Genomic DNA, 72,089 nt, shown 5'->3' on the forward strand with positions numbered 1-72,089 from the left:
GTTTGCAAGCAAATAATCAGTGATTCAATAAGTTCTCAATGCATGGGTTGAGTTTTTATGGGTACATACGGTGATACGGTTTTATGGGTACATACGGTGAGAGCCGAGGTGGCGCGGTGGTTAAATGCAGCACTGCAGGCTACTTCAGCTGACTGCTAGATCAGCAGTTCAGCGGTTCAAAGCTCAGGGCTCAGGGTTGACTCAGCCTTCCATCCTTCCGAGGTGGGTAAAATGAGGACCCGGATTGTTGTTGGGGGCAATATGCTGACTCTGTAAACCGCTTAGAGAGGGCTGAAAGCCCTATGAAGCGGTATATAAGTCTACTGCTATTGCTATTGATACAAAATTATCACAATTCCCTTTTAAGGTAAGCAAAAAGTATTAATAATAAGGCAAAGAAATTAAAGACAGTTCATAACAAAATGAACTATAGTTAAATCTAGTTTATAACAATACTTCCCAGTGTTCATACAATGCTTTCTATATTGCCTTTTGTTCTTTAAACTTCTCATCTTTTGTTCTGAAGATCTCTTCAATTCCATCTAACCACAAAATTCTTGATATTTGTTCTGCTGACTCATTCATTCCTCCATATATTTATTTTGCAATTCTTCCAAAAGAGGATACTGTGTGGCACATATTTGGCATACATTGTCTCAGTGGCATAAATCCTATTGATGAAAGAAAGAAATTAACTATCTTTAATGAACTTAATGTAATCATACTGGACCAATTAATTCTGGACTGGGAACTAGATACGATAGCTTGTGTCATATAAAAATAATATAGAGATTGCAGGAGCATATTAGTGCAATTTAAAACTGCAAATGGGCAGTGACTCCCCTCCCTCTCAAAAATCAAACAATTAAAGATTTTAGTTGAATGTAGGCTGTATTGCTTCTTTTAATCCATTTAAATTAGGATTTTAAAATTCTCAGATGTTTTACTACATAGCTAGAAAATTTCTTCACTAAGCAATTATGCTGCCATAATTACTGAAGCAATAGATGGGCTCCATTAGTGATATATCCCCTTAACAATACTGTACTGTAGTTGTATAATGTTGCAAAAACTCCATGTGTCACTAGCAATACTGGAGGAGTATTTTCAATTTTGCATTTTGATTACAATCCAATTTCAGTGATTCATCAAAACAGCTAAAGGCGTCTCAGAATTCTACAAGTTCCTGAATCAGAAACAATTTCAACTAGATGGGACAGAAGATTTTCTGGATATGTTTCACTAGAGAAACACACAATCCAGGAATGAAGAAGACATCACTAGAAGAGTTTTGAATGAAAGCACACAAACAACATCCAAAGAGAACACTCAGGTCTTTCCTTCAACATACATTTTGTGAAAGAATAATTGTATTCACTACAATTAATAACAGATACTGAAATACAGTTGTTTCAATCACTGTCTTAATATTATTTCAGACATGGATAATATCGTCACATGTATTTAAGTCTCCTTAAGATTTATAATTTGTGTATTTTAACACATTGGTCCAAGATTGGGAAAACCCAGAGTGATTTGGGCAAATCATATCAGGCCTTCTTCCTACCTTGCAAGATTATTTGCTACTGTGAATAAAGGAAAATCCCAATACAAGCCACTTTGAGCTGCTGAAGAAAATGTGGGATAACAATATTTAAAAAGTGAAGATGTCGTGCTGGTGACTAGTGTATACATCGAGGGCATTCTTGGCAAGAATAAATTCTTTTTTCCTTCTTATAGGATAGGATGTTCCTCAACTTCTCCATCGAATCAGGCTGATTCTCTGTTAATCTTCGTTCCCTGCCAAAACTAGCCTGCATCTATCATAAGCATGACTTGGATGACTGGGAATCTCTACAGACACTTAAGTTGCATCTAGTTCCCTTCTCTTGTTCCCACCTGCTGCTTAATGAAAATATGACCTATTTCAATATTCATTCCTCCCGTTTTAGAAAGTGTCTCTGTTTTTTTGCGGGGGGGGGGAGTTGGTCTTCAAGAATATTAAAGTTCGAGACATGCTGCTTTAAGATTCTCAAGGGCATGGGCATCCTCCGAGATCACGTGAACGTGGGAAAGCGCCTCCGTTCACATCCCAGAGAGCTGTGACCGTTTCCAAGGAGAGGTCCCCGTGAGAGACCCACAGCCTGCGTGGATGCCGATCCTCCCGGCTAAAACAGCCTCGGACTACCCGGCGCGGCACTCTTGCCCTCGCAATCCCCCCGGGGACGCAAGGCCGGCGGAGAAGCCTCAGCCCTCCTCAGTCTCCCCAGCAGCGCGGCTTAGTTTCCGGAGGGCCGAGCCACCCCACGCTGGCTCCTCCTTCCCCAGCTGCCATCGGGGCTCTTTGCCTGTCTGCCGGCCTGCCTGCCTGCCTTCTTTCCTCGCGGAGGAAGGAAGGTCCGGGCCGCGGTCGGAGAAGCTCTCTGGTCCCTTCGCTCGCGCTGTGCACTTTTCCCATCCGCGATCGGGGTTGGAGAGTTTTGGCGCGTCCCGATGTAAGTGTGACACTCCCGGGACGGGCGCTTGGGATCTTCCCGCCTTTCATCTGCGGGGGTTCTTCTTCTGGGGGTCCCACCCGTCCCCTCGGGCATTTGCAGCGGGGGAGGGGGGCTTTCGCTCCATGCCAGCCTCGTGGAAGAGAACAAGGACTCTCTTATTGGGCTCTTATCCTTTCTAAAATGAGGTTGGTAGGAAATCCCATTCATCTCAAGGTCCAGATAAGATAGCTCTCTCCCAGGTCAATCGTTTCCCTAAAGAGCATGGCTGATTTCAGGGATTGAGATTTTTATGCCTTCTGTTACCAGAAAATGCCTTCCTGGACAAATTTTCGTGGTGTTTTTTCTTGCTCTCTTTTAAATATTCCCAGAAAACTCATCTGCCCTGTGAAACTGTTATCACCACCGTTTTCATTATCACAATCCTCCCAAACTAGTGCCCCAAATATCTTGGATTACAGACTTCCCTTTTCACCCATCAGGATCTGTCCTAGGAATGATAACTAAAGATCTATATGTGGGCTTTTGTATACTCAGGCTTCCATTGTCCCCTTCCTCTGTTGTCTTTGGAAACTTGGCTCTAGTTTATGGAAACCTCTCTCCTTCCTCTCTAATTCTGCAGGGCTAACTTTTGAATGGTGTATTGCTGATTTACTCCTGTGCATTGTTGTGCATTGTTCCTTGTGCCATAATCTGAATTTACATTTTAGAATTTGATACTGGAGGGTGGGAAATAAAGTGAGATAAATTTCAGGTGAACAGAACAATATAAGATGGTTTCAGCTATATGTGGTTAAATTTGGGTCACTAACTATGCCAGAATTTGGGAACTGCAAGAATATAGCAAAGGCTTCAAAATAACTTTAGAATAAGTCAAAAGAGATAGCTGTAGACCTGAGGAACATTGAGGAAGAAAGCAGACAGCTTCTGTTTACCGAATAATACCATCTTGGAGATGAAATAAATGTTCCACTGAGAGAAAAACAGTCTGCGGCAAGGTTCAGAATACGGTTGGTTTGGTTTTGTACAATTTGTGAACTCAGCTTTTTTGGTTTATGATACAGGATTTGGGGACGAATCCCTCTAATTCACTGAATGGATGATTAAGTAAACCACAATTTTGGCTCCCTAGCTTTGGATCTGACACCAGAGAAAAGTAACCGGCCACTTTCTAGGCAGTGGGTGAAGCAGTGTATGGACCTAAAAAAGATAGAAAGGTATGAAAGTGCTCATTAGATTCAAGTCTGTTTTCTTTTTTTCATATTTCACATCTTGTATAATTTCTCCTTTTATTTCTAACTCCTTTCCAGATTTTGAATAACACTTCTTAACCAGAAAGGGCATAGAGGTAATGGGGATGGATGGATGGCTGTTTCTCTGCCTAAATTAAGAACACAGAAATGCTGATGGTTGGCTTGGTTTCCTGTCCCATTCCACTTCTCTCCCTGCAAACACTCTTCTCTAAGAAGAGAAAAAAACAAAAAAGATAGAATTAGAATTTTAAATGGTCAGTTTGAAATACAGGGTCAACATTTGAATACCTGGAGGCTGATTGAATTTCGTGCCTTAAAAAAGTGAAAAATGGTAATTGTCTTGCATATTTTATATTATACTAGGAAATAGAAACCAGTTGTTAAATTTCTTGGATTTACAAGGCAAATCAAGTTTGGCTACATCTAGATGAGTTTTTGTTGGTTGAGTTTACACAACGTGTCAAGCCCAAGCCAAATAAATAACTTCATTATATACTATGATGTGACCTCTATGAAGTATATTGGACTATAGTATTTATTCAATAATTATAATTGTATAATTACAGTAAACCCTGAGCTTAATAGACTAAGATAAGGCTTCTTTATAAGGGCAGACTGTTAATTGTTTATTTATGCAATCAAATAAAATAATTTTGTACCAATATTTTAATGTATGTATTTTGTAAATATTTAAAATACTAGATAAGATTTTGTGCATGAACAAAACCATATTAGTTTTGTAATTAACATTTAATAAATGAACATTTACTATATTAATATTGCTTAACACATAAGAAGTATTTTGAATATTTAGAAGTACAGATAGTCCTTGATTTACCGCTTTAATTGCGCCCAGAATTATAGTTCTAAGTTGTGCGGGACTGATTTTATGACCACCTTTGAGATAGTTGTTAAGTATATCACTGGTTGTTAAATGAACACCATGGTTGTTAAACAATTCCATTGCTGCAGTTTTCCCCCCGGAAACAGGAAATAAACACTGGTTTCTGGCAAAAAAATAAAGTGGTCATGTGAATGTGGGATTTTGCAGACAGACATAAATACAGGCTGGTTGCTGAATCCTTAAAATGTGGTTGTGGGGGCCCCTGGTCAAGGGACCTTCAAATCCAAGTTGTAAGTATTCTTGGGAGGGGGGGGCGCGTGTTCCATTGGAACTTCGAAAGGTTAATAAACATCCAATCATAATTGCATAAATACAGGGAGCCCTTGAGTTACAATCATTTAGTAACCATTCAAAGTTAATTAGCACTGAAAAGAGTGACTTATGATCTGTTTTCACACTCATATTCATTGTAGCATCCTATGGTGACATAAACAAAATTCTGGCAACTGGCGGATATTTATCATAATTGCATTGCCTTGGGGTCATGTGATCACTATTTACAACCTTCCCAGCTGGCTTCTGGCAATGTCAATGGGGGAAAGCCAGATTTATTTAATGACCAAATGTTTCACTAAAGAACTGGAATGATTCACAGCTATGGGGAAAAGGTCACTAAAATGGGGCAAACTCACTTAACAACTGCTTTGTTTAAACAATGAAAATTTTGGGTTCAATGGTAATCATAGGTTGAGGTCTACTTGTGTACTGCACACTTTATATATTAGTGCATACATCAATTAAATGATTTTCATTCCTTTTGTTCCCTTTCATAATCCAGCATTTAGTTTAGTGCACTCATCAAATCCATCTGTTTATTTTGGCTGTCATATACTTTTTTCCTCATCCAGTGGGTTAGTGTTAAGGTTATTGACAGTTACCTCTAAAAGTTTATGTAGTCATACTATAATCACAACCTAGGTATTATATTAATTAATTATGTCTGCTGTAGGCAAACAGCTTTTGTACATCAAATTTTCATGCTAGCAGTGAGGAAAAACAAAAAGGCAAGAGCTAATTTTATTACACAATTTTTTTCTCCATATTACTAATACCAGTCTATTGGAGTTGGGTGACATATAAATTCAAATAAACAAAATCTTTTTTAAAAATAGGAGAGTTAGGAGCTGACGACACAATGTGCGATCTTGGAACTCCAAGATTGCAGTTGATACTTTTGCCTCTGGACGGTCCTTTTGGACCTAAACCATCCCGAAGAGATGGTGACAGGGAAAAGTATGTCCTGCTGATCTCAGGGGCACTGCAAAGTCTCTGATTGATCCAAGAGAATCTCTTTTTGCTGGCGACAGAAGCGCAGCCATTGAAGCTGCTGAAGTTCGGACAGCTCCAGAATGGGAGGAAAACGGAAAGAGAAAGTGTGTCCATCTGTTGAGGAAATCTTATTATTATAAAAGAGACTACCCCCCCCAAATTAAAGCTAAATTAAATTTGAAAACAGAAGAGAGTAAGCGGTGAAATTAAGCTACATTAGATAGTGTGTTATCCTTTTTTTTAAATTTTCTTTTACGGGTGGAACTTTTGCAAATGTTTCCTATTTAAATTGAACGGGTTGGTTTTTCTTCTTCTACTTTTTATATTCTTTTTTTTTATACCTATGGATTAAAATCTTTTTCCTTATTTTTATAATGCTGGAATGGGTGGGATTTTTTTTGCTCCATTTAAGAATTTTGTTTTCTTTAAGCCCAGAATATAAAGAAGATATAAAAGGAATACAAAGAGGGCTGTAATAACAGAGGGAAAGGAAGTAACACTGCCACTTGGAGGCTGGAGGCTTGGAAGGCTTGGAAATACTGCCTTTTCTTTTTTCTCTTTGATCATTTGACTTTGGATTTCAAAGTTCTTCAGCTTGTTTACAGAGAGTGATGGGTTGTTTATACAGGTGCTCTTGGGGAGCTTGATTGGCAGCTGGAGTGGAGTGAAAACAAAACCTTGTCTTGAAAGATTATAAACGAACTTGCTTTAAATTTAATAAAAAGTTTTGAATGCCAGAGTGGCAGTGTTTACAAGTTGGAAGAATGGTGCAACGTGAAAAAGAAACCTTAACATTGCAAAAGATTATGTTTGAAATTCAAAAATTATTAGAAGTAACAGAGAAAATTGAGAAGAGATTGGAGAACATAGATCGCAGAACAGTAAAATTTGATGGAAAAAGTGAGGATGTTAGCAAATGAAGAAAGTGGAGGTCAGAGTTCAAAAAACTGAAGGAAAAATAAACAGAGACAAGAAAATTGTTGATACTGACAGTGAACTGAGCGTGGTTGGAAATGGAAAGAGTGGAATATGGAAAGGGGAGATAGAAGGATTGGAGCTCTACCCCAGATTTCAAAGTATAGAAGAAGAAAAGAGAGAAGAATTGATGGAACTAAGAAGAGAAATCTTGTCAGAAGCACTAGTGATAACCGAAGAGAAGCTGATCAAAGAAGCAGATGTAGGGTTTCGAGCTTATACAAGATATGCAATAAGCAATAAGTTGCGAAGAGAAGCCCATACAAAACTTACTTAGGAAATAACCAGAATACTAATGCCACAAATGGCAAAAGACGTAAAACTGCACTATTACTGGAAAGACACAGATTGATGTAATGAAAGCTTATAATAAAAAATTAAGTCAAATTTAGTTAAATTTAGAGCATTATGTATAAAATGAAGTGATAATGGATATAGTTAAATAAATGATTGATAATGATAATAATGCATATATATGTATTGGTTTGATAAGAGGAAATTTGATATAAATTGCAAATGGTGACTATGAAAGGAGGTTTAGAAATTGTTATTAAATATAACCAATTTTTATTTAGAACATGTTATAAAGATGTAATGTTACTGGATGATATTGGGAAGAGCTAATGGAATGCCATTATGTGGTTTTGCTTTAAATCTGGAATATTTTATATAAAAAAATATTGCTAAAAGGATGTAAAAACAATAGTCAAATGAAGGTTGAGGTATGATGATAGTAATATATATAAATATATTTGATTTAAAATATATGATTTGATATGAATTGTAGGTGATGACTGTGGAAGGGATGCATGGAAGTTTTTGTAACCAATCGACACACTTTCTACAATTTGTAATGGAAGATGGTTTTGTGTTTTTTTATGTGTGTGTTTTGTCTGTTTGTGTTTATTCAAAAATATTTTTTTTAATAAAAAAATCTTTAAAAATAATAATAATACAAAGTTAGTAAAACCACCTAAAAGATACAGACATGTGTATTCATGAAAATAATTCCAGATACTGTTTTGTGTGAAATTTGTATCAGATCTGATCCCTCCTCATGTCTTAAAGAAACTTCTTGCAATAGAGTTTCTCCCTTCCTTAACTATAAGGCTAAATGTAAAAGTTTTTTTAAGGCACATGTACAGCCCTTTTTTCAGAGAAACAAGATAGTCATTTTATGAAATTTAATATAGTGTCTTATCAGATGTTTCTGCATTATGTTTATTTTGCTTTCCATTCTTTTTTAGAAGCAGAGAAAATAGAACTCTTGGGAAACCTACATAGTTTCTCCTGTCTGATTCCCAAGAATCTCTTGGGGATGACAGCTTTCTCTTACTCATTACTTTAGAATCTATAATATTAATAGTATGCCAGTGTCAAGAATTTTTCTGCTGTCAGGGAATATAGCTGCACGAGTTTAAAAATAAATGTTTAAGGACTGGTGAATTATTATTCTACAGCCCATAAATCTTTGGTGTGTTTACTTTAGGTTTTTCTCATTGCCATGTTAATACTGCTTACGTTGGGAGCTCTATTTCCAAAAATAGTGGCCACGGGACCAGATGAACATCTTCACAATGGCAGCAACATTTTGCAAGAGCCAAGGTATCCTTATGAAAGCATCATGTTGCCAGAAGAACATGTCCCATATTTTTTACACAATAATCCAGGCATTGCCATTGCTTGCAGGCAGGATCCTTTTTGCCCTTATAAAGTAAGTATTCCTTTTCCTAACCCAATGGAGACTTGTTTCAGTCTTAGAATAGTATTAGATGAATTCCAATCAGTTTTTAGCTTTGGTGGTAGAATCATTGCTACTGAAGATACTAGACCAGGGATGTCAACTTGATTTCATTGAGGGCTGCATCAGGGTTGTGTTTTACCTCGGGGGGGGGAGGGGCAGGGGGCAATGGCCAGCTCAACATCACCTCTCTCTTGGCCTTCCAGAACCATGTAAAAAAGCTGTTTTTTTGTCTGAAAAGTGAGGTTGGAACTTGGGAAATAACACATTGGAGGAAAAACACATTGTAAAAAAGCTCTTAAGACTTTAGAAAGAGTGCAGAGAAGAGCAACAAAGATGATTAGGGGACTGGATACTAAAACATGAAGAACGGTTGCAGGAATTGGATATGTTTAGTTTAATGAAAAGAAGGACTAGGGGAGACATGATAGCAGTGTTCCAATATCTCAGAGGTTGCCACAAAGAAGAGGGAGTCAAACTATTATTTAAAGTACCTGAGGGTAGAACAAGAAGCAATGGAAGAAAATTATTCAAGAACAGAAGCAACTTAGAAATGAGGAGAAATTTCCTGATAGTTAGAACAATTAGTCAGTGGAACAACTTGCCTCCGGAAGTTGTAAAAGCCCCAACAGATGTTGGATAGCCATTTGTCTGAAACAGTATAGGGTTATATTGTATTGTATTATAAGAGGTTGGAGTTACCAATTTTTTGCTTTTTTCTTTGTTTTGTTGTGTTTTGTTTTATTGCTATTGCAAACCTGCCAGAATTTTATTTTGTAAAATGAATGGCCATCTTATATGTTGATATAACATAATGGTGTATAATGTATGGCTGGTGACACTGAGTAATATGTTTACTCTGTTATGTCTGTTTATTTACTTATGTGTTAGAACGCACTTCCCTGACCTTCAGATTACAACATCCAGTATGTCCAGTTAGAATGGATTTATAAGATAGTTTGGAAGGCTGTATTAGAGTGATGTTTCTTTCCTTTGTAGTCTGCTGGGTATAAATTTAGAATATGATACATTCGTAGTGTTTTGCAAGCAATGAATATAAAACATATGAAGTTCTGATTTTTTATTTTTGTTTTGAACCCCTCCCCCCCCGAGGTTTTTTAAAATGTTTAATCACATTGTTCAAAAGCCGAAATCGACCCTCTTCATTGCACGATTGAATAAGTTAACTTTGATTGCATCATTTTAATGGCAATTCTGTATTGACAGAAACATTTGAAGAAATTGAAAGCTTGTTGGGGTTATGAGAAATCCTGCAAGCCAGAAAACAGGTTTGGATATCCAACTTGTGATTATGCTGAAATTGGATGGTAAGTGTGAAGCAAAATGGATGAAATAAAATTTCATATGGAATTCAGTGCTTAGATATTATGTACCTACTCAACACCTGAACACCTAACACGAGTATTGCAAAATGGCTACTATTGGGTGCTTGTGCATTCACATAATGTCTGCACAGGATGCCCTATATTGATATGGATGCTTTAGAAACTTCTCTCACTTTTTTTTAAAAAAAAAGTGAGATTCTTGATTTTTGGAAAAAAAAAAACATTTGAATTAGAAAGTTCCACTTTGGCTAAGATTTGTAATGTGAAGATCTCTGACTGCAAGGATACTGCAGAGGTTTAGCAGCATGGAATCTTAAATTAATTGGATTTGAAAGGAATTGTTGGATGACTGTTTGTGTGTATTTGCAAAACTTTTATACAGAAAAATGAAGCTAGCAGAATGTTCATGGAACAACAAACTTTTTAAAAGCACAAGTAGTTGGGGAAAGACTACAGGAAAACACTCTCCCCTTTCCACCAGAGTATTGAAATATTCAGGCCAGAAAACCTGAATTACAGATGATCCTCAACTTACAACCACCGTTGAAAATTTCAGTTGCTAAGTGACATGGAGAGTTTTGCGAACGCAGTTGTTAAGCAAATCCCTGCAGTTATTAAATTAGTAACACAGTGGTTAAGTGAATCTGGCTTCCCCATTGATTTTGCTTCTCAGAAGGTTGTCAATCCTGAAGCTGACCTGATCAAGGTTGCAAAAGGTGATCACATGATCCTTGGACCGATCATAAATACATGCCGATGGCCAAGCATCCAAATTTTGTAACCATGGAGATGTTTTGACAGTCATAAGTGTGGAAAAATGGTCATAAGTCCCTTTTTTTCAATGCTGTTGTAACTTTGAATGGCTGTAAGTCGAGGACTATCTGTAGCTGGGAATGAAAACTTATCACTTTGCTGCCAAGAAATGGGTAATGAAGAAATGAGTATGACTATAGAAGACTAGAAACCATTAAAATGATAAAAAAGACAGACAGGATAATGGCAAGGAAAGTAGAACTTGGCCATTTTATCTCAGTCCCTTCTTTGGTTTGTTTATTGCATCATTTCTGTTCTTCAGAAAAACTCTTGGATATAAAAAGACAGAGGAAGCTTCATTTTATGAATAGATCATTTCCTCAGCCACATGAACAAATTGTTTTTAAAAGTTCCCATGAAGGGAAGTGAGGCCAGTCCAAACAAATCCAGGAAGTGGGACCAGTCCACTGATTTAAGTGGCAGAATTAGGATTGTGCTCGGGGCAGCAGTATGCCCACGAACATGCATGCAAGCTAGTATCTTCCACTTGTTAAGTTAGAGAAGGATCTTATTTTGCTTGAAACCTTTAGAAAATTAAATTGCGGAGGGAGAATTGATAGCAATGTTCCGATATCTCAGGGGCTGCCATAAAGAAGAGGGAGTCAAACTATTCTCCTAAGCACCTGAGGGCAGGACAAGAAGCAATGGAAAGAAATTATTCAAGGAGAGAAGCAGCCTTGAACTAAGGAGAAATTTCCTGACAGAACAATTACCATATTTTTCAGAGTATAAGATGCACTTTTTCCCCTCAAAAAAGAAGATGAAAACCTGGGTGTGTCTTATACACTGAATACAGCATTGTTTGCTTCCTGAAACTCTGCCCCTTCACCAAAATGGCTGTGCATAGCCTTTAGGAGACTTTCAGATTGCTTGGGGATGGGGAGGGCAAAAATGATTGAAAAACGGGCCATTTTTTGTTCGTTTTTGGCCCCCCCCCCACCCCCAGGAGCACTCTACAAGCCACCTAAAGGCTATTCATGCCCTTTTTTTGAAAAAAAAAATGGGCCGTTTTGGGGAGGTCTGCAGAGTGCAATAACTTTTTTTAAAAAATTGCCTCTTCAAAATTTTGGTGCATCTTATACTCCGGTGCATCTTATACTCCGAAAAATATGGTAATCAGTGGAACAACTTGCCTCCAGAAGTTGTGAATGCTCCAAAACTGGAAGTTTTTAAGAAGTTGTTGGACAACCACTTGTCTGAAGTAGTGGAAGGGTTTCCTGGCTAAGCAGGGGGTTGGACTAGAAGACCTCCAAGGTCCCTTCCTACTCTGTTATTCTAGTTTATTGTCCCCATAGAGAATGTTAAGAGCTTTATAAGTGCCCTGCAGTGTTCTAACAAGTGAAGACTGAAAGTCAGGCCATCTCATGGGCATGGCACTAGGCATACACATACACAAAATTCACCAATGTGGGATCACAGCTCTATAGATTATGTATTTGGTAGTTTCTAGAAGTAAATCCTTTACCTCTGAAGAAGTCTGAGGCATTTCAGGATCTTCCAATCCTGAAGGAGAAAATCTTCTATTCAGACCACCTCAAATAGATTCAGATGATTTACTTCTATAAACAACTGAATTCTCTCTTTCTTCACTGGGATATCATGGATGGAATTGAGGAGATTCATCGCAGTTCAGAACAAAAAGAAATATTTCAGATGGCAATGGGATTCTTTGTTCTTGGATCATTTTCCTTTTAACAATATTCCTTAACATAGCCCAATATGTTTCTGGTTTTATGAGAATTGTAATCCACTCTGGATGAGAGTTGGAAGAAATTGTATCTGCCACCTTTCTCTATTTTTTAACCTTTTGTATTTCCCTTGGATCTGTTCCAGAACGGGAAGGAAAACAGCAAAGGCGAATATTTTTGCTCTTGGATAATGTTAGATACATTCCCATGATCTGTAGCTAAAAAAATCTTCATACTTTTCAACAAAAATCATTCTATTTAAATTGCCCATTTACTGCTTCCCTTAGGTCAACTCCAATACTAAACATTCTCATGTTTATTTATTTTTAATATTCAATGATAAACATGCATTCCAAAATGTGAGAAGGATAGTCATTGTTTGGGGGGTAGCTTTTAAACCTTCTGATTTTTTCTACAAATATATATTAGAGAGGTAAAGCAACTATTGTATATTAAGGGTCTAATTTATAAAATAGAATAATTTAGCAATCTGAAATCCATACCATTTAATCTCTAGTAAAAAATGTTGGCCAGAAAAGACTCTAATATTGGGAAAGAGGGAAGAAAAGAGAAGATGATGACAAGCAGCAGGGTGGACAGACTGAGTTACACTAGAGAGACATGGTAGCAGTGTTCCAATATTTGAGACGCTGCCACAGAGAGGAAGAGATCAAGTTATTTTCCAAAGCACCTGAAGGCCAGACAAGGAATAATGGATGGACACTAAACAAGGAGAGATTCAACCTAGAAATAAGGAGATTTTATGACAGTGAGAGCAATCAACTAGTGGAACAGCTTGAGTTGTGGGAGCTTCATCACTGGATACTTTCAAGAAGAGACTGGACTGCCATCTGTCAGAAATGGTATAGCAGGGTCTCCTGCTTGGGTGGGGGTTGGACTACATTACCTACAAGGTCCCTTCCAACTCTGCTAATCTATTTGGTGATAAGTCACATTATAAGACTAGAAAGGTCAAATTAGGGATAGATCGTCAAAGAGAAGATCTATCTGTGTGGTTGCTTGGAGTCAGAAACAACTTGATGTCACATAATCAGTCAAATAACTGGCCGTCATTGTCTTGATTTGGCAGCTGAGCAAACTTGAACTTCTGTAATATCAATCTAGAATCCTGAGGTTGTAAGTCAAGAAACACCACAAAAGAAAAAAAAACATACAGAAACTATATATTAATTGCCACATGTTTGTGTGCAGGTAGCCACCGTGATGTTATCCTTTTCTTAAGGGTTTGTTTACTTTTTTGCTTTAATCGAAGTATCCATAAGTGTTATTTTTTTCTGTGTAGAGGGAGAACAGTTGAACACAATGTCCTTTTTATTGCTTTACTAATTTGGGGCATTGTTTATAACAGGGATGTCAAACTCAATTTCATTGAGGGTTGTGTTTGACCTTGCCAGGGTGGGTGTAGCCAGCTCAACATCACTCATGTTGGGGGCGCCTGTGATGGCCTGAGCGCTCTGCCAGGGAAAATGGGCTCCCGAGCTCCATTTTTGACTGCCATGGCCTCTTGCAACCCTCTGCCAGTGAAAATGGATCTCGGGAGGATTGCATGTGGCCCTCCTGAGCTCTGTTTTCGCTGGCAGAAGCAGTATGGGTCAATCCACTGTTTTCAGGGTGGCCCTGTGGGCCAGATCTAAGTACCCCATGGGCCGGATCTGGGCCCTGGGCCTTGAGTTTGACACCCCTGGTTTATAAGATTATGCAGTAGAACCTAGCAGTCTGTAGCCTGAAGTTTTGCTGTAGTTCACTTTTCTCAAAGAGATTCCTTTTGTTTGTTTTGTATGCCAGGGCTAATACCATTGAGCAGGCCCAGGATATTTTCTGGAAGCAAGCTGATTTTGGTTATGTTAAAGAAAAGGTGAAAGATGTGAAGACTCATTGCAAGCCTAAGAATGCGGTAGGCCTAATTATTTTTATTTCAATATATCAATTGAATGGTATAAAATTCCCCAGATTTCTAATTTGGGATGAAAAAGAGCTAATCAGATTTTAAAACTGAAAGCATTCATTTAAAAAAAAAGCTATATGAACTCTGGGAGTTAATATTCAAAATATAAAATGAATTCATCGTCCAATGGGATAGTATAAGAACCTTGCTTCTTGAGTCTTGGTGGAATAACCAAATCTTCACTAACTTTCTAAAACGTGTGTGTTTGTGTGTTTCAAAAATCGTGTGTGTGTGTGTGTGTGTGTGCGCGCGCGCTTATCTCAGCTACTGAGAAGTCGTATATCCACAGCCCAAGAAGGGACAATGTCTAATCAAGTGATTATGGAATCCTTTCATCTAGAGCAGTGTTTCTCAACCTTGGCAACCTGAAGATGTGCGGACTTCAACTCCCAGAATTCCCCACCCACCACAGTAAAGTTCACACATGTTCAAGTTGCCCAGGTTGAGAAACACTGATCCAGATTGGAATAGTTGTGCAGTTAGGTAATTCTCCATGTACAACTGTTTATGTAATGATGGTTCAGGATTATGGCAGACTCAGAAAAAGTGACATATGACCGACACTGTCACTTAAACTGTCATATCCCCTCCACAGTTCCACAATCACAATTTTGACCTTTGCCAACTGGCTCACATTTTTCACTGGTTGCGGTATCCTGCAGTCCCTTGACTATTATTTGCGAACCTTTTTTGTCAACTTTGCCAAAATATGTCCATCGGAGAAGGTGGATTTACAACCACAGCGATTTGCTTAATAAACGCTATAAAAATTGTCACGGAATCAGGTCCGACTTGACTTACAGCTGCAATGACATATGATGGAAATTCTGGTCGCAGTTGTGGTTGTAAGCTGAGGACTTCCTGCATCCAAGTCTTGAACCCTGAAGCGGTATTTTTAGTTTGCAACCAACATGTTGAATGACAAAGGTTGTGATTTGTGTACAAGATGGAAGTGTGCAAAGGCCATGCAACACTTTGGATTCAAAGACAAAAACGTCTCATTGAATATGTGAGCAGGGAACATTTGCAGTCACTATCACCTCAGCCCCAATGAGTGATCTTTTTAATGTTCAAATCCATTGTGCTCCAGATTTTTGATTTAGTTCAGATTTTCACTTGTCACCCAACTGCATGATAGAAACCTACATATATCTATGTTCTTTTCTTTCAGGGAGATTCTTCACTTGAATGTTCCCGTTACCTTCAGTATTGCAAAGCAGCAAATATATATATTGATTTAAGGCATCCAAAGAGAAACCATGATAGGTTTGTGCCATCTCCGTATGTCATAATTATCCAATAATCCTGTTTAAGGAATTGCATTCTGAGTTTAAGGCACTTAGTCATGCAGCAACATTTTGCTGTTTTTCTTATTTTCTTTCCACTTATTAATAGATCAATATTGGCATACAGAAATCCACAGCGTTTAACAGAGGGTGTTACTGATTTTCATAGCTGTAGAGAAAAGCTTGAAGAATGAATTACTGTAAGAAGCTTAAAGGATCAGAAATAATCTACTGCGTTCCCATGAGGGAACAGATTGTCCTTAGTCACCTTTATCAGTTCAACATCTTATCTGCCACCCTCAACCGCTGCTTCTTATAAGAAATTGCCTTAGATCAGATTAGATTTGTGGGTTATATTTGTAATGTGGTGACCAAAACTGGATGCAGTATTCCAGATGTGGCCTTATTAAAGCTTTATAAAGCAGTACTAATATTTCACTGTTCTAAACTCACTTTGAGCATTGCAAATTTTAAAAGGGCCAAATAAATAAATACTTTTTTTTCCATGTAAGGGTTTTTCTAACTCCCCCTTCTTCAAAAAAACATTCTACTTTGCTAATTGAGGAAGGCTTCTGCTGTAGGGAACTATTGTCAACTTTAAGAGAGAGACTTTCAAGTTGGAAGTACAGAAATAAATCATAAGCTGGAGGTTTTCAGTCACGGCAACCAAGGAGGGATTTTCATACCAGTATTAAGCTTTCCGTTTGCAATAAAATAGTTCCTGTTTATCATCTATTGGAGTTTCTTTGAACCTGTGAAACTTCAGAGCATGACATCTGTATAACTCTTCTTGAGGTATCATAATAAACCAAAGCCTGTGTTGGCTATATCTTCAGTGATACATTTGGAGAGAAAGGAATTGCTCAGGATTGCCTTATGTGTAGAATTCTTGTTATAAAAAAAGAAAAATGTTTTTGTATATTACCATGCTTTTCGGAGTATAAGACACATTTTCTCCTATAAAAGAGGGTGGAAATGTCGGTGTGTCTTATACATCGAATACGGCCATTTTTGGCCTTCCGGAAACCCCATCCTGCACGTCCCATTTTTGCGAAAACCATACCCATTTTTCACAAAAATGGGCCCTACAGAGGGTTTGGGAGGCCTGCAGAGTGCTCCTGGGGCTGGGGCGGGCAAAAACGGGATGCGTGGGGGGATTGGGAGGCCAATAACAGGTTCATTTTCACAAAAATTGGCCTGTTTTTCACAAAAACAGAGTGCACAGAGGGTTTGAGAGACCTGCAGAGTGTTCCTGGGGGCTGGGGAGGGCAAAAACTCTTTTTTGTCTTGTTTTCCTCTTCAAAATCTTGGTGTACCTTATACTCCGCTGCGTCTCCGCTGAGTCGAAAAAATATGTTTTGTTTGCTTCCACTGGGAGGAAAAACCTTTAGAAATGAACAGATTTCTTTCCTTATGATCTCTTTTATGATTCCAGCAGATTTAAAAAAACAGAGCTTTCATGGCTCAACCTAAGGCAAAGCATTTTCTAAATCCTAAATTTAAAAAAATGAGCATTTTTTTTTAGTTTATTTTTTTTTAAATCTTGTTCTCACCTTCTTTCTTTCCTTGGTTAGATTCAATGAAGATTTCTTCAAGAAAGGTCAAATAGGTGGCCACTGCAATATGAATACTGATGCTTTCCTTGCTGAAGGTCAACAAAAGAGTCCTTTGCAATCTTGGTAAGTCTTGTAAGTACATGTTATTTTATTTCTTCACAACATCTTGGCAGAATGGACATCCTGGATGTAATCAACACTGAGCTACATCAATAGCCCTTAGTCTTATATATTGCTTTACAGCACACTCAAAGTGCTTTATAGAGTCGGCATATTTTCCCCAACAATCAGGCTTCTCATTTTACCTACTGTATTTTTCGGAGTATAAGACGCACCGGAGTATAAGATGTAGCAAGATTTTGAAGAGGCAAATTAAAAAAAAAAAGTTTTTGCACTCTGCAGACCTCCCAAAAGCGGCCCGTTTTTCCACGAAAACGGGCCTGTTTTTTGTCCAAAAAAGGGGCATGCATCACCTTTAGGAGGCTTGTAGAGTGCTCCTGGAGGCTGGGGGAGCAAAAACCAGTAAAAAACGGCTTGGACATTTTACAGTATCCTTCCCCTGCCACGCCCAACAAGCCATACCCATCTTGCCACGCCCACCTAGTTATGCCCACAGAACTGTTAGTAAAAAAAATGTGAAACCCACCATTGGTTAAGAAGGTTGGTGTCCTCTGAATCTCATAAAGGAGGCTGTTAAGAGGGCAGGCATTGTATAAAGTAGCAAGTTTCCTTAGTCCTGCAAGATGATCATGTTTAATGAAGGGGACCTGGAGCTACCCTGTTGTAAGTCACCCTTACAACTTTTTTTTTGAAAGCTGATAATTCCTCCTGGCAACTTGCTCATGCTAGACTGTTCTGTGGATCTTGCTAATTGGTCTCAAATTCTATCTGTTATGTAGCTGAAGTCACTAACTATGTCTTTTCTGATATATCTTGAAATTCATGGTAAACACATTTGACATGAGTCTTCCAATTAGCTGGATCTATGAAAGTTGGATAGAGGGAATACTGTCTCTACTTTTCCCAACCCTTAATTTATAGATCAAAGACGCTGTACACGTCTGAATTCAAAGCAGAGCTTAACCTTTTGAAGCCTTATAGAAGAGGTTTCAGTTACAATTAAAAATAATTTTAATTGTCAAATTTGGTAAAAGTTCACCAACAGTAGGAGAAACTGTATGTGGTGTATTGCTTAAAAATCAGCCTGGAATACATTTTTCAAGCCTAATTTAAATCGTGGTAATTAGCAGAGAATAGAGAATAGGGTGTCAAACTCAAGGCCTGTGGGCCAGATCCTGGCCGTGCAATGCTTAGATCTGGCCCACAGGGCTACCCTGGAAACAGAGAGAGACTGGCCCGTGGTGCCTCTGCCTGCAAAAATGGAGCCTGTAGAGGCCACTGCCAGAGGGCTGCAAGAGGACGTCGTGATTGATAATGGGGCCCAGGAGGGCTGCTGTTTTCACTGGCTGAGGACTGCAGGAGGCCATTGTGACTTAAAACGGAGCTCAGGAGCTTGTGTTCCCTGACAGAACTTTTGGTCTGCCACAGACAACCCTGACACGAGTGACATCAAGCTGGCCATGCCCCCTCAGGTCAAACACAACCCTGATGCGGCCCTCAATGAAATCAAGTTAGACACCCTTGGCACACAGCGCTTATAAGCTGTCCTTACCACTCTCTGAATGGACTTTTGCTCTGAGGCGCTGCAGCCACCAAACCAAACAGTGATGCAGTTTGTTAAAATGCTCTCAATTGTGCCTCTGTAAAAAGTGGCCAGGACAGAAGGAGAAAGATGTGCTCTACTCATCTGACGTAGGAAATGCAGACTCTGGTTTGCACGCTTCACTTTACAGGTTTGCTGAACTCCAGACGTACACAGAGATGAGCTCCAGACCATTGGAAGACGGCAGCTGTGATGTCATTGTTGAGAAGCCAACTTATTTCATGAAGCTTGATGCAGGTACAAGGTATTTTGATGTTTTTAAATTCCAAAGTGTAACCTCATTTCTCTATACCAGTGTTGGTGAACCTTTTTGGCACCAAGTGCCGAAACGGGAGTGTACACACTTACACACTGGCCGCCTGGTCTTCTGGCTTCCGGTGCGCATGCACATGTGAAGACCAGCTGGTAGGTGTGTGTGAGTGCACCGGAAACCATAAGAACAGCTGCCCAGTGCGCATGCGTTTGCTGGGAACTTAAGTGCCTAAACAGGAGTATGTGCATGTGTGCGCCAGAAACCGGAAGAGCAACCACCCGGCGCGCCCATGCATGTGAAACTGACCAGTGCGCTGGAACCTGGAAGAGCAATGGGCGACGGCTTGCATTGCCGGAGAAATGGCTCTGGGTACCATTCTGGCACATGTGCAATAGGTTCTCCATCACGGCTCTATACTGATAAGAGAGACTCTATTTCTGTAAACGCTAGGAGGTACGCTTCTGGTAGTCCTTGACTTATAACTGGTTGTATAATAACCATTCAAATTTACAGTGGACTTGAACAAAGTTACTTTTGACCTATCCTTGAAGTTATGATTGATGTACCACTCTGCTGTCATATTGTGTTTCATGATTTTGTCAACTTGCTTGCATTTATGACCAATTGCAGCATCCCGTGGTCACATATTCACGTTTTGTGACTTCTTTTGCTGTTTATTGGCAAGAAATGCCGTTTGGATAAGCTGCATTCAGACTTACGGCCATGTGATTCGGTTAACAACCACAGTGACTTATGTTATGGCCATCATGAAAACAGTTGTAAAATTGAAGTCTAATCATGTGGTGACTCAAGTTATGACCACAATGACTCACTGACTAAAGCTCCAGGTTCAATTGTGGTTGTAAGCATAGGACTAACTATACTATGATTAATGTCTGAAGTTAGTGTTTCTTAACCTTGGTGTGAGGATGTCAAGTCCCAGAGTTTCCCAGCTAACGTGCTGGTTGTGTAACTCTGGAAGTTAAAATTCGCCAGGCTTAAGTGTTGCCAAGGTTGGAGACCCCTGCTTTAAAGTATTGTTTTTATGTAACTGCCAATTCTTATTGTAGTTATGTTCACATTGATATGAACATGCCTTAATGACTTGATTTACACATAATGTAATTAGTAATAGAGAGGCCAAACTAACAAAGCCTATTACATTTCCATTGCAGTTGTTAAGCAAATTCGGCCCCATTTCAAATCATTTTTGCCATACTGGCAAATCACTGTAGTTGTTAAGTGTATCATGCAGTCGTTGAGTGAGTCTGGTTTCCCCCATTGACTTTGCTTGTTGGAAGCAGCTGGGAAGGTTAGAAATTATGATTACATGACCCCAGGACAGTGAAACAGTCATAAATGTATGCCAGTTGCAAGATGCTCAAATTTTGATCGCATGACCAAACATAATTTGTTTGTGTGAATTAGGAAATGATTGTTGGTCACAAGTCACTTTTTTCAGTGCTATTGCAACTTCAAACAGTCACTAAATGAATGGCTGTAAGTTGAGAGCTATCTGTATAGCTGTGAGTTCGGTGAAATAAGCTGAGCTGAGCAAACTATCTTAACTTGATTTTTTTTTACTGAACTCATAAAGGCTTTCTTAAAATACAAAATATTGGCTGTGTCTATGTATCCACATGCATTCCCTTCTCTGCACATTCCTCTCTATCAAAATACTATCCAGAAGTTTGTGATTTACTAGGAAATAAAAACAGTGCAAGGCAAGCAGCATTTTGAAGATGGCGGTATTCCTTTTTTATGAAGAATATAAAATCCTTCAAGATTACTGCTCTGATCAAATTAGTAGCTTCCTATGACTGGATTTCATTTAAAGCCCATATGCTGGCAATAATAATGAGCTAGTCTCAAAGCTCATCCTTGTTCCAGCTTCTTAAATGTGTTTTAATGGCAACTTCATGGATTAATTAAATAACTCGTAATTTTGAACCTGTATTTTAGCATAGGTGCACCTAGGTTTTTGCATAAAATCCTAGGCCTTAGTTGTCAATGACTGCCTATGCAGTTCTGGTTGTGTTTACTACAAGATTAATTTTTCTTCCTTCTTTTAGGTGTCAACATGTACCATCATTTTTGTGACTTTGTGAATCTTTACATCACTCAGCATGTTACCAACACCTTCAGCACTGATATCAACATTGTAATGTGGGATACTGTAAGTAGGAGCACAAGAATAGTTAGGATTAGGTTAAGGCATAACTTTATTTGAGATCTTATTTTTGTCTGATGTAAATAGTTCCAGGGTTTGGATGAATTGTAGTTATGCTGTAGTGGGAGGATTGTTAATTAGCTGTAGACTGATATAAACTACCTCAAACAGTTAGTATAGTTAAATGAGGTATATTTCAGTTAAGGCTTTGCTCAAGGAATAAGATTTGGCTTTTTTGTTAAGTATTTGTAATTTTACTCTTAATGCTTAACTTCCTTTTTTCCTTGGTCTATGAGTCTGTATTTCAGCAAATCACCCCACATCCAGAATTATGGTTAAAAGCGCTCGTGATTGTAAATTGAGGCATCATTTGACAATTTTTGTGGTGGTTTTAAGCAAATGCTACAGTTAAATAAACCAATTTTTCCAAATGGGTGTTTTATTTATTTTTTTGCTAGAAACCAGAAATAAATTCCAGTAAGCAGCCCCAAAAAATAATAATTACCAGTTGCAGTCATGTGATTGCATGGTGCTGTAAATAGCCATAAAGTTGAGTTGGTTGCCAAGCACCCAAAATGTGATTACATGACCATGGGGTTATATGTGCGGCTGTCATAACTTTAAAAATGGGTTATGTAGCTTTCGGGGAATCCATAATAATTTTGCAGGGCCACTAAGTGACTGGTTATAAATTGAGGATCACCTGCCTGTCTAACATGTAGTTCTTCAGCTGGATTTCTCATTTGACTGTCTCCTATTTGGAAAAAAGCACTCTGTGTGTATTTTTAATACATCTAGTACTGTAATGTGAATTTGTCCTAAGCTAAAAATTTGTTATAGTATGTTTAATTCCCAGTATTGCCAGATGATGGCAGCAGTGTACTGTTTTATCTCACTGTATAAAGCTGAAGAAGTTTATGCATTCTCTTTATGTGCGGTGCATTGATTTAGCTGTTGCAGGTTTACAACCCTTATTAAAAAAAATGTATTTAGTAAAACTGAACTTACTTTTTATTAAGTAAATTTTAACATATACAACTTTCTACTCAAATGTCCCAAAGGTGCTTTTTTTTCAGGAGACAACTGGACTTTCTTGTTTTTCTTTGAAGATGTTTCGTTTCTCATCCAAGGAAGTCCAGTTTCCTTGTGAAAAAGCACCTTTGGGACAACTATGATCTGAATGACTGAGAGTCTTCGTATATATATTTTTTACTCATATGTTTCAAAAGTTGTAGCTTTTGAAATAAAACATTAAAAGTTCTATGTAAGTGAAATGAAACAGAAATGCAATTTTATATTTAAAAACATGCTTTTAGCATGTTTCTGAACAAATATAAATTGCTAACTCATTATTTATAAAGGGCCTTTGGTAACACATCAGTTCAGGGATATGATGGTAAGATATTTGTTAGGTCAGTTTAGTATCTTCAAGTTGTGGAAAATTAGAAAAACCCTTAGGTTAATGTGGCTAAATATGAAATTATGTGAACTTTTTAAAGAATATATTTATTGTACACTATTATTTTGGCTATTAAATAAGAAAAAGAGCATGGAAAATGCAGAACCGAAAATGTTCAGTTATCAAATCATACAGTCTGCACCAATGTCACATTTCTCTTCACATATCTTTAGTTGTATTTTTCTTTTTTAATCTTTGGAGACTACTAAAATTTATATTTATTTTTACCATATCTCTTTTAATATTTTATCTCTTTTACACTGAATTCTTTTAGAATCTTATTGTTTAAAACGGACATATTAATTTAGACTATATTAAGGGAAATCTTATTGGCATTTGTGTTTGTTTTTCAGAGTACATATGGATATGGAGATTTGTTCAGTGAAACATGGAAAGCATTTACAGACTATGAAATAATACATTTGAAATCGTATGATTCAAAAAGGGTATGGAATATTGTATCATTTTAAAATTATACTGTTTTATTTTAAACGTACTGAATAATTTGTTTTGTGGTATTTATGTTTTATGTTTTGTAACATAATACTGGTCCTTTGATTGCTGGAGTTGTAATAGTTAAAGTAAAGATAAGAATTTGCCTGTTTGTAGTTGACCCAGCCGCATAAACCAGGAAGTCATCTTACTTGGATATGAATGCATCAGGGAGCTACATTATAGTATAATGTAAACTAGGAATAAATCCCAAAAGACGGAAAGGTAAAGGTAAAAGGAAAGAGGAAAGGGAAAGGAAAGGAAAGAAAAGAAAAGAAAAGGAAACTATAATAGTCCCTCCTAGTTTCACAAAACATAATTTATGAAACTTGAAAAGCTTAATGGATTACCATGATCATCATCTGACATTTTAAATATACATTTATACATTTATACATACATACATACATACATACATACATACATACATACATACATACATACATATATATATTTAAATTACACTCTGGGGATATAAATATAAACCACAATATATTTGCTACGATTTGCAGGAAATATCAAAAGCCAATATCAAAAGCCTCCTATAATTGCCTAGAGTCACCTTGGCAAGATGGGCGACATGGAAGTCTAATAATAAATAAATAATAAATAATTCAAACTTTTGTTGTCCGTGGTAGTAGAAATTAGTAAATGAAAGTACATGTCTGGAATGGTAACATGATGCCAGTTACCTTTCATAATCATGCCATAACTTCTACCATTAAACTACCATTACAATACTTCTTGAAAATATTTTATGTTATGAGAGTTTATAATTATCATATATCACAATAAAAATCACCCATCTCACAAAACAAGTGACTCTGGTCAGTGTACAACAAAGTTATCAAAAATATTCTGAACTACTTTCCATTGCACTGTTAATAGATCCTGCTTCATAACAGAGTTGGAAGGGACCTTGGAGGTCTTCTAGTCCAACTCCTGGCTCAAGCTGGAAGCCCTATACCATTTCAGACAAATATTTGTCAAGTCTTTTTTTTTTAAAGAACTCCAGTGTTGGAGCACCCACAATTTCTGGAGACAAGTCATTCCATTAACACTGTCAGGAAATTTCTCCTTAGTTCTAGGTTGCTTCTCTCCTTGATTAGTGTCCATCCATTGCTTCTGCCCTCAGGTGCTTTAGAGAGTAGCTTGACTCCTTCTTCTTTGTGGCAACCCCTGAGACATTGGAATACTGCTATCACAACTCCCCTAGTCCTGCTTTTCATTATATTAGACATACCCAATTCCTGCAACCGTTCTTCATATGTTTTAGTCTCCAGTCCCCTAATCATCTTTGTTGCTCTTCTCTGCACTCTTTATTTGCCTCACTCCTTATATATTAAGGAAAATCCTTGTAAATTGTTAATCTTTTTTTCCAGGTCTGCTTCAAAGAAGCAGTTTTTACCCTATTGCCTCGAATGAGGTTTGGCTTGTTTTATAATACACCATTGGTGAGTAAATCTGGTGAGATTACCGCTCTTTAAAACAAAACAAAACAAGCTGGATACTTGGGTCTGAATAAACTTGATGATTTTTATTCCCCCTCCCCCCCTCACTCTATATATGATAGAAAATTAAAGCATAAATGTTTACATTTTATTCCTGTGTCTGGTCTAATTGCAGATCTCCGGCTGTCACGGGACAGGATTATTCCGAGCCTTTTCTCAACACGTGTTGCACAGATTAAATATCACCCAAGATGGGCCTAAGGTACTAGTTCGCTTGCAACAGTAGTCCTTGACATACGGCCATTATTTCAGCCGGGATTACAGTCCTAAATCACGCTGGTTATTAAGTGGTTAACCATGTGACTCGGGTGTCAAACTGGCAGCCCGTGGGCCAGATGCATCACTCGCAGGCCATGCCAACCCCAGCTCCGTGAAGGGGGAAAAGCGTCACATGACATCACATGATGCAGCATGGCACAAGTTTGACACCCGTGATGTGACGGATCAATTTTACAAACTTTTCTTTAGTGGTCATTAAATGAACATGATGGTGGTAATGTGAACATTGCCATTAAACAAATGCTGCACTCATTAAGTTAATCCATTGTCCCTGGTTGGTGGTTTTTGCCAGAAATAGAAGTAAATAGCAATAGCATTTAGACTTATATACCGCTTAACAGTGCTTTATAGTCCTCTCTAAGTGGTTTACAGAGTCAGCGTATTGCCCCCCAACAATCTGGATCCTCGTGCTGGTTAATTTGCAGCCAATAAAGAAGTCTAGTCTAGTCTATTTGACTGCAGGATATTGCAAACAGCTGTGAATGCAGGAAGTTGCTAAGCATACACAGTGCAATCATGTGACCTGGGGGGACCAGTTAAGCGACCAATTGTAACTTGAAGACTAGCTGTGATGAAATGAAACTGAAATTGTATGCTCTCCCCCTCCCCTCCCTGCATTTCCACTTCCAAGACTTTTCTCATATCCTAGCAGTGTTTCTTCAAGTGTGGTCTGGATATCCTTCAGAGTCCTTTCAAGGGTCTATGAAATCCAAATTATTTGCAAGATTTTGAATGATATTTGCAAAAACAATGTCACTCTTCCCATTGTTACTTTTATTTTAAAAAAAATATTAGGATTTTTAATGGAAAATGGGTTAGTACCTAATGGATTTAACATTGCTATTTTCAATGAGTCAGTAAATAACTAATCTATGAATGTGTCAGTTTTAATTTTCAATACAGTAAATATAAGCCACATAAGCAAAATCTGTTTTGGGGTCCTCCATAATTTTTTAAAAGTAGGAAGGAATCTTGAGAGAAAAAAAGTTTTAAGAAATGGTGTCCTCATAGTTCTGATATCCCGTATTGGTGTATTTGTAGTTTAAATATTCCTATTTTTATTTGGGAAGACACTATAGAGAATTCTGTATTTGAAAACATAGCTATTGCCAGAAAATTGGATTGGGGCAGAAGATATCACAAGTTAACCCCACCTCCCCTACCTCCTAGCTACGTAACTAGTTGAGTAGCTTTGAGCCAATCATTTCCTCTCCGTTCAAGTTACCCACAAGATTGTGAGGGTTTTGTCAAGTGCAGAAAATCAGGAACCGAAGCAGTTCAAATGAATACAGGTTTCTTGCATGCTGACATTCTGTACGAGAATCTGAACATCTAATGGTCCAAGTGAATTGGCAGTAGATAAGAGCCAATGGAATTCAAAGTGGGCTGGACTTAGATCTCTTGTGGGCGCAAAGGGACTCAAGACTGATGTTGCTCTTGACTCCTCGGGCTCAGCCTGGTCATCTTCTACAGTTATTCTTGCAGGGCTCAACCGGATGCTGGCTATATGCATGCTTAATGGAGATACAAAGGAACGAGAACATAAAAAGAACAAACGAATAAAAATACATAACGATAATTAGGATCAGACCTTGAACAGCAAAGTCCAGTAGTTCTGATATATCCAGTTGCCTCAGAATAATTTTCACTACTCAAGAGTTTCCTTTTTGTCTACTAGGAAGTCTATTCTTCTAAAAGCCACCTGATAAATCCTTGATTGCTGTTTGTTGCCTATTCAGTAATTTTGCTGATTTTTCAGTTAACGGCTGTTATTTTTGTCAGTTTTTACAGGTAGAAAAATTAGTTTCATTCCTTAAAATATTAACTATAGAACATAAAGCATATTCATCACAAAGGGCTCACATTTTCCAGCTTTCCACATCCATTTGCTACATGTTTCCTGCTGGTCTTAATAGATTTCATGCCGTTAAACCTTTGTATTTCTTTTTTTTTTACAATTTATCGCTGAGGACTGAATTATTATTTTTAAGTGGGGAAGGAAAATAACTTTATTTGGAGGGCTAATCTTATATTTTTTTCCCTCCATTACTAACCTGTGTATTAAGTGGCCCTGTTCAGTTTCAGTAATAGTACTCAATGATGTTGTCCATTTTATATTCAATAAATATAAAGTATTTAAAAGCCTATGGCTCTTCAGGGACATTCAGAGTTGGCATAGAGGTAGCCTCTTGAATGGCTTAGCTATTTGTGGCAAATACTCCTACTAAAGTTACACCTGAGGTATTTGTGGCCTTCTTGCATGTTATATAAATGAGGTGATTAAAAGAAAAAGACAGGTTAATCGCCCTACTAATTGTTGCTGTTAAGGCCAGTAATTTTTTTCTGTTGTCACTCTACTGGTGTTTTCTTTGTTTAGGTGCAATGAATTGATTAATGGAATGTTTTTGCTGAATTTGGATGTTTTTGTTTTTTTAATAGGATGGGAAAATCAGAGTTACAATACTTGCCCGGACTACAGAGTATAGAAAGATATTAAACCAGAATGAGGTTTGCTCATTTGTTTTGCTTCTGTTAAATCTCTTTGCTTTATGGTTGCCACATAGAAGGTAACTTTAATACTGCTTTGAACATTTTTGTTTTTTCCTCTCCCTCTTCAGCTTGCCAATGCTTTGAAAACACTGCCATTATTTGACGTCCAAATAGTGAATTACAAGTATAAGTAAGTATATTTGAAAGGAGAAGTAGAGCTGGCCTGCAGTTCTTTATACCAAATAAGTATATGACATATCAATATCTACAGGGATGGAGTCTATCTATCTATCTATCTATCTATCTATCTATCTATCTATCTATCTATCTATCTATCATCTATCTATCTATCTATCTATCTATCTATCTATCTATCTATCATCTATCTATCTATCTATCATCTATCTATCTATCTATCTATCTATCTATCTATCTATCTATCTATCTATCTATCTATCTATCTATCTATCTATCTATTGTCAGGGTTCCAAATAGCATTCAAAAGTAAATCAGAGTCCAAGGCAAAGTATTGGTCCAAGTTCCAATTTCTTAAGAGAGCCATGTTGGCACATCTGGGAAAACCCAAATCTGAAAGGTTCCTGGTTTTCCCCACCCAGTTGAAAGTTCAAGATCTTGCCCCCAGGCCCACAAGTCCATCACATGGTCCAATCTCCCACTGCCATGCTGGCAGTTCCACCCATCTAATTCTGGTCAGGTGCAGAGGTGCAAAGAAAAAGGATGACCTTGGTTTTCTAGAAAGAATTTTGTTGTGACTACATAGCATGTGACTCCTGACAATGCCCCCCCTCTCATTTTCCCACAATAGAAAATGCATAGCAGAATAATAGAAAGTGTGGCAGGCCAAAGACCCAAAAGAAAAGCTGGCTGCAGGCCTGACACTATCATACATCCATCTTAGGAACTGCCCATCTCCCTCACAGGGTGACTCCGGGCAGCGTGGAAGTAAAATGTTCAAAACATAAAAACTAAAATAAAACCTAAAATAGGCAAGGTGAGTTAAAGTTTTTACTTAAGAGTTAATTAAAAAGCGGGGGGGGGGGGGGGGGCTGCTAGGCAGTCCCATTGCTGCATGCTCGTCTCAGTGAGTCCCAAGTGATAAGGCAGAGCAATCTTTAAATATTTATGAAAGGCCAGGAGAGTGGGGGCTTGCCTTGCTTTACTGAGGAAGGGGAGAATGTTCCAAAGAGCAGGGACAGTGGGAAAAAAGGCTTTCTTTCTCAGACTCTGCCAGTCAAAATTCTTTATAGATAGATAGATAGATAGATAGATAGATAGATAGATAGATAGATAGATAGATAGATAGATAGATAGATAGATAGATAGATATAGATATAGATATAGATATAGATATAGATTTTTTTTTCAATTACAAAAATAAACATTCCATTTTTCCTTATGCAATGTGTCGTCTGGGTACAAACATCTCTGTGCAACATCATTCCTCATTTGCTACATCTTTCTCATGCATACTAACATTATTTCCCTAAACTTAATATTATGGTATATTAAAACATTTAAACATTATAAAACTCTCCATTTTTCCCAGTCAAAATTCTTTTAACTGAGAGGATTAAAAGAACATATTTTCCCTTTCTGTCCAGGTGGTAATGTGATGAGGTGAAGATAGTTTTTTTAGATAGCTTGGCCCCATGCTGTGTAGGGCTTTAAAAGTCATAGCTACCACCTTGAATTGGGCTCAGAAACACACCTGCATCCAATGTAGCTCGTACAGCAAAGATGTTACATGCACTATTCTTATATGCAGCGGTGGCTAGCATGAGACCATCATTGATCCTCCTTATTTAATAGGAGTCTGTATTTCAGAAGGTTCCCCACAACCTCTGAGGAGCAATTGGAGTGGGCTGAGAACAAACATTCCATGTCTTCCTTTGAACAAACCAAAATGATTTTCCAAAGCTACCATTGGGTACAGCCCAGTTACTTTGAATTGCTGAAATTGTAGGACACTTTCTAATGAACCAACCACCATGATATACAACAGGGTTTCTCTGTTACTTCTTAGAATATACTTCTGAAAAACATGCTGACATAAAGAGCAGTCCATAGAGTTAAATTTAGTAATGTACTTGTCTAAGCATAGTGCTAGACAATGAAATATAATTTTTTTTAACTGTATATTTGCATGGCAGTCTTATAAGGTGCTTCTAGGCAGTCAGATACTGCGGTAAATGAATCCATTGACTGACCAGTCTTAATCATAGATCCTCCTCCAGATAACTTAGAATAGAATAATATTGGAAGGGATCTTGGAGGTCATCCATCCCCCTGCTTAAGCAGGAAACCCTATTTCATTTCAGACAAATGGTTGTCCAACCTCTTCTTAAAAACTTCCAGTGTTGGAGCATTCACAACTTCTGAAGGCAAATTGTTCCACTGATTAATTGTTCTGTCAGGAAATTTTGCCTTAGTTCTAAGTTGCTTCGCTGCTTGATTAGTTTCCATCTGTTGCTTCTTGTCCTGCTCTCAGGTGCCTTGGAGAATAGTTTGACTCCCTCTTCTTTGTGGCAGCCCCTGAGATACTGGAACACTGCTATCATGTCTCCACTAGTCCTTCTTTCTGTTAAACTAGACATACCCAGTTCCTGCAACCGTTCTTCATATGTTTTAGTCTCCAGTCCCCTAATCATCTTTGTTGCTCTTCTCTACACTCTTTCTAGAGTCTCCACATTTTTTCTACATTGTGGTGATCAAAACTGAATGCAGTATTCCAAGTGTGGCCTTACCAAGGCATTATAAAGTGGTATTAACACTTCACGTGATGTTGATTCTATCCCTATGTTTATGCAGTCTAGGACTGTTGGCTTTTCTGGCAGCTGCTGCACAATGCTGGCTCATATTTAAACGGTTGTCCACTAGGACTCGAAGATCCCTCTCACAGTTGCTATTATTGAGCCAGGCACCACATACACTGTACCTGTGCATTTTGTTTTTCTTGCCTAAATGTAGGACCTTACTTTTTTCACCATTGAATTTCATTTTGTTAGAGAAGGAGCCTTCTTATTGCTGGTACCAATCGATGAAATTCTTTCCCCAGAAATAATGTGAAGAATGAACATTTTGAAAGATGTTATTATTTCAGGCACTTTAGGAAATCCTGTTTCTGTTTTGCCGTTGGCTCTACTTTGATTTTTGTCAGCTGCATTTTCATTTGCTATTATTGCTAGTGGTTTTAATCACTATCATGCTGTCGTTTGGCCATTTTGTGTCTCTTTGATTTATATTGTACATTTAAATAGATTTTCAAACTACCTAGGGAAATGTAGTAGTGAGGCAGTTTAGAAATATACAAGATGATGTAGCTCAAGGACATTTTTATTTTAATGTGTTTCTTATGCATTTCATTCTTGGAGGACTTTTTTTCATAGCCTTGAGCTATGTTCAAATGGTGATCTCTTGTGCTTTTCCTGGCACGCACAAACTTGTGTATATATGGATTTGTATTTCTCTCTCTGTGTGTGTAGGTATATGTTGGGGTTTTTTGTGTTTGTGTGTGTATACGTGTATATAGCCTTTCTTATGCTGGTTTATATAGGGAGCTCGAATTTAAGGAGCAGCTGAAGATAACCCACAATTCTGATATCTTCATTGGAATGCATGGAGCAGGCCTTACTCATCTTCTCTTTTTGCCAGATTGGGCTGTCATCTTTGAACTGTAAGTCTTTCCTTGGCAGTTATGCTTGTATTTTTAATATCTTTGCATGAGGGTGTGGGCATGCATTACACGAAGATGGATTTCTTGCTGCAGAGAAAGCTCCACATTTGTGTTTTTTAATATATGCGTGACAGTGAAGGATGGCACGACTTCCTATGTCACAGGAGCTGTCAAAATTATCTGGGTGGTAATTGGTAAAAATCAAGAAATGCTTCTTCAAATCGATGTGGTAACCCTGTTTGCTGACTTTTATTGGATTGAGGTTGACAGCAGGCAGCCTGCAGGCTAAACCCAGTCTCCTTTTCTGGGTGGTTTGTCAGAAAAACTAGTTGTTGCCTGGATCATTTTTAAACAGACCTTAAAAATCACATCTAATCTTTCACTCGGAGGCAAGTCATGTGGACATCAACCACAGAGACGATATGCTTGCTCTTTGTGGCTGCTTCTTTATCTTCTCTCTCACGAGAACATGGCCAGGTTTGTCGATTGGGTTACTCTTGCTGCCCGTGAAGATACTGTGTTTTAAAATTGTGTGTGGCTGCTGCAGTTTCCCGTTCTCTCTAGTCTCTCATTTCATAGGTGATACAACTACACCAGGGGTGGTATTCACTTACTTTCCCTATCGGATAGCAAAGGTGAGTGCTCCGTCCATGCATACACTCGGCCTTCTGCGCATGCACTTTGATAGCGCCCCGGCTTGCACACACGGGCGGCTTGAAAACGTGCCTAAATAGGACAGCATAGAGCTGGGGCTGGTGGGTTGGCCCACCCATGATTTATTTCCACTACCGAGTGAATTGGTCCAAACTGGCTGAATACCACCTCTGACCTATACACACTGGCAAAGATAAACATGAAGTATTTGACCTTTGGCTTTCCATAACTTGCTTCTCCTTTCTATAGGGACAGAGCTGGAAAAAGAAAAAAACACAGCTGGTTAGTTTTCTGGTAAAATTGTCTTTGACAAATCCCCATCATTTCTGCATCCCTGTAGGTACAATTGTAAAGATGAACGTTGCTACTTAGACCTTGCAAGGCTGAGAGGAATCCATTACATCACCTGGCAGCAGAAGGATAAAGTGTTCCCTCAGGATGAGGTATACTAGAAGGTTGGGTGGGATGGATGGAAAGGACTTTATTTCCTTGGGTCTTAATTGTTTTTGTATTACCCTTCTCAGTTCTTCTACATGAAATATGATTCTGTTCTACAGCCCAAATTAAATTCTCTGCTCTGATTAAGGAGTCATTTTATATTAATAGCTGGGGGAGGAAGAGTAATGAAATTAATTGGCCATTAGTTTAGGCTGTCAATAGCGTTGCTGTGAGGGGTTTCTAACCGATACGGTAGTTTTGGGGTGATCAATAAATCAGCTATTATGAATTATAATAATTACTTAATATGCTTGTTTTACCTCAGTGCTTCCTTAAAATAATGTTAACTCCTATTTCTTCAGGGGCATCACCCGACATTAGGAAAACATCCAAAATTTACAAATTACGCCTTCGATGTGGAAGAATTTGTCCGTCTGGTTCTGTTGGCAGCTGATCATGTGTCACAACACTCCAAATGGCCATTTAGGAGAAAACATGATGAATTCTAGGTCAGATAATTGGCCTCCTCTGCAGAGTTTTTAAATACTAAAGTGTTCAGAATGTCGGTTCTTTTGAAGTAGAATCACGAATTATGAACTTGTTTGAAGAGGGAGAAGTGAAAAGGGTTAAATGGGCAGGAGTCATATATAATGTCTCTCTCCAAGCATGTTATTTCTGTATTATTACTTTCTTACTGACAATCCCCATCCTAATTTACTTGAGGAATTTGCATTATGCATGATCTATTTATTAAGGTGAACATGTTTGCACTATAATCTTCCTATTTATTTTAGGATTGTCATTGCTCCAGAGCAGTGAAGTGAAAGATAAGCACACTGGACCTTTTCCTCCCCTGCTTCTTTTTGTGACATGTAGCAAGACCATTGCAGCCTTGTATCTCCCTCCCTCCCTCCCTCCCTCCCTCAGCACTGACAGTGATCTGGAAATGAAAATCCAGATGAGGTCCATTGTGTAATAGAAAAGCTAAGAAATCAGGTTGATAATGCAACTTATGTGTGACTTGCTAAAATGTTACACTTTTTAAAAAGCAGCAAATCACAGCTGAGGGAAGGGGATTTTGGCATGAAATTCACAGAGGGCCTCAGTCCTAATCAGCAGTTCAATCCTGATCTGTCACTCTGACTTCATTTTTAATTAAAAGAGAAGTATCTCTCTGAAATATGCTTAATCATGGTTTTGTTTCTATTGCCACATGCATTTCACATTTAGGACTGTCATTATACAGGGAATCCCTGGTTAATGGCCATTTATTTAGCAAGTTATGGTAGTGCTCAAGACCCCATGGTCCTGTGATCCTGATTCAAGCACTTGGCAACTGGCTTGCAGTTACAATGGTTGCAGCATCCTGGGGTCACATAGCCATTATTTGCAGCTCCCGCTGCTAGCTTCCAACAAGCAAAGGCCATGGGGAACACAGCAGGAGGTTGCAAATGGCAATCACATGACATAACATAACGCAATGTTCTTCTAATGGCAGCTAGAGCTGCTGGAACTGTTGTCATAAATCAGTGTAGTCATTGTCACTTAGTGACGAAGTTATTGCTCCCAATTGCCATTGTTAACTGAGGACTACCTGCAGATTTAGTTTTACTCATTAATGATTCCTCTGTTTGCTTTCTGTGGGTGTCCATGTTACACATGGGATGGCAGGTGTAGGGATGAAATATTTTAAGTTGTTACTGTAGCAGTTTTCTTCATGGGATTTTACTGTGTTTATCTTAGCAATTTACCCTTGTCTTAAGTATCACTTTGTTTATTTTTCTTACTTGGACAAAATTGTCACCCATTTTCATCTCCTTGATTTATCTTGCTAAACATGCTACAGTCATTCTAACCTTGTCTAACCCTCAACTTTGTGTACATCCTATTTAGACTTCTGTTACCGTTGTTTTAAACAACTGCCTAAATGGTTCAGTTGTGGGTGGGGGAGAGGGAGAATATATACAATTGAATAGTATTTCCTAAATAATTTTCTATGAATATACATCAGGACTGTCAAACTTGCAGGCCGGATGCATCACATGCTGGCCATGCCCATGCCCGGTTTAATGAAGGGGGGGGGGAGTCCCGATACATCACGTGACGCCACGGTGACGCCACGGTGACGCAGCGAGTTTGACACTCCGGATTTACATCATTGTCTATTTTTCATTTAATTGTGAAGATCACCTAGAGGAGATCACCCCTGACTGCTCTTTAGAAGGCTAGATCCTGAAGATGAAAGTCAAATACTTTGGCCACCTAATGAGAAGGAAGGACTCACTGGAGAAGAGACTAATGCTGGGAAAGATTGAGGGCAAAAGAAGAAGGGGATGACAGAGAATGAGGTGGCTGGGTGGAGTCATTGAAGCAGTTGATATGAGCTTAAATGGACTCCAGAGGACTCCAGAGAACAGGAAGGCCTAGGGGAACATTGTCCATAGGGTCATGATGGGTTGGACATGACTTTGCAAATAACAACAACAACAACAACAACAACAACAACCTTCTGAAAGTCCAAATGGGACTAAGATAGGATAGATCCTTGTTACTAAATTTCTTGTTATTTCTTATGGAAATAGCCACAATGCTAAAGTTGACTAGAATTAAATGTAACTGTATCCCTTGCCACTGAGTGTGTAGGGGAAAAAAAGCATAAGAACGATATTGATTCTAATTTGCACTGTTTGTAGCTGGAATGCTTGCAACCTTGATATAGGGTGTTCCGCCCTTGACAAAAAGGACTCCTCCTTATTTGTATGCAAAAGTAGACAAGCATAAATACTTGGATGATACATAATGATTGATATTATTGACCCCTTTTTAAATAATCCAAAGCAATTGTTTAGAGAGTGGCCCTATTGGCTGTTGTGTTTATAGAAGGGGATGGAAAAGGGCAGCTTATGGACTCTTCTAACATGAGTCACTGCAAAAGAGAACTGAAGACTTTTGAAATGGGCTGGTTTATGAATATTTGCCTGAATCAATTGGTTGAAAAAAAACACTTGTCTATAAAACTTGAAAATTGTACACATAACGCCCCCCTTTCCCATAAATCTAAAAAGATCATTAAGAATGAAAAAAAAACCACATGTCAACCAGTATCGAAGTGTTTTTCTTTAAAAAAAAAGAAAGAAAGGGAAATTTACTTTGTAAAATATAGGCATTTATTTTTGGATGGACATTTATAGATCATGTCAGATCACTGTAAATATTTATTATCAGACGTGCCAGGGTTTAAAAATGCATGTTCTACAACCCCTTTTTCCTCTGGAGCAAACATTTATTCCTTAATTATTGGAAAAACATTAGGATCCTTAATGCATTCTCATCCATCATCAGATTAAAGCTTTGGAGTCTGTGTCTTGGAAAGATGCACTGACTTGGAATGGTCATCATAATAACTAAATGGACAGCACACAGTCTAGAGCCCCGTACGCTGTCCAGCGCTGAAGGTTAATTATCTGCTAAAGAAATAGAAGGGCTCAGTGGCTAAGACGCTGAGCTTGTCAATCAGAAAGGCCGGCAGTTCGGTGGTTCGAATCCCTAGCACTGAGTTGTGAGCTCCTGTTACTTGTCCCAGCTTCTGCCAACCTAGCAGTTCGAAAGCACGTAAAAATGCAAGTAGTAAAATATGAACCACCTTTGTAGGAAAGTAATAGCGTTCCATGCGCCTTCGGCGTTTAGTCATGCCGGCCACATGACCCCGGAGACGTCTTCGGACAGTGCTGGCTCTTTGGCTTTGAAAGGGAGATGAGCACTGCCCTCTAGAGTTGGGAACGACTAGCACATACTGTATGTGCGAGGGGAACCTTTACTTTTATCTTTAAAGAAATAGAATCAAAGGAAGAAAAATGAGCTGGAGCCTATTACTGTCCCAAAATATTAAAGAGAAATGGAAGACTGTGCTGATGAATTTGGAGATTAGTTCATCATTCCTAGTGTGAGGAAAGACTTGGCGAAAACTAATATTCACATTATAGTAATTAGAACAACTTTTGTTAGACTCAGAATAACTTTATTATCACTTTGAATGTACACTAATTGGCATGCATTAAAATGAAATTTCTTTGCCTACAGCCCTCAAAGGGTCACCACCTACAATATACACTACATAGCCATGACAAAATAAATAAATACATACATACATACATACATAATTATGCGTATACCCACATGTATTACCGTATATACTCGAGTATAAGCCGACCCGAATATAAGCCGAGGCACCTAATTTTACCCCCAAAAGCTGGAAAAGTTATTGACTCGAGTATAAGCCTAGGGTGGGAAATGCAGCAGCTACGGTAAATTTCAAAAATAAAAAATCAGTGTTATTTGAAACTCAAAGTTATGTTTATTCAAGGGACCCGCTTAATTAAAGTGTTCTATAATATCAGTATGACTTATAATACTGCAAGTCTGCAATATTAAAATACTTGTATAGGGGATCCCCGGGATCCCACGAAGAGATCAAATCACAACCAGTATGCCACCTTTTTGGTATATTGTTTTTATTTTCACTGAGTTTTTTAAAATGAGCATTATTTCATCCTTTTTTTCTTTATGTTTGATTGGTATCTGCAATTTGTGTTAATTCTGTTCATACATATAATATAAATGAAAAACCCAGCTCTCTTAAAAAATATTTTAAGTTCTTTCTGGTGCTCCCTTTTAGAATTGGCCAACTAATATTTCTGTTCACCCAACTAATGTCAGGCAGAGTTAACTGAAAAAGTAATTTTTCATGAAAGGACATTTTCCTAGGATTTTAATTGTTCTTACTGTCAGATTGCTCGTTATTTCCAGCTTGAGTCTCCTTCTGACAAGTTTCCATTGCTTCTTGTCCTGTCCTCAGGTGCTATTGCTGCCGCCGCCTCCTCCTCCTCCAACAGCACCAGCACATTTGCTGCCCAGCGCTGCGGCTGAGGTGAAGCCGCCAAAGCTCCCGCTGGCGCCCCCGCAGCGTTGGGCGGATATCCGGCAGTGCTGTTGGAGGAGGAGGAGGCGAACCAGCCTGCCATCGCCGGCCACTGCCAGCCCCGCCGCTCTTCCCACCCCCTTCCAAGCCCCACAGTCCAGCGGATGGAGCAGCGAAGCCCCGGGGCTTCGCTGCTGCTCCCCGCATTTTCTGCACGGGGATCCCTTGGAGAGGGGATTCCAGCCTGCCATCGCCAGCCACCGCTAGCCCTGCCGCTCTTCCCACCCCCTTCCAAGCCCCACAGTCCAGCGGATGGAGCAGCGAAGCCCCGGGGCTTCGCTACTGCTCCCCGCATTTTCTGCACGGGGATCCCTTGGAGAGGGGATTCCAGCCTGCCATCGCCAGCCACCGCTAGCCCTGCCGCTCTTCCCACCCCCTTCCAAGCCCCACAGTCCGGGGGTGGGAGGAGCGGCAGGGCTAGCGGTGGCTGGCGATGGCAGGCTGGAATCCCCTCTCCAAGGGATCCCCGTGCAGAAAATGCGGGGAGCAGCAGCGAAGCCCCGGGGCTTCGCTGCTCCATCCGCTGGACTGTGGGGCTTGGAAGGGGGTGGGAAGAGCGGCAGGGCTAGCGGTGGCTGGCGATGGCAGGCTGGTTCGCCTCCTCCTCCTCCAACAGGCAACAGCACTGCCGGATCCAGTTGTAGACTCGAGTATAAGCCGAGGCGGCTTTTTTCAGCCCAAAAAGTGGGCTGAAAAACTCGGCTTATACTCGAGTATATACGGTATATGACATGGAGAAACAACACAGTCTCATTCAGACATATACATGTGCATGGCAAGAAAAACTAATCTTGCGAGTTTCCCAGACGGATAGCATAAGGAACAAAGCTGTTGCAGAATCTGCTAGAAATACTTTGAACCACCTCCCAGAGGGGAGAAACAGAAGCAGACCGTAAAGTGGGTGTGTGGGGTCTCTAACAATGCTTTGAGCTCTAAGCACATAGCTCATAAGCAGTGTCCTGAATGACAGGAAGCGAGGTTCCTATAATCTTAGGGTGTCTTAACCACTCTCTATATGGACTTTCTATCTGAAGCACTGCTACCACCAAACAGTGATGCAGTTTGTTAAAACGCTCTCAGTCATGCCTCTGTAAAAAGTGGCCAAGACAGAAGGAGAAAGACGTGCTTTCCTCATCCGGTGCAGGAAATGCAGACTCTGGTTTGCAGCTTCACTAAGGATGACATGTGGACAGACCAGTTCAGATTGTTATCTGCATCCTCAGATATTTAATACTGTTGACCATCTCTACCGCTGCACCCTTAATACTGAATTTAAATGTTGTAACAAAATATATAGAGAGGAAAGGCCAGAAATGATAGGCACTGAAAGAATAAGATATTTGGGCAAGCTGTTTAGTGACTGAGTTTCATTTTAACAACCAGGTTGTTAAGTGAAATGATTCTCTTACTACAGTACACCAATGTTACTTATTCCAGTGTGCATTGTTGTCAGGTGCACAAAATTTAGTCATAAATATGGGCACGGATTGGAAAATGAATTATTGCCATTGTATTTGCAAATGGTCACTAACCAGGCTAGTTGCTGAACAAGGAGTGGGTTGTAGTGACTGGGCTACATAATGCAAGGCTTAGGACTTGTATTGGATTCATTGGAAATACTCCCTACCAAAGGTCATGGATTCATAAATTGTCTAGTAATTACATATCTGTTTGTTATATTTCCAAAACTTCATTTCAACTGTGTAATAGGAGGTGATGAATGCATGTTGATAATGATGTGATGCACTGTATAACGTACTGCCTGAAAATATTTTGGGAGGCTATAATCAATACATAGAGAACAGTGAGCTACACATTGTTTTTTGTATTATCATTCTGTTATGAAATGTTGCTCCATGCACTCCAGTTACTTATGTGCAGGTATTTCAAAATGTATGAAGCCATTCACTTGAAAGGAACAAGGATTTTGAGGACTGGAACAACTCATTTTACCTTTGAATACAGATTGAGAAGAATTGTTTTTAATTTTATAAGCGAGTAAACCATTTCTTATTCATTTGAAAAGCTTTGTCCTATCCAGTTTCTGAATTGGTTTTTTATTCCTGAACAGCCTTTTGCTATTGACTTTTGAAATAAAACACTAGCTTTTGGTCTTTGAGCATTTTTTAATTTTTTGATAAAGCGATTTCTTTGAAAAAAACAAAACAATAAGGTTTCAGTGTGCGATTTTGCTTTCTCTACATGCCCATCCATCCATTAGGGAGAGCAGCTTTAAAGAGTTGTAAGCAGGTGTACTATTTGCAGTCCCATATGTTTCATGCAATAGAGTGTGCAATTATTTTATATATATTTTAAGCACTGCAATTATTTTATATATGTTTTAAGATGCGTAATCTATTTTCAGGCTCCTTTACAGTTTTTTTCCAATATTTAATACGCCACTAGATGGTGCCAAAATACTGTCGGGTTAGGAATGATAATTCAGATGCTCCGGAGAATGAAATTTAGGATCTAAAAGCACAGTTTAGAAACTCCAAGATTCATCTATAATTAGATGTGAGCACACTAACAGAGTCATTTAATTATTATGGGTTGGGTCTAGGCTTAATTATATCTAGATTAAATTCAATGAAATCAACGGAGCTTAAGTTAATCACGACCAATTGATTTCCATTTATTTCAGCGGATCTACTCGAAAGGGTAGATCCAACGTGCGAAAGTTTATAATCCCCTCTTTTTATCAACTAGGTCCTCCAGGTGGCGTACAAACATAATTCCACAGCACTATAAAAATGTCAACAATAAAACGTACAAACAAGCTAACAAAAACAGTTTAATGTATTTAGCTGCAGATTAAAATGTTTGTTTTAATTGGAACCGTCCCTGTGAGCAGATGTTCGGTGATGATAGTTTGTTACATTTAACCTCGGCACATCTTGATGCAGAGAGCAGGCTTTTTCCAAACAATACATTATTTGCCTTCTGGGCAAATGTTAACCTTGACTAAAGAGACTCAGCATTTCAGCTGTGTCTTTTCTGTGATAAGTGCCTCTGGATCTTCATAAACTCTAGAAAATAGTGGGGTTTGCTTTTCCTCATATAGATTGAGCTGTCAGATTAAAGCTTTTTCTAAGTCTTGAAGAAAACAGACTTCTGAGGCATTCCGGTGGGTAAAAAAATATGACATATCAGTGACAACTATATTTGACTTTAGTGATGTTTCCCAAAATCATACTGTTATGCTATAACTCTGTCATTAATTCTTCATATCTGAGGTATCCTTTCCCATATTTGTAATAGCCGTGTGACATGAAAGCAGTGATTGTGAAGCTCTTCAATTCTGTCACACATACATAGAATTCTCCATTAAAAGCAGGAGAAGATGTAGGGAAGAAATTTAGGCGGAAAAAGCCTAATTTCATCCAGTCAAGACATCCCACAATAGTATATCGCTAATAGATATAAATAGAATTTGAGATAACGTGATGTGCCTCACTTTTGTATGAAATGACTGAGGCACAATTAAAACATTAATGAGGATCCTTCTAATTAAATAAATTAGGCTCAGTTTTTCAAATTAAGCTTGATGATAACAAAGAGTCTGGTTCCTTAGAAACACTGATACCCAAAATTTCCCCAATCCTCTGATGTCTGCAGATTCCTCAAATTAAATCCTTACTCAATTAGTATACATTATTATGGATATCATGTATGCTGCTGTTCAAGTGCCAACTTGCTAGTTGTTCGTTAAAACATTTTTAATCTGGTTACCAAATTAATAGATTTTCTGCTAATGTAATATGCAAAACAATTAACCAGATTATCCTGGTTTATATAATAAAGCCACAGGACACACACACACACCTCTTTCAAATTTAGCACATTATTGCTGCTGCTTTGGTACTTGACATGGTTAAATATGTCATAGGTAAAGGTTCCTTTTGCACATATGTGCTAGTCGTTCCCAACTCTAGGGGGTGGTGCTCATGGACCTCTGTTACCTTCCCACCAAAGGGGGGTGCTATTTTTTTCCTGCATTTTTACATGCTTTTGAACTGCTAGGTTGGCAGAAACTGGGAAAAGTAATGGGAACTCACTCCGTTACGCTGCACTAGGGATTCGACCCACCAAACTGGCGACCTTTCTGATCAACAAGCTCAGCGTCTTAGCCACTGAGCCATCGCCTCCCTGTCATACAAGTCAGCAATTACCTATGTTGCTGATCTTATCCTACATCCAAGGTAAGTGTAGAAAAAAGAAGAGAGCCACGCTGATCTAGTCATTAAGGCCTCAGTCTAGAAAGCAGGAGTCCAAAATCTCTAATCCTGTCACTCTCTCTCATCCCAACCTACCTCACAAGGTTGCTGTTGTGGGGAAAATAGAAGGCAGGTGTGTTGAATATGTTTGCCACCTTGAGTTATGCAAAAATAGCAAACCTTTATTGATATAAATAAAACAGACCAATCCCCAGAAAAACTGACAAGGCAAGCTACGGCATATAAACTGGCAGCAAACCCATTCTCACTTCTGCTGATGATATTTCCTAGATAGGTATTGAAATGCCTGCAAGTAAGCAATCAACCTCAAAACATAAAATTTCTTTTCCACAGACACAAAAATATTTTAAGAATCTATATGGCAGATTGGCTTGTTTACTTTGGCAAACTAACATGGTTTAGCATGCCAGTCGAAGCTTATTCATAGTGTGAATATCAGATCCCTATTCTTGTCTATGTTTTGGATCCATCCGAAAGATTAAATTAGTTATACTTTTAAAATGCATTACCAAGTTTCTCATATACTATCCCCCTGCACTAAGATGAAAATGTGCCAATTCATATATCCTGTAGACAGAAAAATGCTTATACATTATGCACATACAATGCAGATTCTAGTGTATTGATAAACAGTGCATGTAACTCTATTAAATATTTTAACCTTCCATATCCTAAGCTAGTTAGTAACCCCAGGACCTAAAGGATCAGAATTTGCAATGCTAATGGAATCCATTTACAAAGCAGAATGTTTTGAAGAGGGCAGTTTGAATAAATTTGCCTTCTGCTTTACTAATGGGTGAATAGGAAAGTGGAAAATCATTAGCAATGAAATTGTTTTGAATAGATACCCACTCCTCAATCACAGTTCATTTATAATGCAGTTTTTCTGTGCAGGATGAAACCCTCCTAGCACAAAGGGAAATATTTCCACTGAAAAAGTCAAATGAAAGTCAACAAATGATAAGAAGAAATATAGCCTGTAAGCAATGAAACAAAATGCCACTAATTTCCAGAACTTGGAATTAAAGCAAAAGCAATATAAAAGAACTTTAGAGAATTCTTCAGCTGTAGCCTGGTTCAAGCTAACCTCTAACGTGTTTTGAAAGGCAAAGGAATTTAGATTTGCCTCCTTACCATTCCTTCTTAACTCTTGCTTTCCAAAATCTGCATGCTGCACTGTCTACATTTAAAAAGAAAATAAAAGGTTTTCTCCATATTGTGTTGCAAACAGGAATGTTCTATGTGATCACAGAAGTTACCCAACCATCCCCATGCATAACTACTTCAGTATCACACCTATTTGGTGGAGGAGATTCGGTATAATACTGGATAAAGAAGGCATAATTAGATTAATAGGCAGGCTAAAATTTGATAAATAAAAGCAGTGCCCTCCCCTAATGACCAAGCATGGGCCAATCTTATTACACTACTGAGGCATGCTGAAAATATTTTGTCTTTGCATTTGACACATGATTTAAACTGATCAACTATTCATGAGTACAGATATGTATAAAATCAATTTGTATAAAATAAAAGAACTAGGGGTGACATAATAGCAGTGTTCCAATATTTGAGGCGGTGCTACCACAAAGAAGAGGCGGTCAACCTATTTTTCAAAGCACCAGAAGGCAGGACAAGAAAGAGCAGATGGAAACTAATCAAGGAGAGAAGCAACCTAGAATTAAGAAATTTCCTAACAGAACAATGAACCAGTGGAACAGCTTGCCTTCAGAAGCTGTGGATGTTTCATCACTGGAGGTTTTTAAGAAGAGACTGGACAGCCATATGCCTGAAATTGTAGGGTCTCCTGCTTCTGCAGGGGATTGGACTAGAATATCTCCAAGGTCCCTTCCAACTGTGTTATTCTGATTTTACATTGTAATGTTAAAATTGGTGTGACCCTTGGTGATACTTTTCCTGGAGCCTCTTGTAAATCTTCTATCTCAGCTTGTGCACCCAATATAGAAGGACAGAGTTGATAATTTGGTATAGAAATATGAATGGGACAATTGCACATATTTTAGTCACTCATTCATTTTATGCGTTATAATAATTCTCAGTTTTTAAAAACACTGTCCCAAAAAACTTTTATCTGTGTGTGGTATTTAGAGGAAGGAGCTTTGTATCCAGGCAGACTAGTCTGATAAAAATCTATACAATGGGTAGGTGGCTTTTTAAAAACTAACTGTACATTTGGGATTTTAAATATCTCTAATATAATCTCTTTCATGAAATACTGCCCAAATGGTGGCAGAAGAAGATATGGCCAACTGAAAACATTTGGTGAAGTATCTTTATTGGGTGGTCTGTGTTGGGATGCAGAGGTGCATATAAAGATAATATATTGCCTCTTGGTGTTTTAAAAAGAACAATTGGTTGTGAAGGGCATTTCAGAAAAACAAAACACACCACAGGTGAATCCCATTTACCGTAATGTGATTAAATCTTCACATGACAACTCAAATCTTTTATACAAGTCTAGTACTGCAGAAATGACTCTGGACTTAAAACCAGCACTAAGAATGGCATGGCAGTAGCTTTAATACAATTACTTCAGTCCTTCCTAGCTGCAGAGTTGATCCATTTTCAGTTAGCATTGTTCTTATAGTAGTCCTATAGCAGAAGGGCTCACTATGGAATCCCCCTGTTTCCATACCTCTGTGTTCTGCAAATCGTAACAGAATAGCAGTTGGAAAGGATCTTGGAGATCTTGTAGTCCAACCCTGTGCTCAAGCAGGAGACCCTAATACAATTTCAGATAAATGGTTGTCCTCTTCTTAAAAACCTTAGTGATGGAGCATCCACAACTTCTGGAGGCAAGCCATTCCACTGATTAATTGCTCTAAATGTCAGGAAATTTCTCCTTAGTTCTGGGTTGGTTCTCTCCTTGATTAGTTTCCATCCATTGCTTCTTGTCCTGCCTTTAGATGCTCTGGAGAGTAGGCTGACCCCCCCCCTCTTCTTTGTGACAACTCCTTAGATATTGGAAAACTATTCTCACGTCACCCTTAGTCCTTCTTTTTATATCTATACAAGACATATCCAATTCCTGCAATCATTCTTCATATGTTTTATCCTCCTGTCACATGGCTTCCTACAAAACTATTTTGTACAGTGTGGTCCTTTTTCGTCGTGACCCGACAAAAGGGCGAACATCAAAATCGCGCCCGACTAAACCCCATTGCTAAAACCGCGACATCATCAACGCGGCGACAACAGCGCGGTGACAACAGCGCGGAGACAGAAGGGCGCTTTACAATAGCGCAGAGACAGAAAGCCGATTTCACTTAAGGTAAGGATTAGGTTTAGGGTTAGGTTTAGGGTTAGGTTAAGGGTTAGGTTAAGGGTTAGGTTTAGGGTTAGGCTTAGGGTTAGATTTAGGGTTAGGTTTAGGGTTAGATTTAGGGTTAGGGTTAGGTTAAGGGTTAGGTTTAGGGTTAGGGTTAGGTTAAGGGTTAGATTTAGGGTTAGGGTTAGGTTAAGGGTTAGGTTTAGCGTTACGTTTAGGGTTACGTTTAGCGTTAGGGATTAGGTTTAGGTTTAGTTTTACAGCGCACTTCTGTCTCCGCGCTGTTGACGGTGCGATTCAGCGCTCATTTGTCGGAGCGTTTTAGAACACGCGGCTTTATCACTGCGGTTTAGTCGGGCACGGTTTTGACGTTCGCCCTTTTGTCGGTGAACCCTTTTTCGTTACTTGTTGCTTTGCATGTAGATTTGCTTTGCATGTAGATTGAGAGCTTCTGCAACGGAGATACATTTCTTGTGTGTCTAATCACACTTGGACAAATAATGCATTTAATTGTCTTGAGGAACGAAGAATTATATTCCAATAACTGTCACAAGAAATGTATCTTAAGCCAGGGTGATGTATATGTGTGTGTATGTGTTACATTCCTTGCTACTAATACCTAACTGTTCATGATAAATCCACTGGCTGTTCAGACTAATTTGAGATTCCAGCCACTTTAATCACAGCCATTCCTTCTTTAAAAACAAATCAAAGTTAAGCTCCAAATTCTGCAGGTTACGAAGCAGAAAGGATCGCTTACTAGTAAAAAGGCAGTTGTGTCATCCTTGGATGGCCACAGCTTAAATTGTTTGTCTTTCCATGGAATAGGTTAAATAGATTAGCTGACAATCAGATCAAGTGCTAACCTTTCCAGTTCTGTCCTCAGACAAGTTTATCATGATAGGGATGAGAATGGCTGCACATGCGGGATTTCCTTCTACTTTATGAAGAAATATGATGCCTGACATGTAATAATTCTGTCAATTATTATATTCCTTCTGACTGTGTTCTCTGTCACAAAGCTCTCTGTTGCTGAAGGGTGCCAGCACTTTCTGACAGAAGGAAATAAGGGACATCTTCTAACTTTATTTTGTAAAATGATCCACTGTTTTGTTTCTCCATGCCAAACCATTTCTCTGTGAATCACAACAAGAAAACGTACTATAAATAGACCTCACTTAATGACCCCAATTGGGATTGGCAACTCTGTTGTCTAGCAAAACATCCCATGACCACGCCGGACCTACAGCTTTGCTTTTACCAAAGTGACTCACCTGTGGTTATTAAGTAAGATGTCACATGATCATGACTCACAATTTTACTGCAAGCCATTGATTTTGCTTGTTGGAAGGCAGCTGTGAAGTATGCAATGATTGATCATGACTATGGGTTGCTTCAATATTCACAAGTCTGAGAACCAGATGCAAAATTACTTTTTCAGAAGCATAACTTTGAATGATCTTTAAACAGGGCAGTCATTAAGGAAGGATTCTACTCTAACATAACAGACAACTGTCAGTAAAATGGCAGAACTGACAGTAATATTAATAAATCTTTAATGGCCGAGTTTCTACAAACTCCTAACATTGGGGGCAGATTTCTTTAATGAATCTATCCCTGGACTTGGGGTTCAAGCAAAAAATAATAATCCTTTCCATTAAGAATGTCATTCCCATTTCTAATGCACAAAGAGAAAAAAAATCTAAACCAATTATTTCCATTTGAGATAAATTTTAGTATAGAACAGGCCACAACTAACAGGCTATGCTTTTTCCGTGACAATTGAAAACAACATATGTTTCATTCAGACAAGGTCCAGACACAGGATCCACCACCTCTTGAGAACTGTGAAGTCACCATAAATATGCAATTAGTAGGGATGTGGACCATTCTTGACTATTTAAATTGGGAGGGGAAGCAAACAATCTTAGAGTTCAGGACAAATAATTGATGGTATATGCATTTGTCAGAAGAATGAAAATGAGATGAAATTAATTAAAAATTAATCTATATAATGTTCCCTTTATTTATTCTGCTACATTAAAAGTTACAATTTGGCTGCCATTTCTTGATGAAGCACATCCAAATTTTGGAGGGAACTCATATTGTCTTAGAATTCCTGGACTTGTTGTATAGCAATATTTCTCCCAAGGTGAGGATGGCTCCAACATTGCGGGGCTTCTGGGAGGCCCTCAAATCATAGTTTTGTCAAGTGGCTTGGTGATCCCATTATAGAAAGGAACGTACTAAATTGTTGCATGATGGCTTATTAAATGCACTTTCTGTATTTTTTTTCCTTGACATTAAAAATGTTTTAATTTATTTTGCTTGCATTTTCAACTGGTATTTATCTGTTTGGATTCTTTTATTGTGTATGCTGCCCAGAATCACTACAGACATTGGGATCTATATATGTAAATGATAAATTAGTAGGCTTCATAAGGTAAAGTTCCCCTCGCACATATGTGCTAGTCGTTCCTGACAGTAGGGGGCAGTGCTCATCTCCATTTCAAAGCCCAAAAGCCAGCGCTGTCCGAAGACGTCTCCGTGGTCATGTAGCCAGCATGACTAAATACCAAAGGCGCACAGAACGCTGTTACCTTTTCACCAAAGGTGGTTCCTATTTTTCTACTTGCATTTTTACATGCTTTTGAACTGCTAGGTTGGCAGAAGCTGGGACAAGTAATGGGAGTAATATATATACAGATACCTAAAATAAATAGAAATTCCCCAAAATGAGTAACTTTTTAGTAAACAAATCAAAAGCCCTTTTTAACAATACTGTTATTTATTTGGGTATTAACTTTGTGACAATTAATAATGTCAGAACTTTGACATACATTATTTACATATTGAAGAGAAGGACTAGGGGTGATAAGATTTCCCAGTATTTGAGGGCTGTCACAGAGAAATAGAAGGTCAATCTGTTCATCAAAGCATCTGAGGGCAGGACAAGAAGCAATAGATGGAAACTAATCAAGGAGAGAAGCAACCTAGGACCGAGGAGAAATTTCCTGACAGAACAATTAATCAGTGGAACAACTTGCCTTCAGAAGTTTTGGGTGCTCCACCACTGGAGGTTTTTAAGAAGAGATTGGACAGCCATTTGTCTGGAATAGTATAGAGTCTCCTGCCTGAGCAAAGGTTGGATTAGAAAATCTCTAAGGCCCCTTCCAATTCTGTATCAATAAAAGAAAATATCTGTAGCTCAAGGTTGAAATGAGTTATTAGCACTGATGATGTTACCTAGTTTGGGTAATGAAATGTCTGCAAGAATATAAACTCAGAGAGCACCAAAGACTCATCTGTTCTGTATTCTATTCTGTATATATAACATCCTAATCTTTCAGACTTAATACTTTGTTTAGCCAAACCTAAGTTTCTAAACCTTTACTTCCTCAATCAGCAGATTCCATCTCTTATTATTACACCCATAAAGCAAGCAAACAGGTAGGGGCTGCTGACTTATTTATATAGGCATCTATGTAAGTGTTTGGATGATGCTCAGGATTGAAGGCTTGTGCCCAGAGCTGATATTCCGCTGTTTGTCAGGGTTCATTATCGTAAATCCAATCCAATGATTCTGGACCTGATTAACAGGCACACTTTAGATTATAGAGGAGAAGAAAAAGAAACATGCTGGCTCTGACAGTCATAATTAAAGGCCATTCTGATTATAACTGCAGTGGGGATTTCCACACTAATCTAGGCAGCTGGAGGCAAGGGAAGGAATGATTACTGATTCAAGCAAGGCTACTATGGTTTCCTATTCAAAATGTAAGTTCAAGTGAAAAGGTTCGGAAGGTTATTGCAAAAGGGGGGGGGGGAAGGACCAAACAGAATTGCAATCAAATATACATTGGACATCTGTGTCAGCTGACTTGGCTGCTATATGCAGGTGTGAAACTTTCCAAGTTAGGTTTTCACATTGTTCCATGAGCAGAAGGTAGAACAGGTTGTCCTAATCACGAGAACTGAGTGAAATGATTTCAATTAACCTGTTCCAATCCAATCCAGTTTAGTGGCAGTGGTTTCACCAGAGGACTGGCAAAGAAGAATTGGATAGTGGTATGTGCCTCTTGAGGAACGCGGTGGCTCAGTGACTAAGATGCTGAGCTTGTCAATCCCTAGGGCTGAGTAACCGAGTGAGCTCCCGTTCTGCCAACCTAGCAGTTTGAAAGCAGGTAAAAATGCAAGGAGAAAAAATAGGAACCACCTTTGTTGAGAAGGTAACAGCATTCCATGCGCCTTCGGTAGTTAGTCATGCCAGCCACATAACCATGGAGACGTCTTCGGCTTTGGCTCTTCGGCTTTGAAACAGGTGAGCACCGCCTCCTAGAGTTGGGAACGACTAGCACATATGTGCGAGGGGAACCTTTACCTTTACCTATGTGCCTTTTTCCCTAAACTTGCTGAATATACAAAACATATTCCCATATAACTTTTGGTGGGGTTGGCCTTCAAGTCTTGACTTCTAGTGATTTTCTGGACACGTTTCTGCAGTTATCTTGGCAAGATTTTAGGCAGGGATTTAACATTGGCTAAAAAACATTTGTTTCCTCTCTCAGGCTTCCTAAGGCCATGGATCACCCAAAAGGTTTCATCCCTAAGATGTAACTAGAACTCCCAGTCTCCCAATTTCTAGCCTGGTGCCATAACTATCAAATTGACATAAAATAATTAAGTAGAATTTTAAAAGTCATTTATTTGTAGTCAGTAAATGATTATATTCTGTTTTGTCCAGTCTTTGATATGGGACACCTGTATAGAGTAGGACTTTTTTCCATCTTGACAGCAAAGTCTTGAGATGGTTTTGTTGCTGCTTGTTGTAAACAAATGCTCCTTAATCTTCATGATTTCACCCTTGGCAGGAATAGGTAAAGCATTCCCAGAAAAAGATAACCAGGATTTATCTTTTTTGTCCTTGTCAAAATCAAGTAAAACCCAGATCCATTGAAAACAGGTGTAATTTATTATGTGTTAGAGCCTATGTGAGCTAGTTGGAACAACTCCATGCGATAGCATTTCAACGCATATAATACATGCACTGATAATACAGACATAATTGGGAGGGCGTGCATTGCAGCTGTCTATGAAGGCCTCAGCTTAGCTTCATCTCTGGAGTTCCTGACTGGCAGAATGGATGCAAGGAATTTCTTTTTAGAATAGACTAGAATAACAGGGTTGGAAGGGACCGTGAAGGTCTTCTAGTCCAACCCCCTGCTTAGGCAGAAAACCCTACACCACTTCAGACAAATGGTTATCCAATCTATTCTTAAAAACTTCCAGTGTTGGAGCATTCACAAATTCTGGAGGCAAGTTGTTCCACTGATTAATTATTCTAACTGTCAGGAAATTTCTCCTTAGTTCTGGATTGCTTCTCTCCTTGATTAGTTTCCACTCATTGCTTCTTGTCCTGCCCTCAGGTGCTTTGGAGAATAGCTTGAGTCCCTCTTCTATGTGGCAACCCCTGAGATATCAGAACACTGATAGCATGTCTCTCCTAGTCCTTCTTTTTATAAGACTAGACATATCCAGTTCCTGCAACCATTCATGTTTTAGCCTTCAGTCCCTAATCAACTTTGTTGCTCTTCTCTGCACTCTTTCTAGAGTCTCCACATCTTTTTTATATCATGGTGACCAAAACTGAATGCAGTATTCCAAGTGTGGCCTTACCAAGGCATTATAAAGTGGTATTAACACTTCACGTGATCTTGATTCTATCCCTCTGTTTATACAACCTAGAACTGTGATGGCTTTTTTGGCAGCTGCTGCACACTGCTGGCTCATATTTAGATGGTTGTCCACTAGGATTCAAAAATCCCTTTCACAGTTACTACTATTTAACTAGGTACCACATATACTGCCAATTACCTCCCTGCGACCAATTAGATCACATAGATTAGGCCTCCTCCGAGTTCCATCTGCCAGTCAGTGCCGACTGGCAACTACAAGGAGGAGAGCCTTCTCAGTAGTAGCTCCGACCCTTTGGAACGATCTCCCCGTGGAGATTCGTACCCTCACCACCGTCCAGGCCTTCCGCACAGCCCTTAAGACCTGGCTAGCCCGTCAGGCCTGGGGACAAAGATAATTGCCCCCACCCGAATGATGAATGAATGTTGCTTATTATTTTACTTTTATGTATTGTGTGTGTTTATTGTTTGTATACCCCCTCCCCTCATTTTATGTAAGCCGCCCTGAGTCCCCTCAGGGAAAAGGGCGGCCTATAAGTATTAATAAATACTCTAAAAAAATACTCTAAAAATACTGTACCTGCACATTTTGTTTTCCTTGCCTAAATATAGAACCTTACTTTTTTCACCATTGAATTTTATTTTGTTAGATAGTGCCCAATGTTCAAGTCTGTCAAGATCCTTCTGTACCTTAAGCTTATCTTTCAGAGTGTTGGCTATTCCTGCTAGCTTGGTGTTGTCTGCAAATTTGATTAATTCCCCATCTATCCCCTTGTCAAAATCATTGATGAATATGTACTGGGTCTAAAACAGAGCCCCGCTGCATACCTCCCTCCTTTTTCTAATTGTGTTCTTCAATATTCTTTAATTGGTATTTAATATTATTTTCTCATATTGCTTTGGAATAAAGCCTTAAATGCTCCTATTGTGTGATCACTGTACAGCCCAGCCCAGTCCAGTTGGACTTGGGACAGAGCAATATATCTAGTTATCAATATCTATGTGGACTTCAGTCCCCAGAATTCTCAGCATTAACTATGTTGGTGGCCGATTTTTGGGAGATGAAATCTTCACACCCTTGTGAGTAAATAGGAATATCAATAGGAAATATGAATAGGCTAAATCTTGCATGCAAAATCCATTCCCCTTTTCTCAGATTTCCAAGTACAGATGGAAGAATTCCACTGGATTCTTTAAAAAATGATTTTTAAAAAAATACTTTTATATTTGCCGTTGATTTGAGTCCATAGAATTTGCTCAAGTATACTGTTAAAGTGTTTGTTTTCCCATTTAATTTTACAAGCTGGGTATTATTATCCACAAGAAAAAAGAAAAAACAACAAGCACATGTGCGAAATTATATTTTAACAATTGTTGGTATAAAATCCCTTTCCTTTAAGTGATAAAACAGGACCTGATAGTCAATAATGGAAAAAAAAAACTCATATGCCTAATAAAAACTATGGATAGTGATTAATATGTGAAGAACACTGAAAAATATGTAGATTATATGTCATGTTAAAGCATAAACTACATTTTGGACTTGGCATCATTTCGTGTGTAGAGCGGTTCCAAATAAAATTAATTTGCATATCAGATTTACTTAGTTTAACAGATTGACGGAGTTGGAAGGGACCTTACTACATCATTTACCTCTACTTAGGATCAAACTCAGAACCTCCTGAATGTGAGGCAAGAGCTCCACCTCTAGGCTATAGCAGTCCACTTTTTAAACGTTTTAAAAGTTTTTACTTTTACTTTTTAAACATGCAGTTATTTTAGGTCTTTGAAATCTATTCCCACGGTTTCGTTAGACACTTTACCATAGAGGGGATCAAAGATTCTTTTCAGATAAAAAAAAAACATACAGAATCCTTGCCACTGTTACAAATACACATACTTCACAGAAATATGTGGGTTGCTGAAGTTTAATAAACATATCTCAGAATGGAATGGAATTATGACTTTCAAAACTTTTCCAATACTGTTGCATTTTGCAACTCTGCCACTCCATATGGAAGAAGGATCCAATCTATTCATTGGATTTCTGGCATTTTGCAAAAAAAGGAGATCTATTTCCATAATCCCTTTGCAAGATGTGAAAATATTGAAACTTTAAGGGTGGAACTTCACAGGTTAAGGCAATTTTAATTTTATCCTGTTAATAAAATCTTGTAATCTCAGCAAATTGTCATCTCTTGTCTAAGCAAACTTAATTCCTTCCTCATACAAGTTCTAGATATCTGAACAGGCAAGGGAGAGCGCAGACAATTAGATAAGGAGGACAATTTTTAAAATTTAAAAAAATATTTTATTTTGATTCAAACATCATTTCCCATTAAACAGTGTATCATCTGGGTACATATATTTTCTGCAAATATTTTATACAATAACAATTACAATTTACAGCCATATTTATTTTTTATCTATTCTTAACTTAATACTAATACTAATATATATCATATCTAATACGATAAAAATCCTCTTCTTAACTTATTTAACTTCTTTAAAACATTTTCTCTATTTCATTCCTCTGCTTTTTTCCACTTTTCATATTTATTCTATATACATTGATAAAATAATTCCCATATGTTATAATAATCAGATTGTTCCTTCTCTTTAATTTCAAGTGTTAACCTATTCTTTTCTACACATTCTAATATTTTCCTAATCAGATTCTCATCCATAGGGATTTCTTCATTTTTTTAAACTTTTGATATCCATAACAAAAGTTACAGCAAAAACAGCAAAAAAATGTACTTAGGGTTACAAATTATATATACAGTATCAGAAAAACTGTTTTTTTTTCCAACTGCAATATTTTTTCCAACAAATCTTTATTTTCACAAACACATGCTAGGGATAATATATTTCATGCCAATACATTTTTAAAACTTCATAGAAACATGACAAATCATGTGATCTACAGACTACAGTGATCATATATTTGAAGGGTTGGATTGAAGCCAATTGTTGGGATCGGGAAATGAATAATGCAAATCTAGTCCGTAAAGTCTGTCAACAGACAAGGGAAAGAAAGAATCAGACAATTTTCAAGGTCACACAATACATGAAAGTTTGAATGACTGCTGTTGTGGAAACAACCCAAACCCTTAGTCGTCCCCCCCACACCCTCCAACAAGACATTCAAAAAAGCAATATTTCATTTTAAGGTAATACCTGCTGGACAGACAAAGAACACAGCATAACAAGAGTTGGAAGGGATTTTGGAGGTCTTTTAGTCTAACCTCCTGCCCATAGAAGGAGCTCCTACCCCATTCCACACAAATGGCTATCCAGCCTACTCTTAAAAACCTCCAGGGATGAAGCACCCACAACCTCTGTAAGGTTAGCTGTTCTATGGATTAATTGTTCGCACTGTAAGAAAATTTCTCCTCAGTTCTAGGTTGGATCTCTCTTTTACAAGTGTCCACCCATAACGTCTTGTCTTGCCCTCAGAACAGGTGCTTTGGAGAATAGGTCAACCCATTCTTCTGCATGATAGCCTCTCAAATACTAGAAGACTGCTATCATTATCATTCCTAAGCCTTCTCTTTATAAGACTAAACATTCTCAGTTCGTTCAATTGTTCCTTATATAGTTTAGCCTCCAGAGTCTAGACCCTTTAACATAGAGAGGTACTCCTACTGCCTACTGCCTCAACATAAATTAAATAATGAAGAGGAGACAATTTGGATTGCTCTCTTCGTGTTTTCACTCAAACATTTCATAAGTTACTTAATGTTATGAAGTCCCTTGAAAATTGTTTATTTCTGGGGGTATCATCCAAATACAACTATGCAGTCTTCTGAAATTTCTGCCTCTTATAGCAATAGCAATAGCAATTAGACTTATATACCGCTTCATAGGGCTTTCAGCCCTCTCTAAGTGGTTTACAGAGTCAGCATATTGCCCCCAGCAACAATCCGGGTCCTCATTTTACCCACCTCGGAAGGATGGAAGGCTGAGTCAACCCTGAGCCGGTGAGATTTGAACAGCCGAACTGCAGAACTGCAGCCAGCTGAAGTAGCCTGTAGTGCTGCATTTAACCACTGTGCCACCTCGGCTCATTATATTGAGGTGATGGAGGCATAGGAAATATAATGGGTATCGAGAGGAGTGGCATATACATTTAATTAATAAATAAAATAATAAAATAATAAACAATTCATTATAATATCCCTGTCACAATTGTATGATAGTAATATCTGCCAGATCATCTCATTCTATGGAATCCTATGAGTTCTTGAATTTAATCCTTGGCTTCTGTTAGTCCATATATAACCCATTATTGTTCAATGCCAGTCATTTCATGTCGTTTTACTCACTAGAGATTGAAGTAATTCAAAATTAAACATTTAGTCTTGGTAATATATTTGTTTTGATCTCTGCAATGCCTTCTAATCAAGAGTGGGTTGATATGTCTTGTTGATTTCTGTTGCTGTTATTTTATTGTGTTTTAAATGGTAGCCACTTTGAAAATATTTGGGCTGAAGAAGAGAAGCTAAATTGTTTGAATTAAATAATTAGGAAGTGGAAATAACAGTATTAATTATTAAGTGTCCATTTGGAGTGGCAACCACTTATGATTTTTAAAAATTAGCAGGAAAGCAGTGTGGGAGAATGTGGACAAAGGAAGCTGAAACTTTTTCTTAGTCCTGGGCTCTTTACATTTGATTGTTAGCAGCATGATATTAGAGCTAATCCAGATAGTACCCAAATAGCAATAGTAACAGCATTTAGATGTCTATACCGCTTCACAGTGCTTTACAGAAATCTCTAAGCAGTTTACAAAGTCAGCATATTGCCTTCAATAATCTGGGTCCTCCTTTTGCTGACCTCGGAAGGATGGAAGGCTGAGTCAACATTGATCTGATCCAGATTGAACTCCATGCTGTCGGTACAGTTAGCCTGCAATATGCATTCTAACCACTGTGCCACCAGGGCTCTTACATGAAAACATGTAACTCTTTGCTGCCATTTGTGCTAAACCAGATTATTTCAACCAGATTTAGTAGGTCCACCCTGCGGTAGATGGAGTACTGTATGATATTGTTATAAGAGACCATTGCCACTTATGGAAGTTTAAATATAGAGTGTCTGATGCGAACCCAAGGCAGCCATTTTTGTTTCAATTTCGTTTCAATTTCATTTCCTGCAAACTGTAAAAGGTGGTTAAAATGACCCTATGTATCAGGGGTGGGTTGCAGCAGGCACTACTGCCAGTTCGCTCATGAGTGCGCTTTGCGTGCACGTGTTTAGTGTGTGCTGCGCACGCATGCACAGTGTAATTACAATTGTTCTGCGCATGCACAGAACTGAAAAACAAGATGGCTCTACTCCTGAGCAACTAGTTTGGGGGCGTGGCAGGCCTGCGTTGCTGCCAGTTCCGCGACACAGGCCGCCTAACAACTACCTATGTCTCTCAGGACATACAGTAAGTATGCATATAAATTCTTATTTGGTGGGATGGTATCTTACATGCAATAAAACAAATATTTCAGTCAAGGTTTTCAAATATTAGGAGTGTAAAATTTTCTCTTTCAAGTCTTCTATCAAAACTAATATGCTCTACAGAAGAAAAGATATGGAAATATTCTTGTTTTTCCTAGCATCTCAGTGCAGATTCAACTTTGGAAAAAAAAGTATTCAACAAGCACTAATGTTATTTATAAAGTGTTTCTCACCCAGGCATGTCTAACAACATTAAAAAATTAAAAACTAAGCAATTAAAATTAGAGAAAAACTAAAAATCAATATACAACATGATATATTTATAGCCACAATAAAAATAATGCACAATCATAAAATCCTCGGCCTACTTTATTAACGTTGCTAATAAGATTTACAGCACAACAGCCCTGCTATTACTCTTGGCATCTGCTTGCAACCACTTCCTCTAATCAGTTTGCTTTAATAAATAAAATGTTTTCCACTCTTTCTTAAATGCATTCAAAGATCCATGCATCCAGAGTTGGGGGCTAAGGATTCCTTAATTGGGGATCTGGGTCTTGAAATTCACATAATAAAAAACAAAATAGAACAAAACAAAACATAAAGAGCCATTTAAAAAAGGTCTATGGAGATTCTCAGTCATCCAGGTTAATGGTTGTACCTCTTGAAAAAGCACTTTTGGGACGTGTAGACCTGAGGTGACATTCAGCAGGTTCTGACCAGTTTGGGAGAACCAGTAGCGGAAATTTTGAGTAGTTTGGAGAACCAGTAAATACCGCCTCTGTCTGGCCCTGGCCCCATCTATTCTCTGCCTCCCGAGTCCCAGCTGATTGGGAGGAAATGGGTATTTTGCAGTAACCTTCCCCTGGAGTGGGACGGAATGGCAATTTTACACTCCCACCAAGCCACGCCATGCCATGCCAAACAAGCCATGCCCACTACGCCCACCAAGCCATGCCCATCAAGCCACGTCCACAGAACCGGCAGTAAATTTTTTTGAATCCCACCACTGATGTAGACATCTTTGGGAATAGAAATAAACTTTGTTTTATTGATTGCATTGTATTATACACAGTAAATAGGACCATATCTTGAAGCGAACTGGGACAAATAGTAAGAGATGGCTTATTCCTGTTTATATGGAGTTTTGGGCCTAAGGGGGAGCCAGTGTAAGGTCTAACAATGGGAGGCAGCTTTCAGAAACAAGAGAGGTCTGCTATACTGTGTACTGGTAGTCCTCGACTTACAAGCATTCATTTAAATACTGTTCAAAGTTACAGTGGCACTAAAAAAGTGACTTATCACCACTCCTCAAATTTATAACCATTGCCCCGTCTCCACAATCATGTGATCAAAATTTGGGAGCTTGGCAACCATCATGTACTTATAACTAAGGCAGCATCCTGATGATCACTACTTGTGACCTTCCCAGTCAGCTTCTGACAAGCAAGATCAGTTGTGGAAACCGGATTTGCTCAACAACCATGTGATTCACTTAACAACTGAAGTAATTTGCTTAACAACTGTGGCAAAAAAAACCTTGTCAAACTGGGCACAACATGCTTAACAAATACGTTGCGTAACAATAGAAATTCTGGTCAAAACTGTGGTCTTAAGTAGCAATAGCACTTAGCAATAGCACTTAGATTTATATACCGCTTCACAGTGCTTTACAGCCCTCTCTAAGCGGTTTGCAGAGTCAGGCTATTGCCCCCAACAATCTGGGTCCTCTTTTTACCCACCTCAGAAGGATGGAAGACTCACTCTACCTCGAGCCTGATGTGATTTGAACTGCTAAATTGCAGTCAGCCAGCAGGCAGCAGAAGTAGCCTGCATTACTGCACTCTAACCACTCCGGCACTGAGGCTCTTACAGTAGGGTTGGCCCTACTGTACTTGGAAGCCTCCTGATCCTCCTTATCCCTTGGGAGTCCTCTGAGTCATCTTGACCCTGAGAACTGCAATTCCTTGGCTGACAAGATCTTGCACATTTTCAAATATGTAACTGTGCTCATTTACATAACACCCATATCCCTATCTATCTATTGAATTTCACATGGGGACAATTGTGCAGGATTCATCGATGCTGCACTCTTCCCTGACTTCACATTCAGCATTTAGCAAATGCTGCTTTCCTACTACATTGTCTACTACTCTATAAAAATATTACCAGATGTAGTCTGGTTATCAGGATAGCAAGCTAGCACAGTTGCAATACAACATTTATGGTATAGAGAATAGGCATTGCCTTGAAAGGACTTTTGACCAGCCTACTAGAGTCTATTTGTTCTATATGGCTATATGGTCCTCTAATCCACTGGTCACTGAACGCTGTATTTGCAAACATTATAAGATATAGGGCTATCTTAGATGACAACAAGAAAACTCCAAAATTGTGTTCATATGTGTCTTTGAAAATAAAATCGAGAAAGTGCTTTCTGATGCTTATTTGGATAGGGTGCAACTGAACTCCTCCAGGCAGGAAAAGAAGGATTAAAAAGAAATAAGAAATTATATATAGCAGAATAACAGTTGGAAAGGATGTTGGAGGTCTTCTAGTCCAATCCTATGCTCAATCAGTAAACCCTTTACTATCTCTATCATCTGTCTCTCTATTATCTATCTATCTATCTATCTATCTATCTATCTATCTATCTATCTATCTATCTATCTATCTATCTATCCATCCATCCATCCATTTATCTATCTATCTTCATCATTCATCCATCCATCCACACATCCACCCACCCACCCATCCAATCAGCTCACATTATCCATTTTGCTAATGCAAGAACAAATCAAATCAAATCAAATCTCATCTCTTAAAGCACTGTCCCCCATAGCCTTCCTTTTGCACCAAAATGTAGCACCTGGGCATTTTAACAGCTTAGATAAAAATTAGAAGTTTAAATTTATGAGTCCAAAGCGTTCTTTGTATCTGTTTAGGATATATAGTCATGCATTTGTGATTCATCCTTTGACCGGATTTTAAATATTATTTCAGAAAAGCGGCAAAACCCTTTGAAATCTCATTACAGTTTTGGAATCACTGTGTCTGTGCAAACTCAGTAAAAGTGGAATTATCCTCTGTGTACTGGAGTCCTGACAGCCAATACGATATTCAGTAATCCTTCAAGAATTCAGGTAGAAGAAATTGTTGTACCAGGAAATGCCTCTGTTGAATATAGAAATCTATACCTGGCATATAATGGGCATAATGGCTTGTATAGCTTGTTCTGTAAAGGGATAAACAGATCATACTTTCTTCTGCTTAAAATAAAATGCAATCAGATTATTTTTAAATGCTGCATGATCTCCTTATTACAAAAGTTTCTTGAAAATCATGATAGATTATTATATTGTGTCCTGGGCATAAACAAGATGAATGGAAGGAATTTAGACACGATGGGATAATGATGGATTTGGGAAAGATCAAGTTTCTAGAGCCTATGAAGAATGCTTTATTTCTTTCCATCATTCGGAATTGCAGCCATTACCTAAAGCTGTTTTCAAAACAGTCTGATCTAATCAATAAAAGAGTTTTACATCAAATGACTGCAACAATATTTTTCCTCTTTTTTTCCTTTTTGTTTCAAAACACTTATCTCTCTCCTGGATTCCCTGCTTCAAAGAAAATCATTAAGGTTATTAAGTGTAGTAATGATTGATTTATTACATAACATTCCAAAGTGTAGGCTTTGAACACCGAATTAAAAGGTCTCATATTCTCATTTTTTTCCCTTAAGGGCTGAATACTAAAAATGCTGAGCAGATATTATCAAAGGCAGCCTTGTAACCAAGGGCATTGGAAGGTGGCTTTGCAGCATCTGAACTCTCTTCCACGTTTACTTAGCTGTATTTTAATGACATGTTTAATATTCTACCTAGGATTTGGGTGATAGTTCTTTTTTTATTTTCTGAGCAGGAAAAAAAAAATTGAGTGAGTGGGGAAGGTGAGTTTAAAGATATTGCTCCATACAAGCCCTGCTGAGTTATTGATTGATTTATTAAATTTTTATGCCACCCATCTTTCTTATAAGTTGACTCTGGGTGGCTTACGAATTATCAAAAGACAAATTGAAAATGATTAAAATATTAAAATGATGCAAATTAAAATTTGAAAGCTATACAAACTAGGACTCACAGATGAACAGCATGGGATGAGGTCTTTGTATCCTGTCAAACATATCCAAAGATGGGTGCCCCCCCTCAGGCTGCCTCAACAAGTTTTATTTTATTTATTTATTTATTTATTTATTTATTTATTTAGTTAGTTAGTTAGTTAGTTAGTTAGTTAGTTAGTTAGTTTGTCAAACATGTACGAGATTACAGGTATAAGTATAAACATGGACATGAACACAGGAAATGGTTATGAATAAATGGGGACATTAGAACAGGGACGGTAGGCATGTTGGTGCGCTTATGCACGCCGCCTTACAGATGTCTTAGGAATGGGGTGAGGTCCACAATAGACAGTTTAAGGTTAAAGTTATGGGGGTTTGAGAATGTAACAATAGAGTCAGGTAGTGCATTCCAGGCATTGACCACTCTATTGCTGAAGTCATGTTTTCTGCAATCGAGTTTGGAGTAGTTTACCTTGAGTTTGTATCTATTGTTTGCCCGTGTATTATTGTGGTTGAAGCTGAAGTAGTTGTTGACAGGTAGGACATTGTAGCAGACAATTTTTTGTACTATGCTTAGGTCAGACTGTAGGTGGCGTAGTTCTAGGTTGTCCAAGCCCCAAATTTCAAGCTTGGTGGCATAAGGTTTCTATTGTAAGCAGAGGAGTGGAGTACTCTTCTCGTGAAATATCTCGGGACTCGCTCATTTTTATTAATGTCAGCATACATTGTGGATTCCAGGCAGACAAGCTGTATTTGAGAATTGGTCTGGCAAAGATTTTGTATGCCCTAGTTTGCAGTACAATGTTACTAGAGAAGAAGCTTCACAAAAGTTAGAATGCAATGCACTAAGGAAAAACCAATTCCATTCCATAGAGGTCCCACATTCAAGTCCAATATCTGTTGGAGAAATGGGCTCTCCCTTCCATTCCATTGACAGCATAATGCAATGACGGTGAAGGTTTTGGGTTCAGCATCTGAGCCCCAAATTTTCCAGCGTCTGGAAAATGCCTAATTTGACTCCGCTGATGTAGAGCCCAAATAAAAAGAGAAATTGGCCTAGTTGACTTCTGACTCTCTTTAGCAGAGTAAAACATTACTCAACTTTTTAGTCAATAATATACACTAGCCATTTCTATAGCAGGACACCTATCACCAAAATCAAAATGTCACTTTTTCCATCCCAAGGACAAAATCCAGAAGTGGTTTCCAAATGGAAACCCAATACTTTCTCCTTTTCCCTTTCTCCTCCCTTAGGTTTCTCATTATTTTCATTTTCTTTGTATTTTATATTCTGATAAACTAATAAAACTCTTTGTGATAAAAAAGGAGAAATGGCTCTTTAGCACGACTTTCAGAGGATCTGAAGACTATATGAGAACATCCATCATGCTCATGCCATTTCGGCAGCCTCGGAAAAATGCACAAAAGCACACCCTGATCTCACACAATTTTCAGAGATTCCAAAGACCATACAAAAGTATGGCCCTCTCATGCAATTCCTAGAGGGTCCTGATGCCCCACAAGAGCACACCCCATTCTCATGTGGCCTCCACAAACTACAAAAATCCCATAGGTATAAGGCATGCTTTCAAAAACAGTTGTTGGTGAATGCTGATATGTCACTCAAAATGTCATGGCATTTCATCTTTGACATCTTGTCATAGGTCTGCCACCACTGGCATAATGCATTGCTCTTAGACTTCACAACATACAAATTGATCTGCATTCCCCACCATCACAGCCTCTTGACGCTGATTATGTGACATTAAATACCGTAAAACAATAACGTTCTAGCTTAGCAATGATGTTTCACGATCTCTTTCCAGAACCTTCATGAAAGAAAAAATTGAGGTAAAATGGAAAGACCATGAAGAAACATTACACAGGTCTGAATTTTTTTTTCTGACAGCTGTTTTGGTTATTCCACATAATCTTTATGTTTTTTGGTGTGCTGAATCCAAAAATGACCTCCATTTTGTCATAGGACATCACGTTTCCTGACAATTTAGGTAACTATGTTAAATAAGGCAATGCCTCAAAATAAATGGAAATAGACATAAAATTAAAGTTTTATTACAATATTTTCATGAAAATCCTTTTTTGAACTGAAATGAGCTCACCTACACACACTAAACTCGATTCTTCTTCATTGTGAGGCTCCTCTTGGTGCATTTAAGCTTGTGAGTAGCATCTGGAATGTCTCTCTGAAGCATCCAACATTAGTCTGCCATCATTGTAATGCTCCATTTTCCCTGGTATCTCCTTTCCATCTCTTTAATGTCTTAGTGGAATCGTTCACCTTGTTCCTCACTCACAGCTCCCAAATTTTCAGGAAAGTAGTCAAGGTGGGACTGGAGGAAATGCACTTTCAAACTCATCAGGCAACCTAAAGCTTGAAATGCTTTCAGCATTCTTCTGATGATCTTTTTGTAGTGAGGATCTTTGTTATTGCCTAAAAATTTCTGTATGACTTCTTTAAATGCAATCCACCCTTCTTTTTGAGGATCCGTCATGGTATTGACAAACTCTTGATCAACTATAAGCCTTCTAATGTCTTGTCTGACAAACACACCTTCCTTCAATTTTGCCTCCGACAGGCATGGAAACTTGGTGACCAAGTATTTGAAGCATTCTCCATCTCTTGGAAGTGATTTTATGAATTGCTTCATCAATTCCAATTTTATGTGGAGAGGTGGTAGAAGAACTTTATGGGAAGGTACCAAAGTTTCTCAGAAGACATTTTTTTCACCGACTGTTAGCACCCTTGGCTGCCAACTCTTCTGGGTCCAGTGATTTTGTCGGTCTCGACTGTCCCATAGACACCGAAAACAAGGGTGTTTGGTATACCCCACTTGTTGCCTGAGCAGCATGCACAAGACCTTCAAGTCCCCACACACTTGCCAATCATGGTCTTCATATTTAAGTTTACGAAGAACCAATTCCAAGTTCTCGTAGGTTTCCTTCAAGTGTATGGAATGACTTACAGGTATGGAAGCATAAAATTCATTGTGGAGTAAAACTGAGACTTCTTTTTGAAGAATCTATGAAAAGACGTCATTGCTCTGAATCATATTGGATTTTAAATTGATCCATCAGACCTTCGACATCGATGCAATAAACCAACTTGTCTTCCTGGGCGAAGTAAGGAACGAACTCCTTTTCACAATGTCTGAACCATGAAGATGACACTCCTGGCAACAATAATTTCCTGCTTTTCAGCCTTGATCCGAGTAACTCAGCGGCATCTTTGGGAAGATTCAAGTCTTTTACCAAATCATTCATCTCCTCCTGAGAAAACAATTTTGGTCTTGTATCATCTTCAAAGTCAAAACTTGATTTGTCATCTGCTTCAGGTATGACTTCAGCTTCATCGGAGCTAGGTATCTCTTCCAATGTAGCAGGGGGCTTGGGTACTGGTATATCTGTGCCATGGGGGATGGGACAAATTGCTGAGTTAAGATTGGGTATGTAATGGAATGCTTCCATTTGGAATTAAACCCTTTCACATTGCATGAACAAAAGTAACAGTCATCACTATGGTTCTTTTGCTCTCGCCATACCATAGGAATACCATAACGGAAAGATTTTTTCTTACCCTTGAACCAGTTTCGGAGGTTCTCAACACACTGTATGCACACTTTATGAGGCGCCCAAACTTTATCTTGATCTCCAATTTTTAGTCCAAAGTATGCAAAGTATACTTTTTTCACAAAGTCTGTAATATTCTGCTGTTGCTTCAACACTGTATATTCACCACAGATGAAACAGAAACTGTCTGCCGAATTAATACACTTTTGTGGAGCCATAACATAACGGTTGAAGAATGACGAGCTAACATGAATTGCGATGAAAAAGTGTGAACAGCCTAGAACCAAGAACCTGATGATGATTTGTGCACAAGTGTGGCATGCAGGAGAGAGCAGCTCTGTGTCTGTACATGAGACGTCACAGTGCTAGCCACGCCCCCTGCACTGACTGGAAACGCTGCTAACTTCCCTGTGTCTCCCTCCCACTGGATTCTTCAGGAAAGATTAACCCCTTCTACCATTAGAAGCACAGACTTAAAACTTGCTTGGCTTATGTATATATTGCTGACCATCAGATTTACAGTGCTATATTTTTTTTATATAACTTGGACAAACCCTTTAAGGTTTTTTGGCATTTTATATCTTAAATGCACTTATGTGAATTAATTAATAGTAATTTAGACTTTAAATTTGGTTAAAAACCCATAATATAAAAAATACCAAAAATTAATTTTTTTTGATAAATTTGAAGACAATTTTGCATGTTGTGGCAAATCATGACGTCTAGGAGTTTTTTCAATATTTTATTTGTTTTCCGCACACCAAAATACATGGAAATTAGATGAAAATAATCAAACAGCTTTTTAGTCGCAGACCTGTGCATTAAAACCTGCACTGGCTTCCAGTTTGCTCCTAGGCAAAATCTCAATGTGTTGGGTAGGAACAGCATTTCCTGTAGAAACCTACGTGTCTAAATGAAATAAACTTTGGAGGGTATGATGTGCATCTCCCAATCTTTTGAGATCTGTCTAACTATGACAAAAGAGATGATGTTTGGCTGCCCCTAGGCCAGGGATGAAATTCAGCAGGTTCTGACAGATTCAGGAGAACCGGTAGTGGAAATTTTGAGTAATTAGAAAACCGGTAAATACCACCTCTGACTGGCCCTGTCTCCGTCTATTCTCTGCCTCCCGAGTCCCAGCTGATAGAGAGGGAATGGAGATTTTGCAATATCCTTTCCCTAGGAGTGGGGAGGAAATGGGGATTTTGCAGGATCCTTTCCCTGCCACGCCCACCAAGCCACGCCCACAGAACCAGTAGTAAGAAAAATGAATTTCACTACTGCCCTAGGCTCTAGAATTTCCAAAATGGACCCATTTTTGTATTTTCAGTAATAGTCTTCCAGAAACTAAATATTTTCTCTTTTTTGGAAAGATCATTATTGTACAAACATTTCCTGCTTTTATTGATTTCCATGCTTACTAATTTAAATCAAGCTGCATTAAAGTGTGTACTCCCCTTCATGGTCATCTCAGTCATGAAGGATTTTTCCTGAAAGACTGATCATCTGAACTTGCAGAGCCACATAGTTACATAGGCACTGCATTTGTCTGGAAAATAAAGAAAAAGAAACTATAACATGTTTGCAGCTGTGGCTGAGGGAGGAATATTAACAACCATAAAAAGATGAAATAACATTCTCTTCTCAGTCCTTTCTCATTGTAAAGAGAAAGACTAGAATCTCATAAATTCAAGAGTTGGATTTTAAAATTCTTTTAAAGGGGTTTTGTTGTTTTGTTTTAATGCTCACACTGGGTTCTATATTTGTATTTTAAAGTCCTATTTCAACTGTTGGGAACCATCTGGAATATAGAGGAGGGTCAGAGTAGAACATAGAACAATAGGGTTGGAAGCAGAGGTGGGTTCCTACCGGTTCGGCCAAGTAGGTAGTAACTCTGCCGCCCACACACAGAAACCACTTCTATTGTCGGTGGCACCATCTTGAATTTTGGTACTGCGCATGCACAGAACAATCTCCATTGCAGAAATGTACATTTCCCCCCTTTTCTAACGTTCTGTGCATGTGCAGAACTTTTTTGGTGTAAATGTACATGCACACAAAAATGTTTTGCACCAAACCGGCACTAATGCCGGTAGCAACCCACCCCTGGTTGGAAGGGACCTTGGAGGTACAATAATACAATGCAATTGCAGAGTTGGAAGGGACTTTGGAGGTCTTCTAGTCCAACCTCCTGCCTAGGCAGGAAACCCTATGCCGTTCCAGACAAATGGCTATACAACATTTTCTTAAAAACTTCCAGTGTTGGGGCATTCACAACTTCTGGAGGCAAGCTCTTCTACTGATTAATTGTTTTAACTGTCAGGAAATTTCTCCTCAGTTCTAAGTTGCTTCTCTCCTTGATTAGTTTCCACCCATTGCTTCTTGTTCTACCCTCAGATGCCTTGGAAAATAGTTTGACTCCCTCCTCTTTGTGGCAACCCCTGAGATATTGGAACACTGCTATCATGTCTCCCCTGGTCCTTCTTTCCATTAAACTAGACATACCCAGTTCCTGCAACCGTTCTTCATATGTTTAGTCTCCAATCCCCTAATCATCTTTGTTGCTCTTCTAGAGTCTCCACATCTTTTCTACATGGTGGTGACCAAAACTGAATGCAGTATTCCAAGTGTGGCCTTACCAAGGCATTATAAAGTGGTATTAACAATTCATGTGATCTTGATTCTATCCCTCTGTTTATGTAGCCTAGAACTGTGTTGGCTTTTTTGGCAGCTGCTGCACACTGTTGGCTCATATTTAAATGGCTGTCCATTAGGACTCCAATATCCCTTTCAGTGTTACTACTGTTGAGCAAGGTACCACCTATACTGTACTTGTGCATTTCGTTTTTCTTGCCTACATGTAGAACCGCACTCTTTCCACCATTGAATTTCATTTTATTAGATAGTGTCCAATGTTTAAGTTTGTCAAGATCCTTCTGTATCTTAAGCCTATCTTCTGGAGTGTTGGCTATTCCTGCCAGCTTGGTGTCATGTGCAAATTTGATGAGTTCCCTATTTACTCCCTCATCCAAATCATTGATGAAGACGTTGAAGAGTACTGGGCCTAAAACAGAGCCTTGGGGTACTCCACTGCATACCTCCCTCCATGTAGATGCAGTTCCATTGAGGACTACATGTTGAGTGCGGTTGGTCAGCCAGTTACGAATCTTTCTGGTGGTGATGCTGTCTAACCCACATTCTTCTACTTTATTTAGTGGTAGGTTATGGTCTACCTTATGAAATGCCTTACTGAAGTCCACGTAAACTATATCGACGGCATTCCCTTGGACCACTAATTTTGTCACTTTGTCAAAGAATGCAAAGGTCTTCTAACCTAACCCCCTGCTCAAACAGAACCTAGAGAGCATTCCAGAAAAATGGCTGTCCAGTCTCTTCTTGAAAACTTCCAGTGCTGGAACATCAACAATTCTGAAGGGCAAGCTGTTCCATTGATTAATCCTTCTTGCTGTCAGAAAATTCCTCCTTATTTCCAGATTGTATCTCTCTTTGGTAAGTTTCCAACCCTTACTTCTTATCCTGCCCTCAGATCAAAGGTGGTATTCAGCAGGTTCTGAACAGTTCTGGAGAACTGGCAGCTGCAATTTTGAGTAGTTCGGAGAACCACTTCAGACTGGCCATGCCCACACTTATTCTCTGCCTCCCAGCTGATTGGGAGGGAATGGGAATTTCGCAGTAACCTTCCTCTGCCACACCCACCAAGCCACGCCCACAGAACTGGCAGTAAAATTTTTTTGAATCACACCACTGCCTCAGATGCTTTGGAGAATAGATTGACCTCCTCCACTCTCAACAAGCCCTCAAGAGTAATATAAATATAATAAATATGATAGGTAAAGAGTGATATAATTTTTTTCAATAAATAAATATAAATTCACCATGACTGCAAATAAATATATAACTAAATAAGAAAGAAAAAGTTGTGCTGATTCAGACCAAGGGCCACTTTTGTCCAGTATTTGCTTCTCCAAATGACCACTCAGATGAGTTCAAGGAGATCATTGGCAGGACACCAAGAGCAATTTCTGAAGACATTCCCCAGATACTGGGGTTATATACAGCTTCTGATTCTGGAGATAATGTATAGCCATCGTGATTAGTATCCATTAAGAGCTTTCTCCTCTATAAATCTGTCTCATTCCTTTTATCTCATCCAAGTCATCACAATATCTTGTGGTAGCAACTCTTCCTGGTTAATTATGGGTTTGTGCAAAAGTGCTTCCTTTCATCTGCCCTGAATTATTTGCCATTCGGCTACATTGGATCGCTCAAAAATCTGGAAAAAGGGATGGGAAACGGGAACAAGAATGGGGGAAAATACTTTTTCTTCAATCCCCCTCCCCACAAGCAAATATAATTGTGTACCACTTTATCATGTTGCAATTGATTATTTTTCTCCAATTAAGTTCCTTTCACTGCTGTTACCCTTTGTTGTTTGGCTTTTATTTTAATTCACAGTTGCTTCAATCTAATTAATTTATTTTAGATTTTACATAGTGCGTTATTACATTTGTGCACTTAATAGTAGTATTACAAATGCTACTTCACAAATAACAAATGAAGTCCTAAGAAACTTGGCCGTTAGGTATTGTAGAAGTGCAGAAAGTAAAATAAATAAGCAAAATTACCAGTAACATATGGGAGGAAAAGATTTTTAAAATGCCTATAAACACACACAGTATATTACTATTTTATATAACATGTAAAAATATCTGTAAAATATTTTCCCATGGAGATCAGAAAATAAGAGTTCTGAATTTAATATATTAAACAATATTTAATCAACATCAAACTAAATCCAAACTGCAATTTTTGCTAGTCTGATATTTTGCAGCAAAATCATTCTTAACCACACTTTTAAGTGAAACATTTTTAAATTTAATATACCAATGTCATGACATTATGAGTAAAATAAATTATATATGTATCCTTTAATATACTAAAGGAACAACATGTCTTTAGATCTGTAAAGAAGACTGAAACTTTTTTCCACAAAAAATGTATATTTTTGCTTTGGTTTGTGTGTGCACATGCACACATTGAAAAACTGAGAAGAAATTGGTTGATGGGATTTTCCTCCCTTTTATATTTTTTAAAAAATGGACATTATTGAATACTTGCATAGATACACATCCCAAACTAGAAACTCATCAACAAATGTTACAGGCTTTTACTGCCAGTTGATCTTCTTCTTTGATGCCCCCACATATTCATTCTTTCTTCCCATCCATCATAATGAATTAGTCAAGCAAGAATGCTGGATAAAAATGAAAAGAGATTATGGCTACTATCTGATCCCCTAACTCACCTATTGGTAGAAAGAACTGGGGTAGACCATTTGTTTGAATGGTCCTTTTTCCTACTGCTTAGTGCAAACATTCCAAAACTTGAAACAGGCCAGAAGTAGCTGTAAGTCAGATGAAAACAACAATAGGACAACCACATTTGATATGATGGCATTGTGAGTCCCTGAGTTCCTAATCATCAATATGGCCATATGGACACATAACACAAAATTGAGGCATTTAAAATTCATATAAAAGGATTTTCTCTCCATGCCAGCCATTATGTTTTTAAATTGTTTTCAAAATCATCCAACTGTGTTTCATTCTAAACCAGAGTGGAACAAGAAAGTACTGCCTAATTAAAAAAAAAATTTTCTGTCTAACAAATATATTATCACATAAGCTGGTGAACTTTTAGAAGACCATAATAATATCTTGCTGAATTTAAATGGTTGCCTTTATGGAATCTATCACTAACCAGTCTGAGTTGAGAAATGGAATTTTTTTTTTATAAGATGATGTAAAAATCTTGATGTCAGCATTAGACTACAAGGTGTGAAGGGAAGGGAGCTTTAAAAAGTCAGTAGGATCTAGGCTTCTTCAATAATGAATAATGATGCATCAAAGGAAGATGTCAGAGGGCTGAAAGGGCAGATGTGATATTTTAAAGTAACTTAGCACCATGGTAAATAAATTATGAGGAAGATTTGTACAGCCCTGAAAATAAATGAAGTTAGTGGAAAGGGAACTTTGGCTCTGTGACAATGTAACTTCAATATCCAAAGTGTTGTTTGCAAAGTGATGTTGTCTACCTATCTATCTCCTTCGGTTTTTAAAATAACATGGGAATAGGATCAAGATTCTGGTATTTTATCCAGACAGTGCCTTCCATCCTTGAAACTTTCATCCCCTCTTCCTTCAGGGCTGTGAACTGACTTTGGTGTCAGTGACAAGGAAGCTCTGGACTCTGACAGATGATGCACCATTAGCCCTTTAGCCCTTTATAGTGGCAAGTGTTACCTTCACTTTATTGAACATCTATAGTACCAGAGGGTCCAGTGTATTGCCACTGCATGCTTATTCATTCAAGTCCTGAGGGCCTTGGGCCTGAACTACTTCAACCATCTTTGAATGCTCTTTTGCTTTCTTTCCAAGAACAAGCATGGATATTGGGGAATTTAAAATTGATTGATTTAGTGTAAGTTTCTTCTCTTTTCAGGATTATAGCTGCACCCCCACCATATGAATAAGCATCAGAAAGCATTTTCCCATATCATTTTCAAAGACACACAGTCACAATTTTGGAATTTTCTTGATGCTACCAGTATCTTTGTGATGCTTGCAAGTATGGTCACCCCCAGGTTTATGTGGTTGCTCTCAAAAGTTTTCAGTAATCACTGAATTTTTTGTTCCTGTTAGTTGTGAAGTCATGTCTGACCCATCGCGACCCCATGGAGAATGTTTCTCCAGGCCTTCCTGTCCTCTACCATCCTCCAGAGTCTATTTAAGCTTATGCCTACTGCTTCGGTGACTCAATCCAGCTACCTCATTCTCTGTCGTCCCCTTCTTCTTTTGCTCTCAATCTTTCCCAACATTAGGCTCTCCTCCTTCCTTCTCATTAAACCACTGAATTAGAGGACCATAAAGTAGAACAAGTGGGCTATAATATACTGGTCAAAAGTTTTTTCAGTGGGATATTTGTTCTCTGTACCATAAAATGTTGTATTGCAAATTGTCATATTATAGTCTGTTACACTGATAATTGACCTGCATCTAATAGTATGTCTATAGAGTACTAGACAATGTACCAAAAATGGCATTTGCTAAATCCTGAATAATAAGTTGGGGAAGAGCTGAGTGTCTCCAATAGGAATTTAAACAGATTGATGGATATATGGGGCATTATAGAAATGAGCACAGCTACTTATTTGCAAGGGTGCAGCATTTACAATCTATAAGCACTTGCCCTTCCTAGTCAATAGCTAAGAAAAGAAATGTCTCAGCCAATCATTGTTAATTTGTTGGTCAGCCAGGGAAGAACACCTCAATCTGCCCTCTCTGTTTTATGTGTATGTTTGTCTATGTATGTTATGTCAGGTGTGTGTGTGTGTGTGTGTGCGTGGGTGTTGTGGGTATAAAATTTAGAAACCACCCATCTCACTCACAGAGCAATTCCCTCTGAGATGGAACATAATACAGTGATGGAACCCTGCCAAGCTGTTGTATGCCTAGACCTCTTTGCCGAGTTCTGCCATAAAGAAGTCATGTCAGAATTAATAGGAGCTGAGAGAAGTGGGACCAGATATCCATTGGAATGCCTACACAAACAGTTTAACCCAACCAAATAAAATGTTACCCTTTCTTTAGTGCCTGTGGCTGTTTGAAATGGAAATGCAATGGTGAACTTAACATGATGGTGACCACTAGCCATAATAGCATGTGATTAGCTAAGGGATGAAGTACCTACTAACTAGAGGTGGAATACAGCAAGTTCTGACCAGTTCTGGAGAGCCGGTAGTGGAAATTTTGAGTAGTTTGGAGAACCAGCAAATACCACCTCTGACTGGCCCCACTCCCATCTATTCTCTGCCTCCCGAGTCCCAGCTGATCAGGAAGAAATGGGGATTTTGCAATATCCTTCCCCTGCCACGCCCACCAAACCAGGCCCACCAAGCCATGCCACACCCACCAAGCCACACCCACAGAGCTGGTAGTAAAAAAAAATGAATCCCACCACTGCTATTAACTGGAAGTGGCATATTTCAAATACAATTACAATACAATGTTTATGGGAGTCTTGCCTGAAAATAGTAGGAAACTATGCCCCTGATTTTTAGCAAAGGTGAAGAGCCTGGGCAGCCCTGATGAGGCTTTCTCTAATCCATTAGACCAATGTTTCTCAACCTTGGGAAATTTAAGATGCATGGGCCTCAACCCCCAAAATTCCCCAAGTAGCCAAGGTTGGCTG

At 38.5% G+C, this 72,089-nt stretch overlaps 1 protein-coding gene across 1 annotated transcript; it reads left to right on the top strand.

Moving 5' to 3' along the window:
- Positions 1-279: 279 nt before the first annotated feature.
- On the top strand, positions 280-34,711 carry EOGT (EGF domain specific O-linked N-acetylglucosamine transferase). Its single transcript, XM_032208496.1, has 17 exons — positions 280-2,495; positions 3,560-3,712; positions 8,386-8,610; positions 9,865-9,965; positions 14,291-14,399; positions 15,622-15,716; positions 17,311-17,415; positions 19,146-19,252; positions 21,341-21,444; positions 23,251-23,343; positions 24,772-24,843; positions 25,016-25,102; positions 27,619-27,687; positions 27,798-27,859; positions 31,244-31,363; positions 32,358-32,460; positions 32,818-34,711. The coding sequence occupies exons 3-17, from the start codon at positions 8,401-8,403 to the stop codon at positions 32,962-32,964; spliced, it is 1,584 nt and encodes a 527-aa protein (XP_032064387.1). The 5' UTR covers positions 280-2,495; positions 3,560-3,712; positions 8,386-8,400; the 3' UTR covers positions 32,965-34,711.
- The last annotated feature ends 37,378 nt before the right edge of the window (positions 34,712-72,089 follow it).

Source organism: Thamnophis elegans, chromosome 2 (genome assembly GCF_009769535.1).
Source record: "Thamnophis elegans isolate rThaEle1 chromosome 2, rThaEle1.pri, whole genome shotgun sequence".
In the NCBI taxonomy this organism is placed as follows: domain Eukaryota; kingdom Metazoa; phylum Chordata; class Lepidosauria; order Squamata; family Colubridae; genus Thamnophis; species Thamnophis elegans.

Coding starts and splice junctions, on each gene's coding strand:
- EOGT (XM_032208496.1), top strand. CDS start 8,401: ATGTTAATACTGCTTACGTTGGGAGCTCTATTTCCAAAAATAGTGGCC. Junction 9,966..14,290: donor GATTATGCTGAAATTGGATG/GTAAGTGTGAAG, acceptor TTTGTATGCCAG/GGCTAATACCATTGAGCAGG. Junction 31,364..32,357: donor TGGGCTGTCATCTTTGAACT/GTAAGTCTTTCC, acceptor GCATCCCTGTAG/GTACAATTGTAAAGATGAAC.